Genomic DNA, 72,089 nt, shown 5'->3' with positions numbered 1-72,089 from the left:
CATAATTTAGTAGTCCCTAACAATAGAGATTAGAACCCTCTACCTTATGTGGGTGATATTCAACTCAAGGCATTAATGTCTTGGATCCAAAATGAAACTGGAAAAGAACATTAGGACCATTAGTTTAGAGAAGTAGACTATGAGACTCCACTTCTTCTTAGGCCTAAAGCCAAGGATGCTAGAACTATGTACTATGAATGGATGAAAATTTATTACTCAAAACCTAGAAGCTAGATTATCCCTCCTTTAAGGGATGTAGCCTATCAAGAATATAAAGCCATTGAAGAGATAGATCTCCATGTAGCAAAGTAGGGAAATCAATGGCGATAAATAGGATTGAATGAAGATCTATAGAAGAAAGAACTTCATTCTCCATTGAATTTTATCATGGCCACTTGGTGAGCGCTCTATTTTTCAAGTTGGGAGAAGAAAGGAAAAATGATTGGTTCCATTTAACTTTTTAGCCTCCAGTATTATTATCCCCATTGCTTGCTAATCAACAAGATTTAGAGATAGTTGATATGATAGAAGAGCTACGCAAATGGGAAAGGTACGAGGAGACTAAAGGTTTTTATTGGAACATTACTACAAGAGTTAAAGGGTAGAGTATTGCTTCAGAGTTTAGGATGGCTACAAGGGTGAAAATTTTATGTTTTCTTAAGGAAAAGTCAAAGTTTTAGTTGCGAGGAATGATGAGACTAGAATATGGTCTATTTTGTCATTTCATTTTCAGTTTAATTTGCAAACATTCTAAAGACTTTGATGTTCAAGAACATGATGTTATGATTATTTTAGACAAATGTGTGTGTAATTAACTTTCAAGATCAAAATGAATATGCTATGAAAAGATATGTGATTTAATTACAAAATAGTGTGAGAATGATACTTTCTCTTCCTTGGCTAGGTTGGGTAGTTCTGTTGCAGCAATGTGACATAGGATAAACTAATTTAGATAACATGTTTTGGATGAGTCTTGTTGTATGTTATTGTCTTAGAGGTGCTAATATTTTGCAGATATAAAAGTGGGTTCAACTCGACCGAGCAGGAGTCAAAGCAATTGCTTGTGTTATTAGACTAGCACCAAGCAGAGGAAATTCAGGGATTGTGAGCTCCTCAATTACTATTCTTTTTGGCACCAGAATTAATGGACTAGATGTAATAATCAATACTGTTATTTTCTTTGATAGTTGACGAGTCTAAAATCTAGGAATTCTCTTCCTAGTCCTTATTTTTAAGTAACTAGAAGTTTTGTTCTAGAAGGTTAAGTTTGTTAGTCACTTTTCAATAGAAGAAGTTTGTTGAGTACTAAATATGCTCTCGTTGTTTATCAATATGTACATTTTATCACAGTTATGAATAAAAGAAATGTTTTAAGTTTTCATGTATGAGTTATTCTACTTCAATTCTCTATGGGGTGCCACATAGGAAGTGAACTAATTAGTTAACATAGGATTTACATTCAGTTAATAGAACTAAAGTAGAATCTATTATTCGTGTAGCCAATTAATAACATAATTAGTGGATTGTTCCTGCAACATATGTTGTTGAAGTAATTTCAATTGTATTTTCATGCTTTGTTAAACTAGATTTTATTCTTAGCTTTAGCTTAGATTTTGTGTAGCTTAAGTATTTGAATTTCCTTAGAGTAGTTCTTAAGTTGAGATAAGTTTGAAGCATATATTTTGCAAACACCATATCAAGTTTATGTCCCTAGGTGATAGATTAAATGAGTCCAAATGATTTGGGTAAGAACTACTCGAGATATCCAATCTTGGGTTAAGTAGTCCATTGCTATAGGATTTTAATCCCTTTCTTTTTCCAAGCCACTATGAAGAAAGAGCAACATGTTTTTTGTGTAGTAGTAGTGAAACCGAAGTAGGAGACCAAGGAGAAAGCCAATATTCCAGTAGAGGTACAAGAATTGTTGGAAAGGTACCATGACATAATAGATAATGGTTTTCTAAGTGCATTGCCACCAATAAGAGATTTGTGTCATAAGATTAACCTTATACCTAGATAAAATTTTCCAAACAAAGCAACCTACAAGATGACACCAAGTCAAAATGAAGAGATAGCAAGGAATATTAAAGATCTATTGGATAAAGGCTTGATAAGGAAGAGTTTAAGCCCATGTGATGTACCTACAATACTTGCACCTAAAAAGGAGGGGAAATGGAGGATGTGTATGGACTCTAGGGCCATAAACAAAATCACAATCAGATATAGGTTTCCAATGCCTCCAATAGAAGATTTAATGGATAATTTAGGGGGTTCTTGTTACTTTTCCAAGGTGGATTTGAAGTCAAGATATCAAAAAATAAGAGTAAGGGTTGGTGATGAGTGGAAGACGACATTTAAAACAAATGAAGGACTCTATAACTTTTGTCTTAACAAATGCACCTAGCACATTCATGAGGCTCATGAATGAAGTGCTAACAAAACTCATTGGTAAGTTTGTATTTGTTTACCTTGATGACATTTTGAAATTAAGTAGGTCCAAGGAGTAACACTTGAAGAATTTCAAGATGGTTTTGAGGAGACTGCATCAAGAGAAGTTGATAATCAATCAAGAAAAGTGTAAGTTTATGAAAAATGAACTGGTTTATCTTGGTTTTGTAGTGGGTAATGGATGTATTAAGATGTACCCTAATAAATTTAAGTCAATCTTGGAATGGCCTATAGTAGGTCCATAGGTGATGCTAGGAGTTTCCATGGTTTGGCCTCCTACTATAGGAAATTTATAAGGAACTTTAGTCATGTATGTGCCCCTATCCTCAATACTATAAAAGGTGGAATCAAATGTCAGTTTAAATGGATAGTAGTAGTAGACCAAGGATTTTAAATGTTGAAGAAGAGGATTACAGAGCTACCTCTCCTTAGGTTCCTTAATTTCAACCATTTTTTTGTGGTGGAGTGTGATGCCAACAAGTTGGCCATAGGAGCTATGTTAAGACAAGAATGATACCCTATAGCTTTCTTTTCAGAGAAGTTGAATGAGGCTAAGAAAAAGTACTCCACCTATGAATTGGAGTTATATTCTATGGTGTAAGCTCTCAAAAAATGGGGACACTAAATCTTACCTAGAGAAATTTCAGTTTAGACTGATAATCATGCTTTAATTTTCCTCAATGGGTAGGACAAACTAAATCAAAGGATCTTGGAGTGGGTATAATCTTTGCAAGCCTATACATTTATCATCAAGCATTAGAAAGGTGTTACCAAAAAAGTAGAAGATGCTTTAAGTAGGAGAGTCTTAACCATACAAGAGATCCAACTACAGAGCATAGGGATGAATGATTTGAAGGAACTCTACAAAGAAGACAAGGACTTTAGAGAAGGCTATGAGGAATGTGTAAAATTCCAATAGGAATTCAAGGTGGACTTCAATGAGTTTGTGCTATAGGAAGGTTTATTATTTAAGGGGCACCTTATGTGCATACCCCAAAGCTCAATGAGGGAGAACATTGTGAAGAAGAAACACCAAGGGAGTTTAGGAGGACACTTTGGAGTGGATACAACTCTAGAGCAAGTCAATAGCCATCACTATTAGCCTAAGATGCAATCTAATATTAGAAAGTTTGTGGAACAATGCTAGATCTACCAGAGAGAAAAAGGACAAAGCAAAAATAGTGGATTGTATCAACCACTCACCATACCCCAAAGGCCTTGGGAGTGCCTTAGTATGGATTTTGTGTTGGGGTTTCCAAAGACACCAAGGGGTAGTGATAGTGTTTTTGTGGTAGTGGATTGTTTCAACAAGATGCCACATTTTATTCCATGCAAGAAAACCAATGATGGTTCTCAAATTGCAAGCCTATTTTTCAAGGATATTGTGACAATTCATCACTTGCCTCTAAATATTGTGAGTGATAGAGATAGAAATTTTGTAGATTACTTTTGGGAAAAAAAATTGGCACAAATTTGGCTTTCTCTTAAGCCTGCCTTCCTCATTTAGATGTTTAAACAAAGGTGGTGAATAGGTCACATGGGAATCTTCCAAGATGTTTAACTAAGTAGCATGGTTAGTCATGGGATCACATCATAGGGAAATTTTAATTTACCTATAATGATAGCATCAATAGGAACACTAGGAAATGCCCTTTTGAAATAGTCTATGCGGCTCATCCTAGAGGGATCTTCAAGCTAAGGGATCTCATATTATTAGACAAAAGGATTGCACAAGGGGAGTCTTTTAAAAATTAGATGAATCAGCTTCATGGTCAAGTCACCAAAACTTTGTAAAAATAGAGAGAGAAGTACAAGGCCAAAGCAAATCAAACAAGAAGAGATCTCTAGTTCAAAATAAGGGATCTAGTCTTTGCATACCTCAAGAAGAAGAGGCTACCCAAGGGTTAGCCAACTAAATTACTCATGAAGAGGTAGGCACATTGAAGTATTTGTTGCGCTTTAGTGCCCTACTCTACTCTATATAGTTTTTGTCGCATTGGTGAATCAAAAACTTTGACGACGCCCCACCAACAATAGAATAGAGGGCCACCCACGATTGCCTATCAAATTGTAGGGGGCCCCAACCAAGCATAAATATGGAAAGAATTCCTATGAGGTGGAGTTACTTACTAATTTAGGAATCTCACTGATCTTCAATTTTTGTGATTTGTATCCCTATAAGAGGACACCTTGGATTCAAGTCAGTCCTCTCTTGGAGATTTGGAAGATAATGACCAGGTGAAAGACTTTCCTACTCCAACACCTATGAAATTGGATAGTATTTTGGATTATAAAGCCCTCAAGAATACTAGGAAAGGTAACTACAAAGAGTATCTCATCAAGTTTTAGGGACTATCTAACTCTAAGACTACTTTGATGACTGAGGTAGACATTCTTAAACATAGCCTCACCCTTGAAGATTTCCTAACTCAAGGGACTTGAGTTTTTGTCCCAAGGAAGTATTGTGCAAGGTACCTCCCCTTTTGATTCTTTTAGGTGTTCTTGGGATTGGTTTAGGTGTTTTTGGGTTTTATTAGGGGTGTTGAATAAATTACAATGGGTTTGATGTAAGGTTGGACAACCATATGTTTGTAAGAGCCTATAGTGCTCAATAGGTGGAAAAGCTATTATTTTGGCTTAGGAAGTATAAATGTTTCTATTTTAATTTAGGATGGGTTTGAGGCATGATTTGGGACACTATGTAGCTTTTCTAGTGTCAATATTCTCACATTCAACCATTGAGTTGTCAAACAAGGTCAAATTGCTCATTATGCAAAATGTTGCTAGCAATTTTGAAAAGTTGCTCAAGCAACTTCGATAATTTTGGCAAGAATGGAGAAAATTTTGGTTAGATCAGTTATAACCATCCATGCTTGGGGTATCAGCATTTATTTTATTCTTGGAGAAGGTTAATGGAATTTTGGATAGCATTTATTGTCTTTTGTACTTCTATATGAATATCTATGGTTTTACTATGCTAGAACTATATTGTTTCTTTGTGGCTGTATGACTTGTATGGATTGGTGGAGTAGATTAGGACCCATGGGGATGTAGAGTATTTAAATATCTTTCATTCCTATTAGATAGTTTTTTTTCAAGTTCTTAGAGTGCAGTGTTAAGAATTTTCTAAGGTCAATATTTATACAGGGTAGTCATAGTGCTATTTGAAAAAGAAATGGTTCCAACATAAGAACCTACTGATGGAAATGGTTGAAACCATGGGGGAAGTAGGGATAGATTTTAATTTTAAAATATTTTTTTATGTGTTTTTTCAATCTATTCCTTGGTTCTAATGCAAAGCCCTATGGCCAACTCTTGAACAGAGGTGAGTCAGGACATGGTAAAGATTACTTTGGCACATGCGCCCATAGCCTTGCGGAAAAGAACTATTGGAACCTAAGGAAGACATAAAAAACCCCCTAATAGGTTTAAAAAGTGGAAGGATTTGAAGAAAGGTGTGGAGACCTATTTGGCAATTGTTTGTGCTCACTAGTCTAGAGGCCTAATTAATAGGCTTAAAACTAGGGCCTCACAAAAAGTAGGGTTATGGGTGTAACTAGAAGCTGAGATTTTGGATTTTGGAAGTAATCTCATATATATTGAATATTTTCAAGGAATTTAGTGGGGTAATTTTCATATTTTTGAAGGTGTGGCATAAAACAGATAAACTAGGCCCAATAGGGCTAGGCAACTAGGTGTCCAAGTGGCTTAGAGATCAATTGAATTGGCAAAGAGACCATAATTGTGGGAAAGGGTTAAAAGTTAATCTAGATGAGTAAGTAGACTATTAATTTTCTAAGAAAATGTGTGGAGAAATTTTAGGCAAAAAATTGGGCATTCTAGGAGGAAAGACTAAGGAGAAGACTAGGTTTTTGGGAGCTAGTTGAACTAGTTCACCCTTGTAAACTTGGAATATTGGAAAGATCAACTATACCATAGAGGATAATTTTATCCCAAGGATCTTGGAGATCCTAACTAGAGAAGATCCTAAACCATTTAATGGTTAGGAAAGTAAAGGAACAATTGGAGTGAAGGAAACCTAGGATACCCAAATCCTCTTCATCACAATTGTAGAAAATTCCATGAGAAACATTGTTTCACTTGAAAGAATAAAGAAATATAGAGCTCAAATGATAGTAACTAGGACCTAAGTCCTCTTTGATGATTTTCTTGAAGTCACTTCAAATACAAGTTGACATCTTGAGTAATCAATAATATTAAAGAGGATAAAAATCTCCTATCAATATTCAAATTGACTAACAATACCATCCTCAAATTCAACAAACAATAACCCATAACAACTACTCAATGAACTATTTTGCACACAATACCTAGTGCACCCTTTCAATGAACTATTTGGTACACAATACCTAGTGCACCCTTATATAAAAGTGTGTTCCCAAAATAAGATCTAAATATTCAAAAAAAAAAGACAAGCTATAAAGATTTATAAAGAGATCCACAAGTATTACACACATGTAATGACCCAAATATGCCCTATAAAAATTTAAGTGAGCCCCCAACATAAACACCATATGCAAAAACATACATTTCATCACAATTTTTTTACGTTTAAGATTTATTCCAAATGAACCTAGCGGGATCACATATATAATAATAATAATAACTGCCAAAATTTACACCAATCCCTAAGGCCATCGAAAAATATGAACCAAGAAATAGAAAATCCAATTCATTTTCTTAAACCCAATAGCTAGAAATATTGAGTGAGCCTCAAAAATCACCACCAAGCTCCTAAAAAATAAAACTAAAACTAAATTAAGACCTTCCATACTCTTAAAATGACATTGTGCCTATCATAGAACAACATATTAAAGTGATTTTTTAACATTTTAAATCATTAAGAAATCAATATAGACAAGTGATTTCCCTTAAACCTTTAGAAATACCCAAATATTCAACCTCAATTGAAGAAAGAGTAATGGAATGTTGTTCACCTAAATCTCTAGAAAGATCAAAATCAGCAAAAATTTGCAGCTATACATTATTGCCACCAAAAACATTAAGCATGATTATATGTTTCTTTAAGATATCTTAATATTCATTTAACTATTTCCTAATGATGCTTCTTGGGATTTTTCATGAATCTAATCACAACTCCTACCACATTAGCAATGTCATGACAATTGGAAACCATGACATACATAATGCTACTAGTTGTAGATTAATAATGAATACCTTTCATAAATTTCTTTCCATTTTGTGTTTTTCAACAAGAATTAGAAGATAAAAAAAAATATCTAGAAATAGGAGTAGAAACAACATTGGCATTAGCCATATCCAATTTTTTCAAATACTTTTTTAGCGTAAGCCTTTTATTACAACATGATCTCCCTTTTATGTATCTTTAGTAATCATCATGCCAAGAATCTTCTTAGCTGCCCCCAAGTCCTTCATAGAAAACCTACTTGCTAATTGAGCCTTTCTCTTATGAAAAATCCTTCTACTTATATCGGCTATGTATATGTCATCAACAATAAGTAGAAGAATACAAAATTCACCATTATGAAGTTTCTTGTATTAAATGCATGTGCTTGTTTCACAACTTATGAAGTTTTGTTAGATCGTAAAGTGATCAAATTTTAAATAGTACTTCCCTAGGGCTCCCCACCAAGGAACCCAAAATAAATTAACCTATTATGTCACTAAGTTTTCTAAATATTTACATCAGGAGAAGGGATCTTATCCTGTAGCACAAAGTGGTGGTGGTGGTTCCAATTTTTGGAACTTCTGAAACTCTTAGCACAATCAGCATAATTAGTGCAAGGAAATTTTTGTGGAGAATATTTCTCATGTGGAAAATGTAGTCATGAGTCACCCCATTATCCCTAATGGGAACTGCAATTCTCAAATTAGAGACCTACTATTTTAGAACCCATAATTGGAGATATGGGTGGATCTAAGAGGGTGGTTGTGGTGGAACCTTATCCTCCTATAGGGAAAAATGGTCCAATGGAACCCACAAATTGAGTTCTTAAAATTTATCTTTATTGTAGGCTTCTATTAGTAAGCCTAAGTCAATGGGGGGTTGATGTAGTGCCTACCCTTAGTTTAGTTTTCATGTTATACTATCGAATTTTGTTAGGCCATCTTTTATGGTTGTAGTGCCTACCCTCATTGACATCTTTTCTAGACTCATTGTTGCTATTATTATCAAACTTTGATGGACTAGTATTATGTTGATGGATTAGTGGTATTGTTTTGACACTATCAGACATTATGTTATGGATTCAATTGTTATATGATGAGATCATTTAGACTTTACATTTCATGTATGTATGATGATCATTATATTGTTTTTAGTTATTGTTGATGATTAGTTAGATGGTTATTATTTCATGTGTTTTACTATGGATACTTACCCCATACTTGCATGTGTATGGTGTGCGTGTTTTCTTATTGTATGGCATTTCTGATGTGGTTAAGGAAGGGAGTCGTAGTCACCTGCTTAGTCAGGATCTACACGATGCACCACTTCCTGCCATTGCCTGTTTAGCTTAGCACTATATATATATATATATATATATATATATATATATATATATATAGTATGTACATGCATGGATTTTCTGAAGGTTGCAGGTACCGGGTATCGACTTCCCTAAATTGCCAGGATGAGCGTACCCTATTATACTATCTCAATGATAAGAGAAGGGAGATAAGTTCTCAAGTCCAAATCCCAAACCCTAAAACCATTTGTCCTAGTGAGTTGGGACAAGTATCAGAGTTGAGCACCCACTGAATGTGTCGGATGACATATTTAATGATTTTTAATCCTTTAGACTGGTTTTGTATGAATTGACCTATGATGGGTTTTCATATTTTGTTGTGAAGCTCTATGGTGAATTTTCTGTTAATTAAATCTTAACAAATAGATTTAATTAATAAAATTAATTATTTGAGAAGATTAAATATCATGATTTTGATATTTTGATTATAATTAATTCAAGGAGAATTAATTAGGAGAAAAGAATTAAATAAAAAGAAAATTAGAAAATTAAAATAAATAATAATTATAAAATACTAATAAATTAATAAACAAATAATAATAATAAAAGTTATAAAAATTAAAATAAAAGTTATTAAATTAAAATGGGAGTTATAAATATTTAAATGGAAATTAGTTAAAAATAATTGGAATTATAAACTTTCTTGGAAATTAATGCAGTTCTCCATTTTTCATGTGTCAACAACACGGGGGTTAGTGCATCAATTGAGCACATGGTGTCTACAACCCTAGGGCTTATCAAAAAGGTTGGAAAAAGGCCCATGCTTAGTTGGCAACATCTTCCAACTGGTTTTAGAAGCATTCTAGGCTTTTCCTGAGAGCTCTTTATATTCGGGCATTCCTTAGAAGCTTGGAGATAGCGTGGATAGTGTGGATAGTGTGGAGAACAATTGAAGCATTGGAAGATTCGAGAATTCTGAAGAAGGGGAGCTTGCGCAGTGGAATATCTAAGGAAGAGTGAGTTAGCATCAGAATCTGGGTAGATTCTTGTGTTTTCACTTATGCTACTTCTGCATCTTGTTTTTCCCCTGTCTTCTTTGTGTCTTCCATATGCCTTCATTATGCATTTTGGGCAATTAAAATTTATTTGAGGATACTATATGCTTAGATCTAAAATGGCATGGGCTAGGGTTACAATTCATGGACAAACTCATTAGATTTGGTTATTAGAAAATTTTGAAGAAAACAAGTTTCATAGAGAGTTTCTGAAAATGCAAGCCTGTATTCATAAATTCTCATTTTTGCATATATACTGTGATTCTGTATATTATATATATATATATATACATACATATATATATATATATATATATATATATACATATATCTTTATATATATATATATACATACATATGTATATAATATATATATATATATATTCATGTGTGATGAAAGTCGAATATCATAAACGTTTTGGAAAAAACGTTAAACATTATTTACAAACGAAATCGCATCGCGCACAACGGAAACATTTTTGACAAAATGTTTAAATGATTTCTGGCGGAGCTGTATCACCCCGCGGGTATGCAGAGGGCATGCCATCGCAGGGACTGCGATGATAGGGGTACTCTGTACCCGCTGTCGGGCAGACCTGCGATAGCAGGTACCTTGTACTGCATGGCCCCTTAAGATTTGTTTAAGCATTTCAATTTTTTTTTATAAAAACATTTCATGAAATCGGTTATTAATAATTCAATTTTTATATATATTTTGGTTTTTATTATTATATATGTATATATGTATATATATATATATATATATATATATATATATATATATATATATATATATATATATATATATATATATATATATATATATATATATATATATATATATATATATATATATATATATATATATAAGTATATATGTATATATGTAATTATTTTTTCAATAAAAGATGTGAGTTGGTAGAGGTTTTTAATAATTAATTTAATTAAACATTAGTTTTAATTAAGATTAATTATTAGCATATACATAATTGAAGTTTTGATTATTGGAAATGTTATTTCTCAAACGAAGTTTTTATAAATAAAATATTATTCGATCAATTAGAAAATTGAATCTAATGGAGGAACTTTTATCTATCAAGTAAATACATGGGTTAGGTAAAACGTGAAATTTCTCCACTTGAAATTAAATTTGGGAAAATGTAAACTGAGACATTTGAAATTTGAATTTGAAACTTAGCAAAACCAAAACATGTGTTTACATTGTGTATTCCTTATGCTAATGTTTTGGGTTGACTAGTGTTGACCAGTTATAGGATGTCTACTAGAGGCTTGGGGGTTATGTGATTGTGATGTCATGATGATGTTTTAATTCTCGATCTTTATAAACCCAACCATGATTATGTGATGGAATGTTCTATGTACTGGTTGTGAATACTGATTGTTATAGTTGAGATTCTTATGTTTGAGACCCTTGACTTAACCATTATTTTTGGTCATCGATCAGTTACCCTTGGATATATTCTAGTCACCATGATGGGACTAATATGTGGATTTACTCTTGATGATGTCATGTTGTGACATGTATGACTCAACCATTTTGGAGTCTTCGATCAGTATGTTTGAGATATTCTTGGTTGTTTGTTGAGAACCAATGGATATGATGATCTAATTTGAGATATATTCTAGTTATTAAGAACCAATGGATACTTTGATTATCAGTGATACTTCAATTGCCAATAGAGAGCTGTTGTAGTCATGATTTTCTATGGATATTGCTCATGGAGATTTGATGCTTTTATGCATATTTGATGATTTTATCATGGATATTTGTTGATTCTTATTATGGATATTTGATGATTTTGTGGACTTTCTTTATGATTATGATACCATGAGCATTAGGGTAGGATATCTGCATGTAGTGTCGGGAAGTGGCTTGCAATGGGGGCCGGGGCCCTAAGAGGCTGCCAGGATAACTCATTGTAAGTTGGATTAATAAGTGATAACATTCACACTTAATACTAACTGAATGAACCTAAAAAGATAAGATTTTTGGTTCTTGCCCATGCCTTGAGTGCTTGTATAGGCTAGGATGGGAGTAGAGAGAATGCATGGTTGCGACCTTGCATTCCATAGTATTCCTTGTCAGTATGAAAGGATACTAGTGGCCGCATGAGATCTGTATGGACCCGTGGAGTTTAGCTAACTGCCAGGGTAACTTGTATGAGATAAATGCGATGACACTTTCCTGCTTGCATAGTAGGTTCTTACATGTCATTGTGTGCCTCTGGGAAGTAGATGCTTGTTTTGGTGATTGGAACCTTTGAGTTAGTATACTTTTAGGATTCTTGGACTTGAGAGACTTGTGCTATGTGGTTTTGATAGCCTGTTTGGGACTTGGGATTATCTCCTCAGGACGGTGGGAGTGGACCACTTAGGTACCACGCGATCAGGTGGTAGTGTATTTTCCACTCTTATCATTTGAGTTTCATTGAGACATCATGGCTGATGCGTCCTTCGTGATGGTGGATGTGTATCCTTTCATTGATGATTAACATATGTTAGATGATGTTATCTTATGCTTATATCTGCATGTTAGATTACTTTCTACATATGATGTTGTATTTATTAGGAGTGACATTCCTACTATGTTAATACCGATGATCTCTTTGGTGATTTGGGATGTTACGCACGGAGGGATGGCTAGGGCCCACGATGGTCTAATGATGCTATTAACGGTTGGGAGGAACCGTGCACTTAGTTTATTTATTTGATCTTTATGATAGATGTAAATGACTTTTATGATGATGTATCATGAGTATCATGTGATTATCTTTACTTTGATGTATCATGGATTAGAATAGGATGATGTACCTTATTCTACATATGTATATTCTTTTAAGCCTTCATACCGTGTGACATGTACAGTGGATGAATGAGCAGTTGGATATGTAATAATTGAACATTGGACTTATCATTATTTATTCATGTGGATGTTGTACTAGATGGATTCATGTAAGTACTCATGTTAAGGGATCTTAAAGAATGTAACCTGTTTTGTATATCATGTTTACTCTTTAGATGGTCATTGATATTGCTTCCGTTATTGTGCATAAGTTTTATGTGGTATTTACTTTCATGGAAATTTTTTTTTTACCAAACTTAGTGAAAATTCTAGGTTAATTCTTTGGATCCCTTGGCAGGGCATTACATTTGGTATTAGAGCCCGAGTTTCTACATTGGGAGCTCTGGGTAATTTGGAACAACTAGAACTTGAGACTAGGTGAACTGAAACAGTACTTGAACTGTTACTTGTATGTTTTTCATACTTCAACACTTAGTTGTTAAAACTAAAATTTTACTTAGACCTAAACATAGAACTGAACTTAGTCTATTGTAACATGTGCCTCTTGATTGTAATAGTACTCTGTACTATTGCAGGATGGTATCTGGGACTAGGTCTTCTATTAGAGGCTGAGGTAGGGGCCATTGAAGAGGCCATGGTCGTGGCAGAACCATCAGTGCCCATGAGTCTGCCCATGAGGGATCGGTTCGTATAGAGAGCAAGGAAGAGCACTCTAATAGGCAGCGGGAAGAGAGCCGTAGAGAGGACCAAGCTGAGTCTGAAGAGGTTGGTCTGAGACAATTGATGTAGACTATACTAGAACGTCTACCTCCTGTTCAAGAATAGCCTAAAGTACATCAGACAGAACAAGAGCATAGACCCAGGTCTAGAAGTCCTCGAAAGGATCGTCAGAGGTCCATTGTGTCCACTCAGATGAAGGATCTTTCAAGATCCAAGGTTAAGCCTTTCAATGGGCAAGGTTCTGGTTATGTGGCTGAGCAGTGGCTTATTTCTCTCGATAGGATTTTTGGTATGCAGGACTTTGACAGCAATGTTAAGGCGAGATGTGCGATCACCAATTTAGAGAACTTTGGGGCCAATTGGTGGACAATTGAGGAGAAGAAGCTAGGGATCGATATGAGCAGTGTCACTTGGGAACTATTTTTGGAGAGTTTCCGTGAACGATTCCTACCAGAGGAATGGAAACAGAAAAGGGCAGATGAATTTCATAATCTCAAGAAGTACACTATGTCGGTGACTGAGTATGAGCGTAAGTTTTATGAGCTCATGTCTTTTTCAGGGTTCAGTGAAAATTCAGCTCAGTTGACACAACACTTTATTAGGGGTTTGAACAATCGTATTATTGGGGGTGTCAAAGTATTTGAGCCAAAAACCCTCAAGGATGCGGTGCATCGAGCAATTCTTGTTGAGAAAAGTGTCGACCTTGGTCAAGGTGGTTTTGTAGGGGCACTAGCAGCATCAGGATCTAAAGGCAACTTCAACTCAGGTGGTAACAAGAAACCTTTCTTTTCTAAGGGAAAACAATTTCAGCAACAGTCTCAACAGACACAACAACAAAAGGGATCAAACTCTCAGGCTCAAGGTGGTGGCAAAGGTTCTAACTATAAGAACAACCGCAATATTCAATGCAGTAAACAAAATCAGCCCAATCAGCCAGCTCAGAGTAGTCAGTCATTTGTCAGTAGGAACAGTCGACAGTAATCAAATGTACCACCTATGGGTAGAGGATTTGGCAGGAGTATAGAATGTTTTTCATGTGGATAGATTGGTCATTATGTAGTTCAGTGTCCACAACGAGCACCTCAGTTTTCAAGACCTAGGCCTACAGCTTTAGAGCCTACAGTTGGTGATGCAGGTAGAGCTCACAGAGTATTTGCAGTAGTTGATCACCGTTAGGTGGATCATCAGGGTATAGTGGTTGAGACCACAGGTGCTATTCGAGTTATATCTCTTTCAGTATTATTTGATTCAAGAGCTACAGACTCATTTATTTCACCATCTATAGTTTCCAAGTGTAAGTTGGATGGGTGAAGCAAGATCATGGTTGGCAAGTGGAACTAGCCTCAGGTATCAAAGTCTCCACAAACTCTGTAGTTCATAAGTGTGGGCTTAGCTTAGGAAGCTTTATATTTGTAGTGGATCTTCGAGTCATACCCCTTGGTTCCTATGATGTGGTTTTGGGCATGGATTGGCTTGGAACTCATAAAGCCAGTATAGTTTGCAGGTTACGTTTGAGAATCAGATGGTCTTTTGAGACATTTGGGGAGGATTTATGTGCCATTACTGGATGAGCTTCACACCTTGATTCTAGCAGAAGCCCATCGTACACCATACTCAGCACATCCAGGTGTCAAGAAGATGCATGCTGATTTGAGACGTTTGTTCTTTTGGTCTGGGATGAAGTGAGATATTGCTGATTTTGTGGCTAGGTGTCTTGAGTGTCAGAGAGTCAAGGCAAAACATCAGCACCCGGCTGGACTTTTGCAGCCAAATCTCATTCCTTCTTGGAAGTGGGATATCATTTCCATGGATTTCATTGTAGGATTACCTATGACCGTTCGTCATCATGATGCTATCATGGTCATTGTTGATCGGTTGACTAAGGTGGCGCATTTTTCACCTATCAGGTCTTCCTACATAGCAGCTTCTGTAGCCAATGTCTTCATGCGTGACATTGTGAGATTACATGGTATTCCTAGAAAGATCATTTCTGACAGGGATCCTGTATTCACATCTGCATTCTGGACATCGTTGCAGCTTGAGCTTGGAGCGCAGTTAAACTTCAGTTTGGCATATCATCCAGAGACTGATGGTCAGACTGAGAGGGTGAATCAGGTTTTGGAGGATATGTTACGGATGTATGTGATGGATAGGCAAACATATTGGGAGGACTATCTCTATCTAGTGGAGCTTGCTTACAACAATGGGTATCACAGTTCTATTGGCATGGCACCTTTTCAGGCATTATATGGTCATCCTTGTCGTACACCATTGAGTTGGGACAATCTTGAGGATCTCATTCTGTTGGGTCCTGAGATGCTTCGTGATATGGAGCAACAGGTAGTGTGAATCTGCGAGCATTTGACTACGGCACAGGATAGATAGAAGAAGTATGCTGATGCTCATAGGACTGATAAGCAGTTTGCAGTGGGAGATAAGGTTTTCTTGAGAGTGTGTCCGTGAAAGAGTCCGATCCATTACGAAAAGGGTTCTAAGCTAGCGCCTCATTTTGTGGGACCATTTGAGATTCTAGAGAGGATTGGCCTGGTTGCTTACCGCCTTGCTCTACCGCCCAGCCTAGCTCGCATTCATGATGTTTTCCATGTTTTAGTGCTTAGACAGTATATTCCTGATATTGTGCATGTTCTTGATTGGAATGCGTTGCAGGTAGAGAACAGGCAGCTGGCTTTGGAGCCGGTTCGTATTCTGGAGCAGCGGGAGATGACCCTCAGGGGTCGAACCATTGAGCAGGTAAGGGTCCAATGGGACCTACTGATGATTCTTCAGCTATTTGGGAGGATGCAGCTAGATTACAGGAGTTATATCCCTACTTGTTTGTAGGCTTCCAGGAGTAAGCCTAATCCAAGGGGGGGTGGATGTAGTGCCTACCCTCGTTCACATCTTTTCTAGACTCATTGTTGCTATTATTATCAGACTTTGATGGACTAGTATTATGTTGATGGATTAGTGGTATTGTTTTGACACTATCAGACATTATGTTATGGATTCAGTTGTTATATGATGAGATCATTTAGACTTTACATTTCATGTATGTATGATGATCATTATATTGTTTTTAGTTATTGTTGATGATTAGTTAGATGGTTATTATTTCATGTGTTTTACTATGGATACTTACCCCATACTTGCATGTGTATGGTGTGCGTGTTTTCTTATTGTATGGCATTTCTGATGTGGTTAAGGAAGGGAGTCATAGTCACCTGCTTGGTCGGGATCTACACGATGCACCACTTCCTGCCATTGCCTATTTAGCTTAGCACTATATATATATATTGTATGTACATGCATGGCTTTTTTGCAGGTTGCAGGTACCGGGTATCGACTTCCCTAAATTTCCAGGATGAGCGTACCCTATTATACTATCTCAATGATAAGAGAAAGGAGATAAGTTCTCAAGTCCAAATCCCAAACCCTAAAACCATTTGTCCTAGTGAGTTGGGACAAGTATCAGAGTTGAGCACCCATTGAATGTGTCAGATGACATATTTCATGATTTTTAATCCTTTAGACCGGTTTTGTATGAATTGACCTATGATGGGTTTTCATATTTTGTTGTGAAGGTCTATGGTGAATTTTCTGTTAATTAAATCTTAACAAACAGATTTAATTAATAAAATTAATTATTTGAGAAGATTAAATATCACGATTTTGATATTTTGATTATAATTAATTCAAGGAGAATTAATTGGGAGAAAAGAATTAAATAAAAAGAAAATTAGAAAATTAAAATAAATAATAATTATAAAATACTAATAAATTAATAAACAAATAATAATAATAAAAGTTATAAAAATTAAAATAAAATTTATTAAATTAAAATGGGAGTTATAAATATTTAAATGGAAATTAGTTAAAAATAATTGGAATTATAAACTTGCTTGGAAATTAATGTAGTTCTCCATTTTTCATGTGTCAACAACACGGGGGTTAGTGCATCAATTGAGCACATGGTGTCTACAACATTAGGGCTTATCAAAAAGGTTGGAAAAAGGCCCATGCTTAGTTGGCAACATCTTCCAGCTGGTTCTAGAAGCATTCTAGGCTTTTCCTGAGAGCTCTTTATATTCGGGCATTCCTTAGAAGCTTGGAGATAGCGTGGATAGTGTGGAGAACAATTGAAGCATTGGAGGATTCGAGAATTCTGAAGAAGGGGAGCTTGCTCAACGGGATATCTAAGGAAGAGCGAGTTAGCATCAGAATCTGGGTAGATTCTTGTGTTTTCACTTATGCTACTTCTACATCTTGTTTTTCCCTTTTCTTCTTCATGTCTTCCATATGCCTTCATTATGCATTTTGGGCAATTAAAATTTATTTGAGGATACTATATGCTTAGATCTGAAATGGCACGGGCTAGGGTTACAATTCATGGACAAACTCATTAGATTTGGTTATTAGAAAATTTTGAAGAAAACAAGTTTCATAGAGAGTTTCTGAAAATGCAAGCCTGTATTCATAAATTCTCATTTTTGCATATATACTGTACCCCGCGCAGCGGAAACTTTTTAAAAAAAATATATACTAAAATTGCACCCCGCGCAGCGGAAACATTTTTAAAAAAATGTTTAAATGATTTCTGGCAAAGCCGTATCACCCCGCGGGTACGCAGAGGGCCTGCCATCGCAGGGACTGCGATGACAGGGGTACTCTGTACCCGCTGTCGGGCAAACCTGCGATAGCAGGTACCTTGTACCGCGCGGCCCCTTAAGATTTGTTTAAGCATTTCAAATTTTTTTTATAAAAACATTTCATGAAATCGGTTATTAATAATTTGATTTTTATATATATTTTGGTTTTTATTATTATATATGTGTATATGTATTTATATATATATATATATATATTTTTATATATATAAGTATATATGTATATATGTAATTATTTTTTCAATAAAAGATGTGAGTTAGTAGAGGTTTTTAATAATTAATTTAATTAAACATTAGTTTTAATTAAGATTAATTATTAGCATATACATAATTGAAGTTTTGATTATTGGAAATGTTATTTCTCAAACGAAGTTTTTATAAATAAAATATTATTGGATCAATTAGAAAATTGAATATAATGGAGGAACTTTTATCTATCAAGTAAATACATGGGTTAGGTAAAACATGAAATTTCTCCACTTGAAATTAAATTTGGGAAAATGTAAACTGAGACATTTGAAATTTGAATTTGAAACTTAGCAAAACCAAAACACGTGTTTACATTGTGTATTCCTTATGCTAATGTTTTGGGTTTTGGGTTGACTAGTGTTGACCAGTTATAGGACGTCTAACAGAGGCTTTGGGGTTATGTGATTGTGATGTCATGATGATGTTTTAATTCTCAATCTCTATAAACCCAACCATGATTATGTGATGGAATGCTCTATGTACTGGTTGTGAATACTGATTGTTATAGTTGAGATTCTTATGTTTGAGACCCTTGACTTAACCATTATTTTTGGTCATCGATCAGTTACCCTTGGATATATTCTAGTCACCATGATGGGACTAATATGTGGATTTACTCTTGATGATGTCATGTTGTGACATGTATGACTCAACCATTTTGGAGTCTTCGATCAGTATGTTTGAGATATTCTTTGTTTTTTGTTGAGAACCAATGGATATGATGATCTAATTTGAGATATATTCTGGTTATTAAGAACCAATGGATACTTTGATTATCAGTGATACTTCAGTTGCCAATAGAGAGCTATTGTAGTCATGATTTTCTATGGATATTGCTCATGGAGATTTGATGCTTTTATGCATATTTGATGATTTTATCATGGATATTTGTTGATTCTTATTATGGATATTTGATGATTTTGTGGACTTTCTTTATGATTATGATACCATGAGCATTAGGGTAGGATATCTGCATGTAGTGTTGGGAAGTGGCTTGCAATGGGGCGCGGGGCCCTAAGAGGCTGCCAGGATAACTCATTGTAAGTTGGATTAATAAGTGATAACATTCACACTTAATACTAACTGAATGAACCTAAAAAGATAAGAGTTTTGGTTCTCGCCCATGCCTTGAGTGCTTGTATAGGCTAGGATGGCAGTAGAGAGAACACATTGTTGCGACCTTGCATTCCATAGTATTCCTTGTCAGTATGAAAGGATACTAGTGGCCGCATGAGATTTGTATGGACCCGTGGATTTTAGCTAACTGCCAGGGTAACTTGTACGAGATAAATGTGATGACACTTTCCCGCTTGCATAGTAGGTTCCTACATGTCATTGTGTTCCTCTGGGAAGTAGATGTCTATTTTGGTGATTGGAACCTTTGAGTTAGTATACTTTTAGGATTCCTGGACTTTAGAGACTTGTGCCATGTGGTTTTGATAGCCTGTTTGGGACTTGGGATTATCTCCTCAGCACGGTGGGAGTGGACCACTTAGGTACCACGCGGTCGGGTGGTAGTGTATTTTCCACTCTTATCATTTGAGTTTCATTGAGACATCGTGGCTGATGCGTCCTTCGTGATGGTGGCTATGTATCTTTTCATTGATGATTAGCATATGTTAGATGATGTTATCTTATGCTTATATCTGCATGTTAGATTACTTTCTACATATGATGTTGTATTTATTAGGAGTGACATTCCTACTATGTTAATACCGATGATCTCTTTGGTGATTTGGGATGTTATGCACGGAGGGATGGCTAGGGCCCACGATGGTCTAATGATGCTATTAACGGTTGGGAGGAACCGTGCACTTAGTTTATTTATTTGATCTTTATGATAGATGTAAATGACTTTTATGATGATGTATCATGAGTATCATGTGATTATCTTTACTTTGATGTATCATGGATTAGAATAGGATGATGTACCTTATTCTACATATGTATATTCTTTTAAGCCTTCATACCGTGTGACATGTACAGTGGATGAATGAGCAGTTGGATATGTAATAATTGAACATTGGACTTATCATTATTTATTCATGTGGATGTTGTACTAGATGGATTCATGTAAGTACTCATGTTAAGGGATCTTAAAGAATGTAACTTGTTGTGCATATCATGTTTACTCTTTAGATGGTCATTGCTATTGTTTCCGATATTGTGCATAAGTTTTATGTGGTATTTACTTTCATGGAAAAAAAAAAAAAGTTACCAAACTTAGTGAAAATTCTAGGTTAATTCTTTGGATCCCTTGGTGGGGCATTACAATGGTTATGCGTTATCATTTAGTGGTACTTGGTTACCTTATTTCATTGATGTTATTTCATACTTAGATTGTCTATTTGATGAGCTACTTGATACTTAGTTATTTCATGTGTTCATGGTTATTATTTTGATGATGATGTATTGTATATTTCATATAGTGATTTAAGTTATTTCATTATGATAGTTAAATGGATGAATTATATATATTTTTTACTATTACTTATCCCACACTTGCATGTGTATGGTATACATGTATGTTTTACTTTATGTTTGAGATTTTTGATGTGGTTAAGGGAGGGAGTTGTAGTCACCTACTACTTAGGATCTATACGATGTACCACTCCCTATCATCGCCTGTTTAGTTTAGATATATATGCATATGTACATGTTTGGCTAAAATGTAGATTGCAAGTACTGGGTATTGAGTTCTTTCAATTGCCAGGATGAGCGCACCTTATCATAGTATCTCAATGGTAAAATAGGGGAGATAGTTCTCAAGTCCAAATCCTAAACCTAAGCCAATTGGCCTAAAATATAAGCCAAGTATCAAAGTTAACTAACTTTTCAAATTTGTCAACTAACGTGAATTCAAGATTTTTGACCTTTGAGTTTGAACTCATACTTTGTCTTTTAGACAAGTTTTCCTTTTCCAGTTTGTAAATCTACTATATTTTTGGTAATAATTAAATCAAAAAAAGGCATATTAAATGGTTTAAATAAACAAAAAATTTAGAAAGAAAAATCAAATTTTAATTATATTTAATTAATTGGAAAATTAGTTAAATAGAAGAAATAAATTTAGATTTAGTTAAAAGACCAAAATTGGCATAATTATATTTATTTAATTTAATAATAATAAATATTAGAAGTTTATTATAATAATAAACTTTAAATATTATTATTAGTCAAATTAATAAATATATTTTCTAAATATGTCTCATTATTTAATTAGAAAAGTAGGTATAATTTAAATAAACTTTATTCAATTTATTTTTAAAGTGTGCCAAAAGAATTTTAAAAATATTCAAATAATAAAAGAAAAGGCTTTTGCGTGTTCATAAGACTAAAACCTTAGGTTGAGAGAATTCTTTATTAGGAGTTTAGAGCTCATTTCTCCACACACACATTTGGAGGATGAATTTTTGAAAGGCTTTTGGGAGACAAGATTTTTTGCATTCTTTGAGTGTTTCTTAGATCTTAGCATTAGATCAAGGCAAGAATTTTGTAGAATTTATCATAGCAAATCTCTTGTAATTTATTTTTCTTCGTTGTGCTTGTTATATAGATCTTGCTTATGGAAATAGTATTTTAAAATGAAACCCTTGATTGAAAATTATTATTCATCATTGTTGAATGTCTATGAAAGATATCGATTTAAAACCCTCATTATTGAAATTGGTTTTTGGAAACAAAATAAAGCTAGGGTTTAATTTGAAATTTAATGTGGATTAAATTCATAATTTGATTTGAGAACTAGTTTATCTTTCTTTAAAAAGGGGAGTGCTGAAAAAAATTGTATTTCAAGCCTATATTGGAAATAAATAAACAAGTAAATATATTATCAGTTTCATTTCTATAAAATATAATATTAAAAAATAAAATGGAAATTGGAGGTAGAGGGCATGACCCCCCAACCCCCATTGCCTTGGCAATGCAACTACCAAGAGTAGGTCATTGCTATCAAAGGAAGAACCATACTGCTCAAGGCAATACATGTGTTTCCCATGGAAGAAGCATTTGCCTTGATAGTGGTAGTTGCCACTGTGTACAAACTCTTAAAGCCATTGCAACGGCTTCACTTTTGTGGTTCAAAAAAAATATTTTTAATAAAGTTTTTTAAATAATTTTTTTCTTTTAAAAAATAATAATAAATAAACAAAAAAAGTTAGTTATTAAAATTAATATAATTTCTTAATGAAACTAGTTTAAATTCAATTAAGATTTAGTTATAAAAATTATATTATTTTGTTTTAATATCATTTAATTTAAAGTTTAATTATATTTAGATTTTAATTATTATTTAATGCTAATTGAATTTAATCAATTATAAATAATTTATATTTAATATAATCAATTTTCTTATGAACTAGTATCAAAATAGGTTCTTTGTTATTGATCTATGTTTGAAGGAACGTTTCTATATTGGATATTTGACCACTGAATAGAGAGGGTATTACATAGTTTTTGAGGAAAATATGTACCCTTAAATAATAGAAATGAAACCTAGTTTTGATCCAACTACAATTGGAAACTTTGTCAATAGAGATATCTATGGTAAATGAAAACACTACTTTTTACTCAAATAAGAACTATAGAGAATTTATATAGAAAATTGAAACGACTAAATAACTACACTTGTTTTAATTACAAGATGAGAGGTTATGTTTTATTTCATAAAAGGGTTTGGGATAAACCTAGTATGCTGGTTGTTTCAAGGCTTCTTGTCTTAGTTAGTTCTATTCTTAGGTGTTGATGTATAGTTCTTCTAGGCTTCTCTGCTCATGTTATTATGTTCCTATGAATAAGGTTTTTGGGTCCTTTAAAATCTTTTCTTATTTAATCAAAACCTAGTATTTTGGCCAGTTAGGTATATTTACTAGAGGTTTGAGAGGTGTTTGATTTATAAAATTATTATATAATGTCATGATTTCTATGATCTAACCTTTGAGGAATTTATTAGTATTTATTTTGATTTCCAAATGCTTGTATAGGACTGATGTGGACATTTTGATTTTTATGAGATTCTCTGTTATGAGATTAAGGTAGGTTATCTTTATGTATCATGGGAAGTGGCTTGAAATGGAGGTCTAAGCTCTAAGGAGGTTGCCTGGGTAACCCATTGTAAGTTGGATTGATAAGAGATAACATTTCATAAATGGGGTTAAAATGAATTAACAAGAGTTATTGTATTACCTTGTCTATGCCTTGAGTGCTAGTACAACCTACGATGGGAGTAGAAAGGATTCTCAGTTATGAACTTGCCTTATTAGTAGGCCTTTTCTATAAGAAAGGATATTGATTTTGCCTAGAGTCACTAGAGGGGCAGTGTCCAAAGATGTTGCTAGGGTAAGCTTAGAAGTAGCTGATGTGATGAAACTTTTGCCCATGTATGTTAGGTTTCCTGCTTTTCTTTGTTCCCTTTGAGATTAGATGTTACTTGTGAAATTGGTACCTATGAGATAGATTGCTATCAGGATTTTTTGACCTAGATTCTTGTTATAAATTTGGCTTGTTATCTGTTTGGGACTTAAGATTATCTTCTCAGCATAGTTGGAGTTGGAAATTTAGGTTCAATGAGGTCAGGTGGTAGTATGTCTTATACCATTGAGATTCTAACACCTAGATGCCAATGCTGGATGTATTTTTGTTGTTGTTCTATTCTCTTGATCTTATGATTATGTTTCATGGTCATAGTTAGATTTATTGTACTTTGATTCTTTAACAACCTATGAGGTATTTTACCTTATTTTGATGTATACTCTTTTAGAATTTCATACCCAATGACTTGTATAGAGGATGATTATGCATTTTGGTTATGTTGTGTTGCATCTTATGTACTCATAGTTATTCTATGACAAATACATTTTTTTACTCGTCAGTTTAATCTTAATAAAACTTATGTATGTGATTCATCATCATGGAACCCTTGAGAAATTTAATTGTTATTGTATTCCTTGTGTATGTATGTGAGTCATTTCTTCTGCTATGTTGTCTCATGTTTTTTTTAATGTTTAAAAAAAATGTTTAGAAAACTTAGTGACATAATCGATCAATTTCTTGTGGGTTCCCTAGTATGGCATTACATAAACTTCTCTTCAATCTACAATAAAGATATTCTTGTCCCTTTTTTATAAATCATCAAGGTTTCTCCATATATATCTCCTCATCCAAATCACCATGTAATAATACAATCTTTAAATCAAGTTTATGTAGGTTAAATAAGTCCCTTTTTTTGATTAAAGCCTTTGACAATTACCTTATTCTTGGAGAATTTATAGCCTCCTTCTCCTTCTTTTAGTTACCATACCCTCGCGTTCTTAAGTGGTCTTTAATTTTTTGGAAGAGTTATTGAATGCAAAGTATCATTTATTTGAAGAAATTCTAGTTCATCTTGCATTCCCTCCTTCCATCTTGCATGGTCAACAACCTTGCAAGCATCCTTGATTATAAGTTTGAGATTTTGTATGATTAGAGATTAAAATTTTGGGCTCATCCTCCTCAAAGTATAGTAATTTCTAGTCTAAATTTTTTGTAGGCATTCTTTTCTCTCTAAATGATATCCTTAATTCTCTACAGTTGACAATGATTATCTAGAGATAATTTATTTGGAATTGCTAGCTACAGTGTCTTGGTTAGGAAAACAACTAATAATGGATCCCAAAAGATCTATGACCTCTCAAAATATTGATGTTTCATCTTCCCTTTGATCTAGAGGGAATAGGTTACTATTCAAAGTGTCTATATATGACATGGAGGACCTATGATTATTTTCTGAAGACTCTTCATGTTTAACAAAGGAGCCATCTTATAGAGATGGTAATCGGTGCTTTAGCCTATGAGTGTCTAATTGATTGGTCCCATCATTTTTAAGTTTCCCAACTCTATGGAGCATCCTTGTTGGACATAATATAACCACCCTTAATGGAAATTACATTTAAAAAGCTATAGATGTTTCTTATCATAGGAGATGAGAGTGGTTTTGTGGCAACTAATAATTTTTTTATGAAGTCTAAATTAGTATATGAGATATCTCTATTAGAATCAAGTTCTTTAGTGATGATATTTTTAGAAAGTGAAGTCCACCAATACAATTGAGATAGGGGGTGAGTGGGTGTTGGGGGGGGCAGGGGGGGAGGTGGTTAATTAGTTGTATGCCAAATATAACTTGTATCCAACTTCAATAACCAAAAGAAGGAGAAATTCCAAAAGATGAAACATGCACAGTGACAAAATGATTTGTTAACTAGGGAAACTATTGATCAGAAGAAAACCCCTAGTAGAGATAGAACCCATAATATTATGGACTAATATAAAATTCCTTGTGAAAGGATGAGACCCTATTAGGAGCCAATTATAATACAATCAATACATTAGTCATTATTAGGAGGCTGTAAATCCCTGCCAAAAGATTCTAGCCCTATTAGGAGCATAAGGAATCTAGCTAGACCCACAATTTGAATCACTTCAACAAATATTATACAAATAGATTTTATGGAGAAAAATCCCAAATACCAAATTGACTAATAATACAACTCGATCACCAATACAATTAATTTGAAATTTTCAAACCAAAACCAACATAACCCTCTTCTTTGTTTTGATCAAATTTACATCCTTAGCATGTGAATATATCACAATGTCACACACATGGAATTGCAAACCAAGGAAATAATCTTTCCTTTATACCTAGTCCTATAAAATATTTAGGCCAACCTTTTCAAGTTTTCTAATGTATAATTAATTTCATATAACCAATACAAGACTCATCATGACTAGTAATCTTCACTAAATCAATTGTAACTCATGCAATTCTTCATACAAACATATGCGAACATAAATGTAGTATCTAAACACATACCTAAACATGAGTCCAAGCCCACACAACTTACAATCTCTTTATTTTATATATCCAAACATACATATGTTGATATAAATGGAAATCTAGCCATCAATACAAAACATAAATAATGTATTCAAGTTCCATCCACTAAGTATGTGCAGGTTCATGGTGTGCCAGAAAGTGATGATCTGAAAAGGATGTAGTTTTCAAATGCAATGAAGCATTTCAAAATCTATTCCAATTTTATTACTTCCCACCCTAATACCAAACCGAAAAATTATTTCCTTTATAAGGCGTAATATATCTTTGGATACCAACCCTACATGGTCAACTTAAAAGATGTCCCAAAAACATGTTTTTGGCCTATTCTTGTGTGTTTTCTACTTCAAACATCTACCTAACAAATTTTTTCCACCCAAACTTGATGAAAAAAAAAAGGTTTCTTAATAATTTTATTAGCATTCCATAAATGTAATTTTTGTCAATTTATGAATTTAGTAATTAATTATTACTTATTTTCTAATGAAGTTATGTATAAAGTGTTGATTGACACACCAATTGAAAAATAACTATAACTTTCAAATGATACAACATTTTTGAAATCTAAATGATGCATCACATTCTATGCTTCTTCTACTATAAGGAAAATAATAATAATTTTGTAGATTTTTGAATTAGTTAAGGTGGTCAAACACGAGATATTTTTATTCAAAAAATACTATAAGAAAAATTCATAATTAATTAATTATTTAGAATTAAAATACCCAAAAATATGTATCACAACTAGGTGTGAGTCTAATTCTTATCTCAAGAATATTATTAAAAAATATTATCATTGGATTTTGATTAGGGTGGTCAGACATATGTCTACTTCTTATTTTTCTCCTGAAATATATGTACTATTGCATTAAAATTCATATTTTTGACCAATCAATTTTTATTGTTTTCAAATAAGGCATAGTAATATAGAAACTAAATTCAATTTCCTAGCGATTCTTTTCTCTCAACTTTTTGATAGAAAGTTTAGAACAAGTTGAAAATTGCAAGTCAAGTTGACATAGTCCTGATTTACTAATTTTCATTGCCACTTAAGGGTATAATTTGGTTGACCATGATCCTACACATACACCACTTAATAATATCATTTAATCCTAGTAAAAATATTCCCCTTGGGCATTGATGGCAACATATGATGATAAACAATAAATTTCAACTGCTCAACTACTATGATGACAAACCATCATTCCAACTTCTCAACCATGTTGAATTGATGGTTGAATATAGATTCCATGATAGTCTCCCCAAGAGTCAATCAACAAAATATAATTTTCTAAATACTTCTCCATTGACATTACTTCTTATATGTTCTCTTCTTCCTTTGAATATTATCCCCCATAGACATTACTTTCCTTATATTTTTCATGTGTTACTTGTTGATATCTCTAAGTCTTGTTGTCTATTAGTATCAAACACTTAGTCATATATAAGGTAGAGTTAGATGATCATCACTATGACTAAGCTACTTCATATAGATTGATCCATGTAAAGACTTGTAAATAATCATGTATATGTCAAGCTCTATAAGAGTCAAGAAAGTCTTTAGTCATCGAGTATTTTTACTAAAAGCCAAACCTAAGTGAATGCCAAGTAGATAGAGCACTTAGATGTCAAGTTATACAAAAGGTATCAAGTACAATTAACACTAATAAAGAACAAAAAGAATAGTTATGACTAGGCATCAAAAATAGTATGTGCCAAGTAAAACAGAGAGAATATAAAAGTGTAGAATGATATAAACTTTCAGGTAGACCATTTCAAGCTGACATAGACATGAAATTTAATGATTGTAGAGTTTTTTATAGAGGTTATTATGCATTTTGACATCGATCACCAATCCCTATGAGGAATGAAAAACCAATTAGATGAAAAGACAAAAAGAGAAGCATCTAGAAGACTCCAAATAAGTCTTTAAATTGGAAGATCCAAACCCTATTTTCATATAGAGGAGTGACCCATCACAAAAGAGATTTTGAACTGTGCAAAGGAAGTGAAGAAGATTTTGATTTTGCATGGATGAGAGAGTTGTGAAGAACATAGTATAGAGATCTTATGAAGAAGTGAAGGACTAAGAAAATCTATATTAGATTGGAGATTAGATAAGAGATTAAAAGGAGGAGATCTATAATCAAAAATCAAATTGTAGACCAAAGGATTAGGTATTGATTCAATTTTAATAGATTGAATATGGGAAAATTTCTTAATAGAGTGTTGGAAATAGAGATGGAGTAACTGAGAGGGGAGGGGTGAATCAGTTACCACAAAAATAAATCCACATATCCTTGGATGTCTTAAAATAAAGTTGCTGCTGACACTTGGTAGCCACACAAATAAATGTTGAAACTAGATAGATGTTCTGCTAACTTGTTAAGCATTTAAAATGGTTAACATGCATGCATAAAGAAATAATCATGAACACAAGAGACACCAGATTTAATGCGGAAACCCAATTTGGGAAAAACCACCAAGTAACTAGTTACCAATTTTCACTCTTCTAAAGTGAGCCCTATTAGGAGCCAACCCTGTTAAAGGTTACAAAACACACTCTTAGGTGTGACCCTGTTAGAGGATTTAATCACCCTGTTAGAAGTGGCCTTGTCAGATGTCTTTAAAATAATTCAACTGAATTGTCACCTTGATAGAGGATTTACAAAATGGCTGTCAAACCAACTCTGTTAAGAGGTTTTGAATCATTGTTACAATGATTAGAAATCAACAATGAAGTGATCTAAAATATATGCAACTTATCTTTGTTGAATAGAGATCTCTGTTCTGCTTCACTAGATCCTTACTAATCGAACACAACTTTGTAGCTTCATAAGGATATCTAATCCTTCCTCAACATTCACTCATATATCCGCTCATTCATACATTCACACTCTTATGCATCCACACCCTTACATCTTATGAATTCACAACTTGACCTTTCATATATAATTTTTAGATTATCAAGTTGGCTCAATTACAAGTTACAACAACTGAAAAAAAATATTAAATGAATCGGCTCCACAAGACAATTAAACTTAATTCTTTAGAACAATAAAATTCTTTGCTGCCCGACCCAGCTCGGTGACCATTTCTCTAGAATGGTATCCCCAGTGTTAAGCAAGTGAAGCTCGATAAACATTGCAAACCTTGCAACTTTCTTTGGAGACCGAGTTAACTTGATAAACACTAACCTTCCTTCATTTATCGAGTGAGCTTGGTAAAAGCTAACATTCCTTCACTTACCGAGTGAGCTCGGTAAAAGCTAACTTTCTCTTTGATTACCGAGGGAACTCAGTAGACATTGACTTTCCCTTTGTTAACCATGGGAGCTTGGTTAACATTAACTTTCTACTACAAGATCCTTTGATGCCCGAGTGAGCTTGGTAAGAACTAACTTACTCTGCAATGTACAGGAACGTTCAGTAGACACTGTAAATTGCTTTGCCAACCGTCTGAGCTCGGTAGACTCTGTCTGATGGCTGATATGACATTTGTGTAACATCAAAGACAATAAACAATTAACAATTGTGTCCAACAATCTCCCTCTTTTGCATTGATGGCAACACAACATGTCATAGCAGAAATAAAATTTGAATATATCCTTAGGTAATGCTTTAGTGAATATGTCAGCAATTTGTTCCTTTGTATGAACATATTCCAATCTGATCTCCTTATCTTGCACCAATTCTCTGATGAAATGATATTTTATTGTAATTTGTTTGGTTTTGGAATGCATCACTAGATTCTTAGATATGTTGATTGCACTTTGTATTATCACAGAACATAAAAACTAGTTCTTTGATTTCTATCTTCATGCCTTCCAGCAACTGTTTAAACCAAACAATATTAGAATAGTTTATTGCTGCAGCAACATACTCTACCTCTGCTGTAGATTGAGATGTACAATTTTGCTTTTTGCTTGTCCAAGAAACCAACCTCTTTCCAAGAAAGAATGCACCTTCACTTGTACTGTTTCTATCATCAAGGTTTCCTGCCCAATCAGCATCAGTAAATACTTTCAAATCCAAATTTCCTCCAAACTTATAACATAAACCATACTCTTCAGTTCCTTTCAAATATCTCATTATTCTTTTGATTTCCATCATGTGATTTTCTCTTGGTTTTGCTGAAAATCTTGCTACAATACCAACTGCAAGGGCAATATCTGGCCTAGTATGAACTACATATTGGAACTTTCCAATCATAGATCTATACACTGTTTGATCTACTTCTTTTGATTCATCTTCCTTGGTAAGTTTTAATTCGATACACATAGGAGTCCTAACTAGTTTACAATCTTCCATTCCAAAATTTTTCAATATCTCCTTGATATATTTTGATTGAGTAATGTAGATACCATTTATATTCTATTGAATTTGAGGACCAAAAAAAAATTTGATCTCACCAAACATGGACATTTCAAATTCCTTGTTCATTTGTTCTAAAAATTCTTTGCACAGATCATCATTCCCTTTGAAAATAGTATCATCTACAAATATTTCTGCCAAAACAATCTTATTATCTAGTCCTTCCTTAATATACAAGCTACTATTATCAGTAGTTCTTTGAAAACCAATCTGAATAAGATAGTTATGCAATCTTTCATACCATGCTCTAGGGGTTTATTTTAGACCATGCAATGCCTTGTGTAATTTGCAGACCATGTTCTTCTTATCTAGATCAACAAAACCTTTAGGTTGTTCAATGTAAACCTCTTCATCTAGTATACCATTGAGGAATGCTAACTTGACATCCATCTAATAAACTTTAAATCCTTTGTGAGCAGGATATGCTAGTAAGGTTCTGACTCCTTCCAGTCTTGCAACAGGAGAAAAAGTTTCTCCATAGTCTATTCCTTCTTCTTGAGCATATCCTTTGCATACTAGTCTAGCTTTGTTTCTTGATACCTTACCATCTTCATCCAACTTGTTTTTGAATACCCACTTAGTTCCAATCATATTTTTGTCTTTAGGTCTGGGTACAAGAGTCCATGTCTTATTGTTCTCTATCTGCACTATCTCTTCATTCATAGCCTTAATCCAACTATCATTTTCCAATGTATCTTTGACATTTCTAGGTTCAAACTCAGCAATTAAACAAGTACTTTTCAACTTATTTCTTGTCATGGATTCTTCAAAATTATCTCCAATGGTTTGATCTGCTAAATGATGTCTCTTGACATACTTTGCTAATACAAGTTCCTTTCCTTTTGAATAGATTTCATTATTATCTTCTTGCATTTCAACTTCAGGTTCTGTCTGTTCTGGCTCAGTAGATATTTTCTCAGGTTTTTCAGACTCAATAGACACTTGCTCAATAGACACTTGCCTGGTTTGCTATGGCTCGGTTTGAACTTCCTATAACTTGGTTATAGATGACTTGGGAGTAGAAGATTCCCAATTCTCTGATGTAACTGGTACTGTATCAGGTTCACTGAAGACAAACTTTTTATAATCTTCTGTTTCCCTTTTGCTTTCTTCTTCAATCCTTTCTGTAAACTCATCAACTTTCACATATGCACTTTCTATGACTTTGTGAGTAGATAGGTTCAAACACCTATATGCCTTACTTTTGCATGAGTATCCAAAGAATATACCTTCATCACCTTTCACATCAAATTTGTATTTTCTAGATTCTTTCAAAATTTAACATTTACTTCCAAATACTTTAAGGTAACTTACATTAGGTTTATAGCCATACCATAACTCATTGGGGATTTTGAATGAGTCTTTCTTCAGCTGTACTCAGTTCAAGGTATAAACTACAGTGTTGATAACTTCCTTCCAGTATTTGGTAGCAATGTTCTTTTCAATCATTAAAGTTCTTGCACAATCCATGATGGATCTGTTTCTTCTTTTAGCTATTCCATTTTTCTGGGGTGTTCCAGGGGCTGATACCTATCTTTTGATTCCTCTTTCAATGCAAAAGTTATTAAACTCATGTGAAATGAATTCTCCACCTCTGTCTGACCTCAAGCATTTTAATCTTTTTCCTGTTTCTTTTTCTACTCTGGCCAAATAACATTTGAACTTTTCAAATGCTTTTGATTTATTTCTTAGATACATGACTGTCATCATTCTTGAGTAATCATCAACAAAAAGAATGAAGAACTTTTCTCTAGTATAGCTTTCAATTCCAATGGGTCCACCTAAATTAGTATGCACAATTTCTAATATATCTTCAGATTGATAGGTTTTACTTTTAAAACTAGTCTTTCCCATCTTTCCAATCTAATAGTTTTTGCATAGACCGACCTCAGGTTTCTTTATGTTAGGAATGCCTCTTACTTTCTTTAATTTGCTTATCTTTACCAGATTATCAAAGTTTACATGACACAACCTTTTATGCCATAACCAACTTTCTTCAACTTGAGCAATGAAACATGAATATTCACCTAGTTCAAGATAGAACAAGTTACCTTTAGTTTGAGTACCTGATCCATTCAGCTTTCCTTTTCCATCCAGTAGTCTTGCTTTACCATGCATGAATTCTACATTGAATCCATTATTGAGTAGCCGTGCCACACTTAACAAATTATGCTTTAGTCCTTTTACCCAATAGGCATTATTACATATAAGTTCCTTGGTTAGAGAGACTCTTCCTCTCCCTTTTATACAACAAGGTTCATTGTCACCAAATCTTACACTACCACCATTGTAGTCTTCAAAGTATTCAAACTTAGTTTTTTCACCAGTCATGTGATGAGAACAACCACTATCTATAATCCATGTATCATTTTTTCTCATATGAGAAATGAGTACCATTTCCTCATCATTATTAGATTCATCTTTCATAGCAATGTAGACAATTTCATCTTCTTCTTCATCATTAGAATCAATCTTTAGCCATAAAACATGTTTTCTTACCTTTATCCTTGAATGATTTGAAATCTTTCTTGCCATTCCATTTGTGATCTTTTTCTTCATCTTTATTTTGCTTGTTTGGACACCAAGCAGCAATATGACCAACTTCTCCAAATTAAAAATATATTAGGGGTACTTTACCTTTGTATTTTTCTCTGCCTTTAGAATATTTCCTTGCTAGAAGGGCTTCAATTACTTCAAGATCACTGTCTGAACTTTGGTTTGATTCATCTTCACTTTTTGACTGAGATTTCCTTTTGCCTTTCTCCTTGAGTGAAAGTTTGGCTTCAAATGCTGATTCAATGTTCTTGGAAGCTAGAACATAGTTATCAAAGTTGTCCAGTTCAAATGCAATCAATCTTCCAACTATAGCCTCTAGATTTATCTTGTGATTTGCTTCACATCTTCTTTCTTGAATTGCAAAAACTCTGATTGCATAAATGGGAAGTAGAGTTCTGAGAACTTTACTTATAACTGTCTCTTCACTGATATCTCCTCTAGAAGCTTTGATTGCACTGACACATGCTTTAACTCTTTCAACATATTTTGCAATGTTTTCATCCTCTCTCATCCTCATTTGATCAAATTGTCCTCTCAGACTTTCTGCCTTGGCTCTTCTAACATTATCATCTCCTCCATAGATCTCTTTCAATTTTTTTGACATTTCAAAGGTAGATTTGCAGTCCTTGATATCATTGAATTCTTCATAACTTAGATTAGATGCTATAACTATCATCATAATGTTGTGAGTCTTCTTTTTAGCTATATCATTGATAGATAGTGTACCAGCTGGTTCTGCATATTTTTCATCAAGGTATTTTAGTCCTGTATCTCCAATAGAAGCTAGATGAAGTCTCATCAATCTTTTCCATGCTGAGAAGTTATTCTTGTTAAGCCTTAAAATTTCTCTCTTGTAAGACATCCTGATCTTTGGCTTAGATCCTTGAAATATTTCCTACAAGCACCAAAAGCTCTGATACCAATTGTTGGAAATAGAGATGGAGTAACTGAGAGGGGAGGGGTGAATCAGTTACCACAAAAATAAATCCACATATCCTTGGATGTCTTAAAATAAAGTTGTTGCTGACACTCGGTAACCACACAAATAAATGCTAAAAGTAGATAGATGTTTTGTTAACTTGTTAAGTATTTAAAATGGTTAACATGCATGCATAAAGAAATACTCATGAACACAAGAGACACCAGATTTAATGTGGAAACCCAATTTGGGAAAAACCACCAAGTAACTAGTTACCAATTTTCACTCTTCTGAAGTGAGCCCTGTTAGGAGCCAACCCTATTAAAGGTTACAAAACACACTGTTAGGTGTGACCTTGTTAGAGGATTTAATCACCTTTTTAGAAGTGGCCTTGTTAGAGGTCTTTAAAACAATTCAATTTAATTGTCACCTTGTTAGAGGATTTACAAAATGGCTGTCAAACCAACTCTGTTAAGAGGTTTTGAATCACTATTACAATGATTAGAAAGCAACAATGAAGTGATCTAAAATATATGCAACTTATCTTTGTTGAATACAGATCTCTATTTTGCTTCACTAGATCCTTACTGATCGAACACAACTTTGTAGCTTCATAAGGATATCTAATCCTTACTCAACATTCGCTCATTTATCCGCTCATTCATACATTCACACTCTTATGCATCCACACCCTTACATCTTATGAATTCACAACTTGACCTTTCATATATACCTTTCAAATTATCAAGTCAGCTCAATTGCAAGTTACAACAACTGAAAAAAAACATTAAATCAGTCGGCTCCACAAGACAATTAAACTTAATTCTTTAGAACAATAAAATTCTTTGCTGCCCAACCTAGCTTGGTGACCATTGCTCTAGAATGGTATCCCCAGTGTTAACCAAGTGAAGCTTGGTAAACATTGCAAACCTTGCAACTTTCTTCAGAGGCAAAGTTAACTAGGTAAACACTGACCTTCCTTCATTTACCAAGTGAGCTCGGTAAAAGCTAACCTTCCTTCGCTTACCGAGTGAGCTCGGTAAAAGCTAACTTTCTCTTTGATGACCAAGTAAACTCAGTAGACATTGACTTTCCCTTTTTTAACCTTGGGAGCTTAGTTAACATTAAATTTCTGCTACAAGATCCTTTGATGTTCGAGTGAGCTCGGTAAGAGCTAACTTACTGTGTAATGTACAGGAACGTCTGGTAAACACTATAAATTTCTTTGCTGACCATCTAAGCTCAGTACACTCTGTCTGATGGCTGACATGACATTTGCGTAACATCAAAGACAATACACAATTAACAATTGTATCCAACATAGAGTAGTTTTCACAAACCTTTGTGAATACCCTAATAGAGTCCTTACATCATTGCAAGCATAAAATTGATAAACAAGTTAAGACCTAATAGTCTTAACCACCTTGAGTAGCACAAATCCATTATAGGGTAGATCATCAGAAGTGATCAAATTTTAACCCTAACAAGTTAACTTTTTATTCTAGTAGTGAAGATTTGTGGGTGTTATTCCCAACCCATTTTTACCTTCAGCTTGGACGGTTTATGGATAACAAAATATTTTTTATTATGTGTTTACATTTCATGGATGTGATTGGTAGTTAGATATATTTATTAAAATATTTCATTTTACAAGCTATTTTATGCATAAATGGTTGGTTGCACTTAGTTAATTGTGTGTTGTCTTTGATGTTACACAAATTTCATATCATTATCAGTTAGTATATGTGGAGCTCACTCAGGTAGTGAGGATAATTCTTAATGTCTACTAAGTGATCCTATGTTTGCCTAGTTAAAAAGGTAATATCTACCAAGTTCACTCAGGCATCAAAGGAAAAGTTGCAAAAAATGGGTGTTAACCAAGCTCACTCAGTTAATAAAGGAAAGATGGATGGAACTAGTGCTAACCAAGCTCATTTAGTTGCCAAAGGATTTTTGCGAGTTTGTAGTGTTAACCAAGATTATGTTGGTTAACAAAGGAAATTATTTCTGAGTTATTTTTTACCAGGCTGGGTCGACTAATGAAGGATTTTCTATTTTTTCATATTAAGCTTAAATGATTTATCTATTAATTCCAACCGACTGAGGTGATGAATATTGATTATTTTAAGTTTTGTTTGAGCTTACTTAACAAAGTGAAATATATAAGTATAAGGTCAAGTTGTGATTTCAAAGTGTGGAAGTGGTGATGACGTGATTGAAGATTTAATGATGAGAAGAGGAAGTGAATTTGAAGGATAAGCAGAATATCTTTGTGTAGAGGCAAATATATATTCAGTCAGGAAGGATCAACTACAATCCAAAATAGAGATCTATAATTAGAAAATATATTGCATTCAAATCAAGTCATCTCATTTTTACTCTCTAACCATTGTAGTGGTGATCTAGATCTCCAACAGAGTTCGCTTAACAACTATTTGCAAATCCTCTAACAAGGTGGAAATTCTATTGAATTGTTCTCAAGACCTCTAACAAAAATAATCCTAATAGGGTGATTAAATCCTCTAATAGGGTCACACCTAATAGTGTGTTTTATAACCTTTAACATGGTTGGCTCCTAATAGGGCTTAGTTCAGAAGAGTGAAAAATAGTAACTAGTTGCAATTAGTGGTTTTTCCCAAATTGGGTTTCTATGTTAAATCCTAGTGTCAAATGTGTTTATGCTATTTTCTTTTATGTATTTGCAACTAATTGAAAGTAGTGTTAATCACAGATAACATCTAAAGGTTTATTTTTTAATCATTTATTGAGCTAATCCAATTATTATCGAGTTACAACATTTTGTGCGTTTACTAAGCTTCAGTAGTATTCAGTTTTTTTTTTCATTTTTTACTAACATCTAAGGCATTTGGGATTTATTTTTGTAGTAAGTAATTCACCCCTCCACTCTTAATTACTCATCTTATATTTCCAAAAATTGGTATCAAAGCTTTTGGTGCTTGCAGAGAAGGTTTCAAGGACCTAAGTTAAAGATTAGGATGTCTTACAAAAGAGAGATTCCCAAGCTGAATAGAGACAATTTTGTAGCATGGAAAGGTCTTATAAGATTACATTTCACTACCATCAATGATTTAGGTTGCAAATATCTTGATGTTGAATACAAAACTCCCACTAGAACATTATCAGTTGGAGATATTGTTGAGAAGAAGAATCATAATATCATGATGATTGACATTGCATTTGCTCTCAATTATGTGGAATTTGATGAGGTAAAGGATTGCAAAACTTCTTTTGAAATGTGGAACAAACTAAAAGATATCTATGGAGGATATGATAATGTAAGAAGAGTCAAAGTAGAAAGTCTTAGAGGAAAATTTGATCAAATGAGAATGAGAGAAGATAAAAATGTTGCAAAATATGTGGAAAGAATCAGGGCCATTGTAAGTGAAATTGAAGCATCCAAAGGAGACATTGAGGAGGAAACTGTTGTAAGTAAAGTGCTAAGAAATATTCTTCCGATTTATTAAATTAGAATGTCAACTATTCAAGAAAAGAGATGTGATCCAAATAAAATAATAGGCTTGGATGCTCTAGTTGTAAGATTTATAGCTTTTGAATTAGATAACTATGATGACCATGTTCTTGCTTCAAAGGATATTGAATCTACATTTAAAACCAACTCAAAGAAAAGGGTAAAAAGTAAAAATCTAGTCAGTTAGAAAGTGAAGAAGATGGAACATCAGAAGAAAGTTTAGATAATGATCTTGATGTTGTTGAAGCCCTACTTGCAAGGAAGTATTCTAAAGATAGATGAAAGTACAAAGGTAAAGTTCCTCTGATCTTCTTCTCTTGTGAAGAAGTTGGTCACATTCTTGCTAGGTATCCAAACAAAGAAATCAAGAATGATAAGAAAAGTAACAAGCATAAAGGCAAGAAGGACTCCAAGAACTACAATAACTCCAAAGACAAAGGCAAGAAATCTTGTTTTACAGCTAAAGATTTTGATAATAGTGAAGATGAAATGGTATATATTGTTGTGAAAGATGAATTTGATGATGAAGGAGATAAGATGGCACTTATCTCTCATATTAGCAAAAATGATATATGGATTATTGATAGTGGTTGCTCACATCATATGACTAGTGACAAAACAAAATTTGAGCATATGGAATATTATGATGGAGGTAGTGTAATATTTGAAAACAATGAACCTTGTAACATAAAAGGAAAAAGATGTATCTTGTTGACTAAATAACTTGTATGTGACAATGCTTATTAGGTTGAAGAACTAAAGCATAATCTATTGAGTGTGGCACAATTGAATAACATTGGATTCATGGTAGAATTAATGAATGGCTAGGCCAAAGTACACGATGGAAAAGAAAATTTGATTGGATTTGGCAAGCAAACAAAAGGTAATCTATTTGTTCTTGATCTTAGTGATTGTTCATTTTTATTGCTCAATTAGAGGAAAGTTGGTTATGGAAAAAAATGATATGTCATGAAAACTTTGATAATATGGTCAAAATAAGAAAATAGAGAAGAGTAAGAGGTGTTCCCAGTTTGAAGAAACCTAACATGGGTCTATGCAAGAATTGCCAAATTGGTAAGATGGGAAAGATAAGCTTCAAGAGAAAAGACTATTAGCCAGAAGAAGTCTTGAAAATTATTCATATAGACTTATGTGGACCTAATGGAATAGACATTTATAGTGAAGAAAAGTTCTTCATTCTTTTTGTTGATGACTACTATAGAATGATGACAATAATGTACCTAAAAGAAAATCAAAAGCCTTTCAAAAATTCAAGTGGTATCTGGCAAGAGTACAAAAATAAACTAGAAAGAAGTTGAAATGCTTAAGATTAGATAGAGGTGGTGAATTTATCTCACATGAATTCAATAATTTTTGCATAAAAAGGGAATCAAAAGACAAGTATCAACCCTTGGCACATCACAACAAAATGGGATAACTGAAAGAAGAAACAAATCTATCATGGATTGTGCAAGAACCCTAATGATTGAAAAAAAAATTATTCTCAAATACTGGAAGGAAGCTATCAGCATTGTAGTTCATACCTTGAACAAAGTTCAATTGAAGAAAGATTCAAACAAAACACCTTATCAACTATGGTATGGCTACAAACCTAATGTAAGTTACTTGAAAGTATTTGGTAACAAATGTTATATATTGAAAGTGTATAGAAAAGAAAAATTTGATGTAAAAGGTGATGAAGGCATATTTCTAGGATAATACTACAAAAGTAAAGCATATAGATGTTTGAATTTGTCTACTCACAAAATTATATAAAATGCACATGTCAAAATTGTCAAATTTATAGAAAAGAGTGAAGAAGAGAGCAACATGGAACCTAAAGATTATAGAAGATTATTTTACTATGAACCTGATATTCTACCAAATCTATCTGATAGAAAAGAAGCTGCATCTCTCGAGTCCCTAGAAACTTCAATAGTTACTGAGTTGCAAATAGTGCAACCCAAGCTACAAGGACTCGAGTCACAATTAGAGGCTACCGAGCTAGTTCAAATTGAGGCTGATGGACCCAAGTCACAAATAGATTGACTCAAGCTTGAAACTAAAATTCAAGAAGATGGTGGAACTTAGTTAAAGATCAAGGAGCATGTGTTAGCAAGATATGTCAAAAGGCATCATGCATCTAATCAGATCATTGGAGATAGATCATATGGAACAATGACAAGAAGAAAATTAAAAGGTACATGTTTACTTGCTAAATTTGAACCTAGAATTGTTAAGGATGCTCTGGAAAATGAAATTTGGATTGACTCTTGTTCCAAGACCCAAGGATAAAAATGTAATTGGTACAAGTGGGTATTTAGAAATAAGCTGAATGAAGATGGAAAAGTATCAAGATATAAATAAAGATTAGTGTGCAAAGGTTATTCTCAAGCAGCAAGTATTGATTATGGTGAGACTTTTGCTCCTGTAGCAAGACTAGAAGGTGTTAGAACTTTACTATCATATGTAACACATAGAGGATTTAAAGTATATCAAATGGATGTCAAATTTGCATTCTTGAATGGAATTCTTGATGAGGAAGTCTACATTCAGCAACCAGAAGGTTTTGTAGATCCTAGCAAAAGAGACATGGTTTGCAAAATACACAAAGCATTATATGGCCTCAAATAAGCCCTGAGAGCTTGGTTTGAAAGACTACATAATTACTTGGTACAAATTAGTTTTCAAAGGATAAATGACAATAATAGTTTGTATATCACAGAAGGACCAAATAAGAAGATTTTGTTGGCAGAAATATTTATTGATGATACTCTATTTATAAGAAATGATGACTTATCCAAAACATTCTCAGAAGAAATGAGTAAAGTATTTGAGATGTCCATGTTTGGTGAAATAAAACTCTTTGTTGGGTTGTAGATATAGTAGAAAAAAGATCGTATCTACATCACTCAATCCAAGTATATCAAGGAGGTACTAAAGAAATTTGGAATGGAAGATTCAAAACCTATTGGAACCCCTATGTCGAATAGAGATAAGCTTTTCAAAAATGATGATTACAAGGTAGTAGATCAAACCACATACAGATCAATGATTGGAAAGTTGTAGTGTGTAATGCATACAAGGCCTGATATTACATTAGCAGTTGGTATGGTGGCAAGATTCTCAACAAATCCTAGAGAAAATCACATGAAGGAAATCAAAAGAATCATGAGATATCTAAAAGGTATTGGAGAATATGGCTTATGGTACAAACTTGGAGGAAATTTGGACTTGAAGGTTTTTACTGATGTTGATTAGGAATGAAGTATTGATGACAGAAAAAGCATTAGTGGTGGATCATTCCTTCTTGGAAAGAAACTAGTATCTTGGACAAGAAAGAAGCAAAATTGTACATCTCAATCCATAGCAGAGGTAGAATATGTAGTAGCAATAGTCAAGTGTTCCAAAATTATTTGGTTCAAACAAATATTGGAAGGAATGAAGGTAGAGATCAAACATCTAGTAGTCATATATTGTGATAACACTAGTGCAATCAACATATCAAAGAATCCAATAATGCATTACAAAACAAAGCATATTGCTATAAAATATCATTTCTTAAGAGAATTAGTGTAGAATAAAGAAGTCAAATTGGATTATGTGAATAAAAAAGAATAGATTGTAGACATATTCACCAAGCGATTACCTAAGGATGCATTTCTACATCTAAGAGATAAGCTAGGCATCATTCCCCTATCTAAAATTCACTAAATGAAGTTTAGTGAATGCATCAACCAAAACCTGTTGAAGATCAATAAGTTGGTGTAGAATTAGCAAGGGCATATTGAAGATGAATAAATACTTAAGGTACATTCATATTTACAGACTTATTTTCTTTGGCATGTGTTGTCAAAGAGGCAAAAGTTTACTATCATATCTCTACAAAATTTTTGACCTAGAATAAAGTAAGGAACCAGAGGGAGAAGTTTTCCGAAAAAAAAGTTTTCTAAAAGAGGGAGAAAATTCATACAAATCCAGTGAAATGAAGAGTTCATACTGAAAAATAGATTTCTCAAGGCCAAATCCAAAATTTCATTCTGCTATAACATGTGTTTCCCTGAATGCCAAAGAGGGAGATTTTTGGATACAATTGGTTAATTGTATGCTATCTTTGATGTTACATAAATTTCATATCATTATCAGTTAGTATATGTTGAACTCAATCATGTAGTAAAGACATTTATCAGTGTCTACCAAGTTTTCCTATGTTTGCCTAGTTTAGAAAGCAGTGTCTAATGAGTTTGCTCAGGCATCAAAGGAAAAGTTGCAGAAAGTGAGTGTTAATTGAGCTCACTCGGTTAATAAAGGAAAGTTAGCTAGAACCAGTGCTTACCAAGCTCAATTAGTTGCCAAAGGATTTTTGTGAGTTTTTAGTGTTAACCAAGCTTTTTTTGGTTAACAAAGGAAATCATTTTTGAGTTAGTTTCTATCGAGTTGGGTTAGTTAACTAAGGATTTTCTTATTTTCACATATTAAGCTTAATTGATCTATCTATTGACTCCAGCCAATTTCTATTTAAGCCAACTTGACAATGTGAAAGATATAAGTATAAGGCTAAGTTGTAATTTCAAAGTGTGGAAGTGGTGATGATGTGATTGAAGATTTAATGATGAGAAGAGGAAGCAAATTTGAAGGATAAGTAGAATATCCTTGTGGAACAGAAAAGATATTTTTGATCAGGAAGGATCAAGTACAAGCCAAAACAAAGATCTATAATCAAAAAATTAGTTGCATTCAAGTTAGGTCATCTCATTGTTACTCTCTAACCATTGTAGCAATGATCTAAATCTCCTAACAGAGTTGGCTTAACAACTATTTGAAAATCCTCTAACAAGGTGGCAATTTCATTGAATTGTTCTCAAGACCTCTAACAAGGTCACTCCTAATAGGGTGATTAATTCCTCTAATAGGGTCACACCTAACAATGTGTTTTGTAACCTTTAACAAGGTTGGCTACTAATAGGGCTCACTTCTAAAGAGTGAAAAATAGTAACTAGTTGCAATTGGTGTTTTTTTCCAAATTGGGTTTCCACATTAAATCCTAGTGTCAAATGTGTTCATGTTATTTCCTTTTATGTGTTTCCAATTCAGTTAAAGTAATGGTAATCATAGATAACATCTACAGGTTTATTTGTTAATCATTTACTGAGCTAATCTAGTTATTACCAAGTTACAACATTTTGTGTGTTTACCAAGCTTTAGCAATATTCAGTTATCTATTCGCATTTTGTACTGACATCTAAGGGATCTATGATTTATTTTTGTAGTAACTGATGCACCCTCCCCTCTTAGTTACTCCTCTTATATTTCCAACATAAACTACATATGAGAAGGTCAATATAGTGAATGCAATAAAGTTATTTTGAAGGATAAAAGTTTTAAGATTATGATTCACCCTCCTCTCAGTATCTTAGTCTCCCAGTTAAACTTCCAAAAAATGGTATCAATTTTTTTTTCTTGAAGGAAGTCTAACAACTTGTGAGTTCAAATCTTAGAGATGGAGGCTTACAAATTGGGAAAGGTTAATGAAAATGAATTGATTGACATCCAAATCATGATGTAACAACTTGAAGTAGCAAGAGTGAAACTGATTAGATCCCTTAGAAAGAGAAGGACATGGCTATTCAATAGAGTGATACAATGTATGAAGAAGTTGATACTCAATGAATGTTTAACATTGGGAATTCTAATGAAAGTGATGTAACCATTGCAAATCTACTAGAGAAGAACACTATCCTAAATGAAGAAGTCAAAGGATTGAAGAGAGAACATGAAATCCAGTCAGTGAGGATATGTGAAGTGATTGAAAAGAAGAAAAAAAGGTGAAGAAGACAAAATTTTAGTGGTGGATGACAAAGGACAACGGGCTATCAACCTTCGAGAAAGGTCATCTAATGTGCAAAAGCTTAGAAACACTCAGCTAGACATGATGAATCAATTGATGCTTTCAAATTAGGAATTGAATAGGAAAGATATGGAGATAGAAAATATCGGATGATAGAATGACCTACTAAGGAATGCATAAAATCTAAGAAATAACTTGTGGAAAGGATGAATAAGCCTAGCAAATCATTAAGATACTTTGAAGAACTGATGAAATCACATAGGTCATCTCGCAACACTTCTAGACTAGGACATACAAGGAAGTATTCATCTACTGATGAAGGAGAATGATTTAAGAGTGGAGAGATAAGTAATGCAAAGTCAAAAGGAAAACCTACATCCTATCATTGTGGTAAACTTGGACATATTGCAAAAATTTGCAAAAGAAAGAATGGTATGAAAAACCATAAACTTAAGTTTACTAGTTATTATTTTTTTTGTGAGAAGCAAGGACATCAAATACATGAGTGTAGAAAAGAATGAAAAATACACTTACTACACCTAGATTTGAGGGATATTGTTACAATTTTAAAAATTTATGACATAGATCATATGAATACAAATTATAGGCAAAACCCTACTAGACAAATAGAAAGCAGAGCAATGCACCTAGGAAAATTTGTTCCAATTGTCACGAGATTGGACATGTGAGCAAGAGCTTCATGACTCAAGCATGAATACCTAATAATTAAAACAAAAAGGGTAAAGGGAAAGTGGATGTTGAATAAAAAAAGAAGGAGATGAAACAAATTTGGAAGAAAAAGGTAGAAATTCTAACTAGAAGAACAAATGAAGTCAAGATCACCCAATCCATTGGAAAAAGTGATCATGTCATCCAAAATTGATCAGGAAAGGTATGTAAGGAACTATGTACTTAATTATTTATCTTACATCAGTTCTTAACATAAAATATGAAAAAATTCATATTAGAATGAGAAAAGATGCATTAGAACAGATCTATGAAAATAATAGTGTAAAAGAATCATTTTCACAATTGGTATTGAACATCAATAAATTTTTCTATATTAACCAAGAATTTTAATATAGACTGAATACCATAATGTTAGATTGATGTATAGGTTGAGTTAGATGGAATTGACTGAGCTACATAATGGAGACTAAGTTTAAAAGTGACTATATTGATCAAGATAGCTAGATTCTACCTAAAAATGCATACAACATTAATGGAGACCCTAACTTGAATGAATGAAGGTACATATGAAAAAATTAAAGGTATTTTACACACCTTGCATTCAAATTTTGAGATTATAGAGTGATTTTAGCAATTAGTGAGATGATTTCAAAGCTGATTGGACATAAACTAGCAATGAAAAGGCAATTGAGTACTCATATTTAGTTGGGCCGAATAGTTCAAAAAGAAGAGTTTCAGAACCATAACATGAGAATCATAGGCATCTTCATCATGTGTAGCAAAGAATCAAAGAGTAAAGGTAAGCAATGTTCAATTGGAGATGAGTAATGCTTTTCATCCACTGAAGTTTTGTGCTATTCCTGATATTTCTATGAAAGGAGATTCAATGGGTCTGTTATCATCAATACCACCTAAGGTTGTTATGATAAATGATCTATGAAGCTACTCTATGTGTAAAATTGGCAAAGCTGGTGATTATAAAATTTGTGTGTCATATATGAGAAATTATGTGATTAAGGTATACTAAAGGATTAATTTAAAATGGGTGAAAGAAAAGGGTTAACTCATGCCCTATATTTTCCAAGGAACTTTTAGATTGAATGGATTAAAGTGGTTCTAAGAATAATTCATGACATTAAGTTGTCATTAAAAAATAGACATATCAAGATTTTGAAGAAAGTGATTAATAATGTTATTGAGTATCAAGTCATAAATAGGAAGAAGACAATGTGTTTCCTAAGCAAAGAAGAAATTGAGGCTAATACTAAAGCTGAGAGGAATGGACAAGGATTGTCTATTTAAACAATTATAGATCCAATATTGAGGTTTCACTAAGTGTCATCTCTCACAAATCTTTGAGTAGACTGAATAATATTCCATTTATGGCACTTGATCAAATGTGGAAGATTGTGATGAAGGATCATAAATATGATCTTGCCAAGTTGTAGATGTCACAATTGGCAGACAACCTGACATCAATCTAGAAGGCAAAGAACCCATAGTGTATGTTTGGATAATTAATTATGTTTATTTGCTTCTATGTTTATAATTATTTTTCTACTATTGGAAATATTATTTGGGAGCAAGGAAAACATACAGAGGATTCAGGCTAACATGAAGCAATAAGGAGGATCTATCTCCCAGTCAAATGAATCAAGATCAATGCACTATAAAAAAATATATTTTTTGCACAAGGGAGGTTTATCAAGCTACAAACAATGAATAGAATAATGAGGTCCAAATTGATCTCTATATAGTCATTGTTGATGTGATATTTGGAGGTTATGCAACAAAGGCTGATTTCAACAAATGGTCTAGAGAAAAGAGATCATAATATTTCCATTGTTGACAACTTAATTAACCTAGCAACGAATTCATAATTGAAGATTCATGTTTTGGAATTTGTAAGAACCACATGGGATCATACACTTTTCACGAACTATAAAATTCACAAACCCTTCATTGATAAATATGGTTCAATTCCACCCTCACAACCCCAACTTCCAAAGCAATAGAGATAAGTGTCAAAAAAAAGGATGATAGATGATCATGAGGGAATGATAAGTGTAGAGGATATAAAGAAGAGAAGGTATGAAAAATTTATAATCAAACTATTTTGAGTCATGTAGAGTATTGTTATTATATATTGTATTGTAAAGAAAAAGTTTTGAAGTTCTATAAGAACCAAGTCATAGGCTTAGGGGGGTACTCTTATTATTTGTATTGTAAAGATGCAACCATGACAAACTATTTTTTCCACTAATGTCAAAGGTGGAGATTGTTGATATCTCTAAGTCTTGTTGTCTATTAGTGTCAAACACTTAGTCATATATAAGTAAGAGTTAGATGGTCATCCCTATCATTGAGCTACTCTATATCAATCCAATCATGTAAAGACTTGTAAATAATCATGTACATGTCAAGCTCTATAAGAGTCAAGAAAGTATTTGGTTACCAAGTATTTTCAGTACAAGATGAGCCTAAGTGAATTTTGAACAAATAGAGTACATAGATGTCAAGTTATACAGAATGTGGTGAGTACAGTTAAGGCTAAGCAATAGCGAAAAGAACATTTATTCAGTAGGCATCAAAAATAGTATGTGTTGAGTAACATAGAGAGAAAATATTAGTTTAAAATGACACAAACTTTGAGTTAAACCATTTCAAGCAAACATAGACATAGCAGTTAATGATCACAGGGTTTGTTACATGGTTTTTTACATTCTTTTACATAGATCACCAATCCCTATGTGGAATGAACAACCAATGAAATGAATAGGAAAAAAGGGAAACATCTAGAACACTGTATAGAAAGTCTTTATAAAGGCAAATCCAAATCCTATTTTCATATAGAGGAGTGATTTATTGTAAAAGATATTACAAAGTGTGTGAGGGAAGAAAAGAGGTTAAGTTTTGGATGATGGATGCATGAGAGAATCTTGAAGAATAGAGCATAACAACCTTATGAAGTAGTAAAGGACTGAGAAAAGTTATATCATATTGAAGATTAGATATGAGATTAAAAGGAGGAGATCTTTAATTAGAAATTAAAGTGCAGACCAAAGGACCAAGTATTGAGTCAATTTTAATAGATTGAATAACAAAAAATATCTTAATAGAGTAGTTTTAATAGACCTTTGTAAATCTCCTAATAAAATCCTTACTTCATTTTAAGTATAAAATCATTTAATAAGGTAAGACCTAACAGTCTTAAATGTTTTCAATAGGGAAGACCCCTCACACGGTACATCATCAAAAGTTATCAAAATTGTAACCCTAACAAGTTAATTTCGTTACTATAGTAGTGAAGATTTATGTGTGTCATCCCCACTTTAGTTTTACCTTCACCTTAGAGGCTTTCTAGGTAACCAAATCTTTTGTGCTATGTTTAAATTTCATGGATATGATTTCTAGTTAGATCTATTTATTACAAAATTTTATTTTACAAGTTATTTTATGCATAAACTAGATATGAGAATGTAAATAGAGTGAATGTAGTAAAGTTGTTTGGAAGGATAATAGTTTTAAGATTATGATTCACCACTCCCTATCACTGTCTTAGTTTTCTAATTAAACTTTTAACATTACTTGTCCCCATTCATATCAATGAGAAAAGATGCCAATTTGTCAATTTAAGAATTTTTAGTTTTCTCACTTTTGGATATAGCCAATCTAAAAATGATACCAAGTACCAAAAACATATATTATAGTAAAACATTACTTTAGAACTCTTTTTAGTTCTAATCATTACAACCATCCTCTCATAGGAGTAGTATCAACCATCTTATCCTAATATATTAATAATCCTCTTATTATACCCAACTAATGCAATCTTGCATCAATTACTCAGAATGAGGTAGGCGCATTATCCTAAGTATACCTCTACGGTAATGAAAAGTATCATTAGATAATTTTTTAGTAAATATATCAAAGCTCTATCTTATCTTTTGTACTAACATACTCAAATCTTATTTCTGTTTCTAGTACCTTCTCTCTAAAAAAATGATACTTAATAGAAATATGTTTTTTCTTTGCATATAAAAATAGATTATTTTAAATTCATACTATACTTGTCCTATCACAATGAATAATAATAGGTTTTTTCAATTCAATACCTATATCCTTCAGGGTTTTCTTCATCCATATAGTCTAATTACATTTTTTTTCTATTGCAATATATTTCTCTTCTATTGCAGATTGTGAAATATAATCTTGTTTTTTTCTTAGCTAGCAAACTAATTTTTCTCTTAATAAGAATGCCCCATCTCTTTCTTTTTCCTATCATCAACATTACCTACCTAATCTACATCAATGTATGTATATAAAGTAACTCATACCTACTAAGCATGCTTTCTACATAGTTAACCATCTCCCACATGCTAGATTTTGAATGCACTTTCTACCTCTATGATATTTTTTTATGATCTTCTTCTTGGACCTTGTTTAGCTGACCCTACATTCACTTAATTTTTCCTTGTCATCACACCTCTTTGAAAATAGGGACCAAACAATTATGATTTCCCACTTTACATCTTATTTGCTTCACCGATTTTTATTGACTCCAATCTATTATTTTTTCTTTTAGATATTTCAAGATCTTCTCTTAATCTCCCAATTACTTGTTAACTTCTTAAGATTCCATGTTCTCATTGAATCAATTTTTCTTATGATTGATGTCCTTAGAAAATATCAGGGTCATTTTCATTATGAGAGGATTAACCTAATTTTTTATACTGGTGGCTCCAACATAACTATAATCTTGGTTTAGAATATTTACATAAGAAGTTTCTATTACAATGTTGTTTAAGGGATAATAATTTCATCCTCTTCTAGATAGGACTCTTTAAAACAATGTACATCATCAATTTCTATGTCTACTAGTTTACTCTATTCAACATCCTTTTCTAGTTTAGAGAAATAGTTACAATAAAATATTTTCCTTTTGAGGAACTAGTGAAGTAACCTTTTTAATGGTAGAAGGATACTCTACTGCAATGTTTTGATTTTGAGATTTGGAAGTCACTACATCAAAACTTTGAGCTTCTTCCTATTTCTGACTATTAAGTGATTCACCACTTTGAACTTTTTCCTTCCATACTTTCTTTTTCTCTTTAGTTGGACTTTGAGAGTGTTTATAACTTAGAGCATTTTCCAAGGGACATTTCTTTGCCTAATGGCCTAATTGTTTACATGCAAAGCTAAAGAAAAAAAAAGATTCAAATTCTAGGGGTTCAAGTCACCTTCCAAATTTAGATTGAATTAAAATATCCAAAGGGAGGTCAATGCTCTAGTTGGCATTATTGTATATTATTGCATAAAATAATCTAGTTTTAGCAACCATCATAGGGTTGATTTAAAGAAGTTCACCAAAAGATTCAACTAACCTTTTAAACATAGCTTCATTCCAATAGTCTAGAGGAAGGCCAAATTTTCTGCCCAAATAGGACATGATTGAAAGAAAGATTCATTTAGATCTAAGTTTAGTGACTAGTTTTGAATTGCCCAAAATAAAGTACCCATCATCCATAGGCCACCACAGAAAATATTGAGTAAATCCTCATAATTTAGGAAGTTGAATGAGAAAATTCCTTTAGACAGTTTTAATTTCTACTTTCCCTTTCAAAGACCATCTCACTTTAATAAAATATTCAAGATTTCTGATCCAAAAATCTTAGCCACCAAAGTTAGGGCCAAGCATAAAATTGAATGGTCTATTAGAGGATCTGGGATAAATATTTTGGACATTTCTTTTTGAATATTAAAAATATTATTAATTGATGGGAAAGCAATTTACCAATGGTTTCCACTCCAAAAAGTGAGAACCATTTTTAAACTTATAAAACCTATTTGATGCTATCACAACTTTCTTTTTGAATATTGCAAATATTCTTAACTGATGGGAAAGCAATTTACCAAAGGTTTCCACTCCAAAAAGTAAGAACCATTTTTAAACTTCTAGAACTTTTTTGATGTTATCGCCACTATTTATTCCTTTGGTTCTCCCTAGAATAGAGCTAACCCTAATTTTGACCCTTTCTAGCATCTCAATTCTAACTTTATCAACCTTGGTATTAACTAATTTGTGGCTGAATATACTATTCTTTTCTAGAAATACCCCAACATTTCCACTAATGATGGCATGAAAGATGTTGAATTCTGAAAAACTTTGGAGAGTTTAGGACCATTGTATGATTTCCTATCCCTCTTAGGTGAAAAACCTTTGGTTCTAGCATCAAAACTATATGAGACAATTGATGAATAGAGACAATTGAGGAGGAAGAGGAATTTATTTTTATAGAATTACAAAAAAATGATGAAAAAAAATGTGGAAAAAATATATATTTATAATAAATGTTCATATTAACAAAAAAAAAAGTGCAAAAAAATTCCTACAGTAAGAATGTCTATTGGTTGCAAGTGTTACAAAAATGAATTTAAATGAAAACCCCTAGTATGGAAATGAAATGATCAAAGGAAATAATAGAATACTAAATAGAAAAATAAATGAGAAGGCAAGATCAGAATATAAAGCATCATCTTGCCTCTAAGAAATTGACATTATATCCTCATACATTTTTTTTACTTTTTAAACTAAAAGTTGAATCAATTATTAAAAGGGTAAGTTCACTTCAAATTATAAAGATAAGTATGTTACAAGTAGAGAAATATTATTATTCATTAAGCTTTATGAGGAAAAATTTCAAAATAACAAATTGCTATTGGAAACAAAACATAAATTTATATTATTGATGAAAAATAGTTATGTAAGATATTAGCCTTCAAATTGTGTTATATGATGAAAGCTTATGATTAATTTTCATTTCAACATTAGAAATTGTTTAAAGTAGTTATGATTGTGGTGTTTGTTTAGATAATTTATTATTATAAATAAGAGACTTAAATTACATAATAGTTATTGGTAGACTCGATTGTAATGAATATTTTTATTCTTTTCAGATTTGTTGATAATAAGACTCATTTTATCATTCTTTTGTTGATTTAAGATTTCAAACATGATGCCTAATTCATGTAGGACTAATTTTCCATAGAAGTGTACCATGTGCATTCATATCTATTTTATCTCATTTTTTATGTCATAATTGATCTATAAATTTTTCAATGATTGATACTTCTTATAAACTTAAAAATAATTAAATAACTTTATCAAACTTCTCCCTTTAACAAAAAGTCACCACTTTCCATTTTTTCAACCACTAAACACTATGAGAACACAAATATTTAAAAATTCATTCATAGAAATCACGACTTTTCAATACGTTTAATTTTTGGATAGCTTAAAAATCACATACTGAGGCTTGATTCGTAGACTAAAAGTACTAAGTAATCAAGATTGACTTACTTTTTCTAAATTTCAAATATGTCCCTTAATTTGCATTAGTTAAAAAAAAAATCATCAACAACTTCAATGGGAACATTTTCATGATGTTTAAAAGAAAAAACTAATTTTGAAGATAAAAACGAAATAGTAAATAACAAGAGATGTGTCACAACTTGAGTCCCACCTCCTTAGAAGATAATAAAATTAGAAAAAAATATTAAATTAATTGTATTTTTAAATTTTGAAAAGTCTTATCACTTTAGATACATTTTATGAAAAAAGAGTAAGATATTTATGAATTATAATACTAGAGAAAATGTGTATAAAAAATGGTGATAAATTAGTCCTTCTAGAATTTTAATTTTTGAATAGCCCCTTTCTATTAATAAAATAATATACTTGTTACATATTCACAAAAGACCCATATACTTGTGGAAGAAATTATTTAACTTATTTTTATAAATAATTTCTAATTTTACATTCATATCATATAAAAATTATAAAATCAAGAGTAATTTATGTGAAGATATATTCAAAAAGTGATAGACCCTATTTTAAAAACCTAGAATAACTACGTATAATAGTTCTACCATTCAAATAGTAGTGTTCTCCAAAGAAAATAGAGTAGCCTTCTATATTTAATTTAGAACTAAAAGTTTTGGCATTTAGTCAAAAGTGCATGTGTCTAGTACATTCTTACACATATTGCAATCTCTTCTAAATGTGGAAGAATATACACCAAAGATGGTATTTTCAATGGTTTGATTGTGTGGTGTAATTCAATAATCATCATTGAATTTGAAATTTTTTGATCAATAATATGTAGATTGTAATGTGAACGCATAGTCAACTGTACTTGTGAATTGTGGGCCTCTGAACCTCATAGACACTTCAACGTGGTCATTACCTACGAAGTCATCCTGGGATAAACATTGAACTGCTCATCCAAAATGCCTAAAAAAGAAACCCATTGCCTCCTATCTAAAGGGATTTTGCCTAATTAATTTCCTCAAATTTGAGGGGTAGGCAACCAGACCCTCTAAGAATGAAGGATTTGAGAATGAGATGCAACTATTCTATGTGAATATGCAAATTAATCTAAAATGAGATATGTAAACTAGTCTAAGAACATATAAAAGAAACTTATGCTAAAGATGTATGCATATTAGATCTAGATGAGAATTAAGCTAACAATAAAAATCCATGGGAATGTAATAAGCTTAAACGAGTATGCAATTTGGCAGCAATTCAATGCAAATTCTAATTCATCCTCTGTAATGAGGAAATGAGAGTCTCTTGAATAGACTTTCCTAGAATCCATCAACGATTGAGATTGATTTCAATCAATGGTCAGGATTGAAGATGACGTTCAGTCATAAAGGAAGATTCCCAAATCAAAGGGAGTTAATTGGCTTAGATCTGAGTGTAAGAGTCAGTCAACTCAGATAGACTTTAGTGTCATAGTAAGTGATCTGAGTCATTTCCAATTTGATCAGTAGTGAACTAGGAATTTCCATTTTATGAATTGAAGAGATATTTTACAGAGATATTTAATTTAATAAAATGAGATATGCTCTCATAAATACCTTTTCTATTTAATTAAATAATTCCATTTAATTAATTAGAGATACTTTTCTATTTAATTAAATAACTTCATTTAATTAACTAGGAATGACTTCATATTTAATTAAATAACTTTTCTTGATTAATTAGAAATGGCTTTCCATTTAATTAAATAATTTTGTTTAATTAATTAAAAATAGGAATATTTATTAAATTAATTTAATTTAATTCCTTAGTACATTAGCCTGAGCACATAATTTAATTTAATTAAAGTGTAAATACTTTAAATTAAATTAAATTGTAATCAATAGGTTTGATGTGACTAATATGAATCAGTACCTTAGGAATTAAATAAAGAGTATGTTGAATGAAGATTTAGGTTTTCTGCATTTGACAATTAAGTCAAGTAGTGAGTAACAGAATAAGAATTGCCTAGTAACATAGGACTTTAGATTCGATCAGAAATAGACCAAAAATGGTGATCATGGCAATAAGCCAAATTTGGGGTATTACATTTTACCCCTCTTTGAATGAATGTGGGTGTAGCACGTTCAATTCAAAGAAAATTAGAAAGCATGATGCGAAGATGAGATTGGTTCCAAAGTTGATGATACAAAGACCAATTGATAAGCTTTTAAGGACTATCTCTAGAACAGAGCTTAATCCCAAGGAATCCAAGCAGAATGCCTAGATACCTAAAATTGATGAGCATTTAAAAGGTTTCTTCAAAATGAAGTTTGACCTTTAAGGATCTAGATAGAACACCTAGATACTTGAGATTGATAAGCATTTAAAAGACTATCTCCAAAATGGAGCGTAATCTTTAAGGATCTAGACAGAAAGTCTAGATACCTAAAATTGATAAGCATTTAAAAGGTTTCTTTTAGAATGAAGTTTGGCCTTTAAGGATCCAAATAGAACACCTAGATACTTGAGATTGATAGCATTTAGAAGATTATCTCCATACTGGAGCTTAACCTTCAAGGATCCAAATAGAACACCTACATACCTGAGATTGATAGCATTTAGAAGATTATCTCCAGAACGGAGCTTAACCTTCAAGGATCCAGATAAAACACCTAGATACCTAAAATTGATAAAAGATAACAAGAACCAATCATGAGTCATAGAATCATCCCCAGAACAAGGCTTGCTCCTCAAGAGTTAGGGTTTAGACTATCCCAATACCTATCCATCAAACTCTAAGAAGAGCTATTATAAGCTTGATAAGTTGATGAAAAAATAAGATAGATAGAAAAGATGCTAGATAGGAGGGAGCAAGATGCCCCAAGTGATGAGGACATAAGATAGGAACAAGATGTCCCAAGCAATGAAGATTCAGATTGATTTGAAATGCAAGTTCAATGATGTAATCATCCTGCCCCCTCGAGAGCAAAAGTGAAAGATGACACACCAGAAGTATGATGTAAGGAGAATGATGAAAGATACAGAAGAAATCCAAGGTTTAGCAAAATATAGAAGAGATCAAAATGATCAGGAGAAAATATGAAGAGATCAGAACGATCTTAAGAAAATTGGAAGTCAATCCAAAGTGATTTAAAGGTCCAAAAGACCAAGTTTGACCAAGGAGTTGACCATAATTGAGCATAGTTGAGTTTAGTTGACTATTTCCAAAATGAGTTTTGAAAACATGAAGAATGTAGAGTTGATAGAATTCCAAGAATCGCAAAGTATCAAAAAGATTTGGGCTGCACAAGCGTTCGATCGTGTCAGTCCCCAAAATTTTTAAATGTATTTTTGAGGCACTTAGGTGTGTCAGATTTTGAATTTGATCTCGAAAATAGATTCAAAGTAGCCAAAATAGCCAAGAGGGTGATTGATCAATCATTTGTGTAGTCATTAAGAAACATGATACTTTGAAGAGATCAGCAATCCCTCATCAGAAAAGGTGAAAGTACATTTGCAATTGAATCGCATGCTTATGCAAGTGAAGTATGCAATGCAAGATGCAACCCTAGGTCTAGTTACTGAGCCTCAAACATTTATCATCACTGGACATAGAACAAAGCTCGTATGTTATACAATTCCCACTGACATTGCAATCATGGGAATATGAATAGAACATATGTTATAGGTTTTGTTGGGATTAAATGTAAGCATTCGCGACACAAGTAGCCAGAATGACGAAAACATTTGTCCCTTTTAATAGAGAAAGTTAACATAAGCATCAAATCATAAATGCTAGGATGACCTGAATGTTTCTTGCATGACAGGCACACCAAACACATGGGAGATCCATCTTATGCTTGAGTATTCAATATTTATTCTATCCGCAATGACCCTTGCATTTGTAACCTGACATAGAAGTGTGCTAGAGATACTTGAATTGACCCGTACGTTCACTTAGTAGGACAACTATCAGTATTTATTGTAGAATAAAGATTTCACTCCAACAAACAAGGAGAAGAACCAACATTATTGGCATATTCATATAAAAGGAGTTGAGGTACACATGGCCATCCAATACGAGATGGAGGCTCTTATAGTAGACACCCCTTTTATAGGAATAGATCAACTTATTGGAACTAAACCACAGACAGAAAACAAAGAAAAGATCATGCCCACAGTCATTACTTCTCTAGTTGAAGATGACATCATCAAGTTGCTCAAGGAGATATGATGAAGCAAAACAAAGCAAACAAAGAAAATGCTCAGCATATCGAAACAAGTATGTCATTTTTGAGGTCAATATTTTTGGGATTGATGTCAAGTGTCAGTGTCTACAACATATTTGAAAGAAATCTCTTTAGTAATGTGGCGACAGTAGACAGATGCAGTCAGAACGACTAGTGACTGAGGTCAAAGAGGAAACTTCAAGATGAAGAACCTAAAGGAGACTAAGCAACAGTAGATAGACACAGCCAGGATGGCTGGTGACTAATGCAAGAGAGATCTTCCATAAAGGAATTTGGAGATGTGACTCAAGCAACAATAGGAAGACACAGCTAGAACAACTAGTGACTATTGTGAAAGAGATTCTATGAGGAGAATCTTGAAAAGAGTGACACTAGTGATAGTAGGTAGATGCAATGAGGACCACTACTGACTGTTGTGAAGGAGATTCTATGAGGAGAATCTTAGAAAGAGTCACACTAGTGATAGTAGGTAGACGCAGTGAGGACCACTGGTGACTGTCGCAAAGGAGATTCTATGAGGAGAATCTCAAAAAGAGTGACACTAGCAATAGTAGGCAGACACACTAAGAACCACTGGTGACTATCGTGAAGGAGATTCTATGATGAGAATCTCAAAAAGAGTAACACTAGCAATAGTAGGCAGACACAATGAGAACCACTGGTGACTATTGTGAAGGAGATTCTATGAGGAGAATCTCGAAAGTAGTGACACTGAAGGGGAATGCCCTTGAGCTATAACAAGACTCAGTCCATGGATACATGAGCGAAAAGCAAGAAAAGTAGTGAAGCAATTGTATAGAGAGCCAAAAGATGTACTGCCAGATGGAGCATTAGAAACAAGAGGTGCTTATTTACCAGGTTTTCACCTTCTTGGCAGAAATTTCTCTTTTTTTTCTACCATGATGCATGTTTCAAGGTTTTCACCAATGGCACTTTTCTTGCTTTTCAATTTTTTTTGTGTTACCAAGGTGCCTATTGCTAGGTTTTCACCAGGGTAACAATTTTTTTTAGGACTTTTTGCAAATTTTAGAATTTTTCAGAGATTACTAGCTCTCAAGAAGGATTACCTTGATTTTGTTCGAGTGTCTAGCAAGGTGTAGGACAATATGTAGTAGCAAGCTGGTGGATAAGTGGAGATGGATAGGCAAGGAGTATTAAGCGGTGAATGTTACCCCAAAGGAAAGCCTTCACAAGATTACCCAAGCTAGGGAAAAGGATATAACAATATATGCTCATGGTGTAATGAAGGGTATCATGTAAGTAATCCAAGAAAATGACCATGTCAAGAGATTGCTAAGAATTGAGTCTTCTTCCTTCTTTCATTGATCAAGCCCAAAGGGTTAACTAAATAGGACAGAAAATTTTTGTTATGGAGGTTATCGGTGAATGACTTCAGGAATGGGGACATTTGAAGGATAAGCAAGATCATGATAGGATGTCATGAATGGAAGAATTATGCATGATGCTTGTTTGCCAGGTTTTCATCATGGTACTTGTCCAAGGTGGCACAAGAAGTGGTTTTCACCATAGGACAGATTTATTTTTCTTTACTTTTGCTATCGAGGCACCTATTTCCAGGTTTTCAGCAAGGCACTTTTTCTTTTCCTTTTTTAGGATTTTTAGAGTTTTTGGAAAGAATTCAAGCCTTTTGTCAATTTTAATAGTACTCATATAAGAAGGATAAGTTATGATAAGCCAAGGCCATAGAAAGGTATGCTCAAAGATGCTGATAGGGTAATGGAAGGGAGATAGTAGAAAAGATGTATGGAGGATAAGGTTTTAGGCTATCCATGAGATAAATGGGATGGAAGGATAAAAGGTGGAGAATAGAAGGTGGAGTGGATAGGGTATTGAAAGGGATGTGCAAGGGTAGAAGAAAAAGTGGGCAAGATCAACATTGACACACACCTTGAAGGGTAGTGGAATGATGGAGGAAATATGGATGAAATAGATTGAGGTTTAGATGTATGAGGTGGTAGAATAATTTTGGAGGAAGGTGGAGTATAATGTTTTGAAACCTTTTTAGGAAGATATTGGGAAGAAGATGGAGTGGAAGTCTTTGGAAGCTTAAATGTCAACTTTGATTTATTTTCAATATTCAAGTCCTTCAAAAGAGACTTGGGAATCCATATAGCTTTTGATTTTTCATTAGATGCTTTGGAATGCATTTCTTCTATAATAGATTTAAGAACCCATACTTTCTTTGGTGGAGCTCTTTGAATAGTGGACCTTTGCATCTCTTTTTTGTTTTTTTCTTCTTGACATTCACATGTCGATTAGAGGAGACATAGTGAACTTTCAAGGATGGATTCATGCACTTGTGTTTGAGTTGATCATCCAAATTTCTTCCAAAGGACTTGGGACTTGTGGATGAATGAGGCCAATATGACTGGTCTAGATGGAAAGGTGAATGTGAAGAGTTCAAGTATGTGTATCTTTGTTGATCTTGGGGTAGGGTAGGAGGAATGTATAATGAGCTAAGAGTGGAAGTAGGAGATGGAGGAACATAAGGTCCCAAAATAGACAAAAGGTTTGAAGGCTTTAGCTTAGATGGATAAGGAAAAAGAATAGATTTAGGAGATACAAATGGATAGTGGATAGGGATATCAGCATCCTTAGAGTGAGCAACATAACCTAGGCCATTAATAGACTCATTAATAACTTTAATAGGAGCAACACATTTAATAGCAGAACTTAAAGCTTGAGTATAATTTTGAAGTGGATTTGAAAAAGTAGAATAAGATGGGATACTTTGATCTTGATAAGGATTTTCAAATAGCATAGGAAAAGTATTTTTCTCATGATCTTTAGTAGTATTATTAGGGATGGTGGAAGGAATATCATGATCTTTCTTAGTAGAGGTGCATGACATGGGAGATGGAGGACTATCTGGCTCTTGAGATGGAGGCACGAGATCTTGGAAGACTTGAAAGGGGATGAATGAATCTTGGTCTTGATCAACACTTGTTTCTTCATCATGTAAGTATTCCTCTTGACATGAAACCAATTTTGAGGATGAGGGAGTATCTAAATAAGTATTCGAATAAATTTCTAGAGTCTCCATAATAGGCTCTTGAAGGGGCAATGGAGGAATAGTTGGAGTGGGGATAATAGGAGGGGCAACACATGGAGGTTTTGGATCTTTGGTTTGAGTAGTATGGGAGAGGTTTGTAGCTAAGTCAAGATTAGCTTGAGTTTCCTTCAGAGGCAGCCTTTGAGGGTACACATAGTCAACAAGGGGAGTAGTGAGTTCGTTTGGTGAATATGTATTTGAAAGATTGGACAATTTAGAAGGTGGATGCATGTTGGAAGAAGTAGAAGTTGCATTTGAACCATTACTAGACATGGTTTCATGAGGTTGATCCTTCTTGAGAGTAGAATCTTTAGTAGTGGAGAGCTTAGATTTTTGAATTATGCCCTTGTCAAAGAGATCTTGGATCTTGTTTTCCAGCTCCCTACAATGTGAAGTTTTATGTAAATTATGTCTGTGATAGGCACAATAGTTACTCATAAAGGAAACTCTCGCCAAAGTGACCTTAGGTAAAATAATGAGTTTTTCTTCAAGGAGTTCTTCCAAGGTTAATTCATAAGATTTTTCCAAAGGTGTGAAATCACGCTTTGGTTTAAATTCCCAAGGTTTGTTTTCAAATATATTCCTAGATTTGTTGGGTGTTTGTGAAGTGTTCTCAAATATCTTGGATAGACTCAATTGCAAATATTCTAAAGTACTTAACTACAGGTGAGTGACCAAACCACAGTTCATAATGTGTCAAGATCACAAGAATTTGATTTTTGGTTGTCATATAAGGAAGGGAAATTTTCTCTCAAGGAGAATTTGTTCAATGATGTTTCATCTTCCTCCTTTAGTTTTTGAAGTTGAGCACTCATTTATTGGATTTGTTGCTTCATGTTTGCAATAAGTAGCTTTTCTTCCTCACTAGGAATATTGGATTCAGCGCATTTGTTGTTAGCTATTTTGATGTGCTATGTTTCAAGTAGTGACAACCAAGTTTTAGAACATAAGTCAAGTTGCCACATTCATAGACAATGACATAAAGAAAAATCTTAGACAATGACCACACTAGAATGTAGTCTCAGAAAAGCAAGATAAGAGTGCAGTATACTAATGTACGAATAGTTTGATTTGAAGGCTAGAATAGCCAAAGATTATGACTATCATGACATGGAGTACAACAAGCACTAAAGGACAAGAGCAAGATAACTAAGAGACAAGATTAGTTAATGTATGGATCACAAGTGATTAGCTAAGCGGGATGCCACTATTTGGGACTATTTTCAAACAAAGAAACAGTAAGCTGATGTAGGAAAAAAACTTGGTATAGAGCACAGATAGCTCTAAAAAACTAACTTGATAGTTTAGACTCAAGATCTTACATGAATATTCTCAAAGAGGTGCACGAGAAAGTACACAGGGCCATGTAAAGACTCAAGACAACATAAGAATTTTACACAAGGATGTGCTCCAAGCTACACAAAGAATTGCAAGTTTGACAACGAAATAAGGATACTAAGGCTAGATCCCACATGGAGATGTGCAACTATTCACACGAGAACCTTGGTAGGAAAACAAGTATTTGTGCAAAATTTTGCAAACTATGTTTGAAAATGGAAACCAGATTGACAACTGAAATGGATTTTGAAAAGACTTTGAAGATTTTAGACAATTTTGGATAGATTGTTGATTTGTTTGGTAGATTTCAAATAGATAGCAAGGTTGATTTTCAAGTTTTTAAACAACATTTGGTTTTGAACAAGGCAAGTTTTTTTAACAAGACATGGGAAGTAAGAAGTAGTCGAATACAATCCAACTGAGGGAAAAGTAACTCAGAGGGACAAGGGAGTCTTGAGTTTCAGTTTGTTTGAGAAAGTTTGTACATGTTTAGGACTTGATAACAAACACACTTTATCCCTAGAAATAGAAAATGGTAGAGAAGGATAAACCTTTGTCCCACATCTTATGTGCATGTGTGTACCTCACGCAGTCGTGTCACCCCCTAGAGAGCACCCATGTTTTTGGTATATTCAAAGGACTTAATAGTATACACTAAATGAGCACCCTTGTGGCAAGTGACAAGTGTATATACCATCTTCAAACATCCAGTAGCATGCCTATGGTGAGTTCTATAGGAGAGATTCTTCCCCCTCCTTGAACAAAGATTATGCCTCCTTTTGGAGGTGAACTGGGTAGCTTCTAACTAAGAGGTTTTTACTTGACTTCTGTTCATATTAATTCCCAGTGGCTCCACAAGTGGAGTTGAGAGCGGTAGCCCACACCAGCATCTAAAAGTTCACACTACTTGCTTAACAAGCCAGGCGTCAGCACCGACCAGTGCACAGACAGAGCTTCCCTTGATATGTGATATCAAGAATTGAGGGGAAGAAATTAATCTAGGTTTGGAGTCTTTCACTCTACAAAGCATCTTGATTATAGTGAGTTTGAATCTCTAGTGAAAGGAGTGTGCTCACTTGGGTCATTCTCGAAGGTTGGATCACTCTGGTAGGCCCTCTAAAGGATTGACACGAACTGGTGGTTTGGATTTAAGGGTCAAAGTTTCTGATTTTCCTCAAGGGAAAAGAGCATAATCCTCTACCTTATTTCCTCACCCAAACATGTAAAACAAATTAATTACTGACTTGGCTTAATCAATCCAATCGCATTCTTCCTTAAAGATTTTGATTCCCTTAAAGGAAATCATTGTCTTATCATAGAAGAGAACAAGCTTTGGAGAACCACCAAGCTACTTGCCTTCTTCAGAATGCCATCTTTCGAAAACATCTAGGTTTCTAATTCAATCTTGGTCATGACCTCCAAAAAGTGAAGAGGATAATCCCCTATTCTTCTGTCTTGCACCTTATGAAGTTCACAAGCCCCTAATTAGACTAGTTTTGAAAGCAAGAAAAGAAGACCCACATTGTTTTGTGGGTTTGAAATATGGTCTTTGACATGCATATCTTTGACAAGCGTCCTACAAGCAAATAGTCAGTCCATTTTCAAGTGGGCTTTTAAAAGGAATGTTTGGCAAACATCCTACAAACAATAGTTAAGCTACAAGAAATCAGAGAAATAGATTCAAAATAACACACGTTAGAAAAATTAAATAATTTGTAAACCAAAAAAATTCTTAAAACTAAAGCTGTTGTTACAAGATCTCATGTGAGATCTCTAACAAAGCCGCACGAAATTATTTTAGGCTTCCACAAAATTTCTTTATGGCTCGCACAAAGAAATAGGTGCCGCACAAAGTTTCACATGCTTAGGAACTTTCTTGTGCGACATGCAGAGAATCTTCACACAAAGATTCAAAATCTTCACGCAAAAATGAATAGTCTCACGTGAAGATTCAGAACCTGTATGGAATCATACGGACAGAGAACACAAAAATGATTTAAAAAATACAGAGTAAGGCTATAGAAATTAATTTTCTCAACCCCACAGTGGGTGCCAAAAATGTACCTGTGAATTGTGGGCCTCTAAACCTCACATACACTTCAACGTGGTCATTACCTACGAAGTCATCCTAGGATAAACATTGAATTGTTCATCCTGAATGCCCAATAGAGCGACCCATTGCCTCTTATCTTGAGTGATTTTGCCTAATTAATGTCCTCAGAATCGAGGGGTAGGCAACCAAACCCTCTAAGAATGAAGGATTTGAGAATGAGATGCAACTATTCTATGTGAATATGCAAATTAATCTAAAATGAGATATGCAAACTAGTCTAAGAACATATAAAAGAAACTTATGCTAAAGATGTATGCATATTAGATCTAGATGAGAATTAAGCTAACAATAAAAATCAATGGGAATGTAATAAGCTTAAATGAGTATGCAATTTGGTGCAAATTCTAATTCATCCTCTGTAATGAGGAAATGAGAGTCTCTTAAATAGACTTTCCTGGAATCCATCAATGGTTGAGATCGATTTCAATCAACGGTTAGGATTGAAGATGAAGCTCAGTCATAAAGGAAGATTCCCAAATCAAAGGGAGTTAACTGGCTCAGATCTAAGTGTAAGAGTTAGTCAATTGAGAGAGACTTTAGTGTCAGAGTAAGTGATTTGAGACATTTCCAATTTGATCAGTAGTGAACTAGGAATTTCCCTTTTTTGAACTAAAGAGAGATTTTGGAGGGATATTTAATTTAATAAAATGAGATATGCTCTCATAAATACCTTTTCTATTTAATTAAATAATTCCATTTAATTAATTAGAGATACTTTTCTATTCAATTAAATAACTTCATTTAATTAATTAGGAATGACTTCCTATTTAATTAAATAATTTTGCTTAATTAATTAGAAATAGCTTTCCATTTAATTAAATAATTTTGTTTAATTAATTAAAAATAGGCATATTTATTAAATTAAATTAATTTAATTCCTTAGTAAATTAGCCTTAGGAAATAATTCAATTTAATTAAAGTGTAAATACTTTAAATTAAATTAAATTGTAATCAATAGGTTTAATGTGACTAATATGAATCAGTACTTTAGGAATTAAATAAAGAGTATGATGAATGCAGATATAGGTTTTCTGCATTTGACAATTAAGTCAAGTAGCGAGTAGCTGAATAAGAATTGCCTAGTGACATAGGACTTTAGAATCGATTAGAAATAGACCAGAATTGGTGATCATGGCAATAAGCCAATTTTGGGGTATTACATCAACAAGTATGAGAAATTCAGTTTTAAAAGTTTAAATTTTTCATGCTTCAATGTCTAATGTTATTAATAAAACATTTGATCTAATTCAAGCTAATTAGAAATTTAGAATGTATGTAATAGTCTCTTAGGTTTTTTGCATTTAGAAATTTAGAATGTATGTAATAGTCTCTTATGTCTTTTGCATTAATATGTAGTACTGTAACTCCCTCATGTCAAATAGATTCATGCTTGATACCATTTTTGCTATTAGGGCCATTTTTAAAAAAAAAAATTGAAAATAATAAGAATGACATCTTTTTATTTTAAAAGTTTCTCACATTGATTCAAAATCTTTAAAAATACAACTACCAAAATTCATTATTTTAAATGGCCTAGAGTTCTTTAAGTACAACTACCAACTTTCAATATTTCATTATTTTTAATAGCCAACAATTCCTTAACAATACAACTTCTAACATTCAATATTTCTGTCACTATTTCTTTAGTGGTGTGGGTTGTAGTGTTTGACAATTGTAGAGCAGAGCTCTGCTATTACAAATAGAGCCAAAGATTTTTGTGAACACCATCGGGAGCATAGATAAGGTATTTCTTTGAACATCATGGGGAGCATTTCTATTTTCCATATTAATTTATATATATATTTTTACAAACATTTCTAACTTTATATTTTGTATATGTTCTGTAGAAAAGTTTATGTAATCTTTATATAAAGGATTTAATGTATAAGATAAGTTTGGTTGAGTAAATTATCTATATTAGTGTTTAGTTTTGGTATAGAAATTAATACACATTGATACTAGCTATTCATGTTTATTCCCAATATTATTATCGATGTTTATTCCTATATTTAAAATTTATAAGTACTTTTTAAATATACATTTATATTGGGCAATCTATAAAATTACTTCAATAGTTATACTATATAACTTTATAAGTAAATAAACTAAATTTATAATATTATAAATGGAAATCTAAATTATATTTATTGTAAAGGTAAATTTAATTTTTGTATATAAATTTATCAACTTTACAAAATTATCCAAACAAATAAATTTATATAGTATTATATTATTTATCTAAATTTTTATATTTCAATGTTATATATAATATTTTTGGTTTACTAAAATTACTTAGAATATCCATGCTATGGAAATGGTCTTTTATTTTTCTAAAAAAAAATAAATTGTTGATTGTTTTACATTAACTATTTTCCTTTCTTTCTTACAAAACTAGGGTTTTGGATTATTTTCAAAAAATCCTTCCACTATGGTTTATTGTGGTTTATTGATTTATGAGATTTGGATGTAAGACATAGGTCAATGAAAAATGACACATGCTCAATTTTTTTTATAATTATGATAGAGGTGTGTATGTTGTTTATAATTGAGTTATGGAGTAATGTTAATTATGAAACTATTATAGTTTTGAGCAAAATAGTCTATTTTTCTCAACTTTTCTACATATATACTTATAGAAAAATGACAAGAAGTCTATAACAAAATGGGACATACCTATTTTTGTGGGTAAATATTGTCGAGCAAATGAGGTGACTTTGGTATAGACTTGTAAGCTTTGCGTACACATTGTTGCAAGCAATCCAAAGATATCTTTGTAGGTATATCTAATATAATAATGAGAAAATGTAGAAAAATAGTGTTACACTTTAACTTGTATCTAATGAAGAACATAAACATTGATGAAAGGCTATGATGTATGTATTTTTGAATGATTTTTAACCCAATATTAACTTCTTACTTCTATTTTGTTGCTGAGTGGATTTTAGAGCTAATCAAATAATGATATGAAATTTTCACTGTTATACAACAATTAATGAAGAAAAACTATTATTTCTTTGACAAGGGTGGATGGTAGAGGATGTTCACTATGTAAGTGGATTTTATGAATGGTAGACTTAATATTGGTCTTTTATCAAACCAAATTGATTGACCAACAATTGTACTGGAAAGAGCCTCTTGATAATGTACCTCTGCAATTAAAAATAATAATATATTTGTGCAATTAAAAATAATAAAACCAAATAATTTGTTGAGGAAAACAACATATGGAAAGCAACATAAACACAATCAATTTTTTTTTGTAATAAAATAGTTATTTTATGTATTTCTAAAACAAATACTAGATCAAGAAAACTACAGTTCTCAAGAAGTTCCTTAAAATACAGTTACATATTAAAGTCAAAAGGGACATAGTCATGAATGACATACCCATTAGGTACTGCCAAAACAAATAAATTTCTAAAATGAAGTTACTAAAACTAAATATTTGTTTCTAAAATGACATTACTAAAACAAACTTGTCAAGTTCTTAAAAGGAAACAAAATTGTCATCTTTACACTCCATTTTGACATCTTAGAAGATTGCTCAAAACATCTTTGAAAATAGAAAATAGCTGCCAAAGGAAAAATAAGCTACAAGAAAATGTTTGAATGAAAGAATCCTGATGCATGATGCTCCGAAAAAAAAAAAAAGAGGAAAAAAAAGAACAAAAAGAAAAAAAAAAAAAAAAAAAAAAAAATTGTGGAGGAGAGAGAAAGTGACGAAAATTAGAGGAGAAATAATAAAAAAATAAAAAGGAGAAAAGAAAGGAAAAGGAGATTTCTATTTTCGAGGCGCATAGGTGGCGTAAAAAGAAAAATAGTAAAAATAGTTGTCATCATGTATTTAATATTTGTTGGGTGCTTAGTTGTATTTGGGTGGGAATTTAATATTTATTTAAAGGTAGTTGTATTTACCTTTTATCCCACATTGCTTGTGTTTGTAATGTCTTGGGTTAGAAGTGCCTATTTAAGAAAGGCCTATTATCATTTGTAATCAAGCGGAAGAAATGGAAGCTCTTCTAATGGAAGTTGGAGAAATAGAAGCTCTTCAAGACAAGCTCTTCAAGTAGAAGCTCTTCGGATGTAATTTCTTGTAGAAGCTCTTAGCGAGAAATCTCTCTTATATTGTAAGAATTTGGAGTTTTTTCATTTGAAGAATATTCTAATGAATTTCAAGTATTAATGGAAGTTTTATGAAGCATTTTGGCATCTCTCTTTTCTCCATATTATTGCATTTTTGGTTGTGAGTTTGTACGGGTGGTGTGGCCCGTCATCAAATCCCCACACATTGAGGTGATGGTGAAATAGAACTGCCATACAATAGAGAGTTGCTAAGGAAATAGCAATCGCCACTAACCAACACATAATCAAAATTTTGCCAACTTAAGTTAATAGAATTACAAAAAAGTGCGGAAGAAAATGAAAGATAAGGACAAATTTCTTTTGTTACTTGATTAGTGAAGGGAAGATAAAAAATTCATGTTAAATCCTTTGTACTCTGCTGATAGATTTTTCAAATTTAGTATCCAAATTGATAATGCAAAAGAGCATTAAAAGAGACGTGATTATGCCTTTCTAATATTGTTTCTCCATTTCCATGTGTCTCTAACATGTCCTTTCTACATATTTGTAGTGATGCCTGTCTTGCATGTAGACATACCTAAAGCTTAAAATACATCTGCAAAGATCAACATATTTTGAATGGTAATAAAAATTCAATTTTTGATGCAAAGCATTCATATAATTATTATTATAATCTTTCAATTTTCCCAAGCTAGCATTATAAAATATTTTCCTCCACACATGATTCTTATAATTTGTCCTAGTCCTTTTCTCTTTGAAAATCGCAATCTTGACTATAGGAAAATATAATACAAACAAAACTTAAAGTTATCATCTCCATGAACGTGTTCAAATCCATTATAAGATTACAAATTCTCACAACAAGCAACTATAAACAAGTAAAAGACTATTCACCCTTCATTTCCTGCATTGCCCTATTTTTCTTCTACATGTGGGATTCATAGTAGAGACAATTATTACTAAATGGTTTCTTAAATGGTATTAAAACACTAGAGAATCTTCCAAATTAATAAAGTTTTCAACAAGGCTTTAAAACCTGCATCGTGTCTCATCATCGATGCTCCTTCCATTTGAAAAATACCAACCAAGCATTGAACTTTGTAGGAGCTATATTAAAATTATTTCTTTGAACTTGAAATTTTGATGCTCACAGCAAAAAGGGAAGTGACCATTTTAGTTGTTTGTGCTTAAACTAGCCCTTGCACCAAACAGTGCCAGATTCTAGCCAATATTCATTATAAATGCATATAAGAATAAATTATATCACTCAATAGAGAATACTTGGTTAGATCTAAATAGTGACCATGGATGGAGTTTCCATTAGTGTAGATAACCCATTTCTAACTTAGATTTGTACCAATATTTCCATGAAATCCAAACTCTTAGTCACATTTTTAATGCACCATTTAATATTCTTATCATCTACCTTATACACACATCGTATCAATTTAACCTCACATAATTTTTTATATAGTATGATATGCTTTGACTATATGTTTTTCAACAAAAAAAAAAAAGTATCTAAGATATTCATGATACATGAATGGATGTGATCCCAAATGTTAAGAAAGCATATCTAGAAGATTAATGGTACTTAGCTTTCCAAATTCAAAATAGATAACAGAAAGAGAAAGACATGTCTAATTAGTTAATTACATATGAAATAGGAAAATTGGAATAGGAAATGTATTCTTTGTTTGGTACCCCAAATCAGAATAGGGAATAGACATACATATTCCAATTTTTCCCCTAAGATGAGCATATGTACATTCCAAAAAATAGTTGTTATTGGAATAGGGTATTTCTACTTTTGTTTTTTTTTAATTTAATTTAAATTTTTTTAAACATTTTATTTTTTAACATTTTTTTATTATATCTATTTGTTTAAAATATGAAATAACTTATATTTCTCATTAACTTCAATTTATAAAATAAAAATACAAATAAATTAACCCTTTTTACCATTATTCAAAAAATTAATAAAAAAAAAAAATATTTAAGGGAAATATTTTTAAAAATACAAAATTGAACCTTATTCCTATTCAATTTTGTTACAACCAAACAACGGATTAAATATTCCCAATCAAATTCCAAGTGAACCAAACAAGATTTGAATTGCCCTTTTCTATTCCCATTTCCCATTTTTATTTTCATTTTATTTTACTATTCTAACATCCAATTCTTCTTCCAGCAACCAAATAGGCCCTTACTGATTTTTGACTTGGTCTTTCTGATGCTCAGCTTGGTCTTGGTTCCTATTGCTGTTGACTTATCTATGAGTTAACTTTGGGTATTTAATTTGTGTTGTAGCCAACTTGTGACTCAACATATATTTAATGTAAGGGATTTAATTTAATTTGTAATGAATTGGGCTGACTTGTGGCTTAGTTGGGTGTAAGTACAAGGTTTTGTGGAGTCTTTAGGCATGATGATGATCATCTAGCTTTGAGAAGAGGATGAAAGGTAGATGAAAACTTTGAAGGCCTAGTAATTGGGGCCTGAGAATCAAAGGATTGATTAGTGGTCTTTAGGGTACAAGTGCGGATTCTTCTTGGTATTCTTATCCAGTTTTGGCTCTGGACTAGCTGGGATTGGGATTGTAAGTTGGATGTTGTAAAACTAATATTGTAATTATTGTTTGCATTTGGCTCTAACTTGGAAAGCCTTATAGCTGGGCATATTGTATGTAATCAGTTATTTTATAAATAGAGAGTTGTGATTTGGTATTAGATCTTGCATTATTATTGCTTGTTGTTGTGTTTCTACTCTATGGTTATTTTTTGGGGGTTGAGACATCTCCTTTAGGGATGGTGGTAGTACCGATAACCTTGTTGTTGAAGAGATGGTTCAAAAACTTTGTTTGAAGAGAGTGAGACATCCTTATCTTTATAGGATTGGCTAGTTTCAAAGTGGGCATGATGTGGAAGTGAGGGAGCAATGCCTTGTTGCTTTCTAGGTACAGTGTAAGGATCAAATGTTGTGATATTGTGGACATGAGCAATTATCATGTGTTTCTTGATAGATCTTGGTAGTATGATTGCAGGGTTGTGCATGATTGTGTCAAGAATGTGTTTACAATTGTGAAAGGTGGCATCAAGAATTTCTTGATTCATTTGCAAAATCAAGAGGTTGGTAGAAAGAACTTAAGTATTGGTAGTCAAGTTGAGTTGGTAGATTTTGAAAGGGTTAAAGATCAACATGGAAAAAAGATGTATGGAACACTAAAGATGGTTGTGAAGAAGAGAAGTGGAACAAGGGAAAGAGTGTACAAGTTGAGGACTTGGAGGAATTGTATGTGAAGAACTAGCTTGGAATTTATTGTGTTGAATCCCAAAAGATGTTCTTCTAGCTACTGAAAACATCTTTTGAACCTAGGGTTTCTAATGTAGGAGCATCCTAGGCTTGCTTGCAATCCTACAAAATTGGAGGGATCTTGGCTTAGAGTTGTGGAATCAATCATTGAATGGAGCTTAACATACACTGGGAGCTTGACATTCACTAGGAGCTCAATGTACATTCTGGTGTTTGACATGCTCTAGGAGCTCAACAATGCTTGGGAGTTTATTGATGCTCAGCTTGGTCTTAGTTATTGTTGGTGTCAAGTTATCTATGATCTTTTTTTGGGTATTTAATTTTTTTTGTAGCTAACGTGTGGCTTAGTTGGGTATAAGTAGGTCATTTTGTGGAGTCTTTAGGTAGGATTATGGTCATCCAACTTAGATAAGAGGATGAAGGGTAGATGCAAATTTTGATGAGCTAGTAGTTGTGGTTTGAGAACCAAAGTATTGCTTAGTGGACCTAAGGGTACACATGTGGACTCTTCTTGGTGTTCTTATCTAGTTGTGGATCTAGACTATATAGGATTGGGATTGTAAGTTGGATCTTGTGGGATCTTGCAGAATCGATATTGTAATTGTTGTTTGTATTTGGCCCTAACCCAGAAGGCCTTATAGTTGGGCATATCAGATCTTCTATTATTGTTGCTTGATGTTGTGTTTCCATTGTGTGGTTACTTTCTCAGACTTTAGACATCTCCTTTTTAGATTCTCCTACCTTGCTCTGCATCAGTTAAACCCTAACATTTGTGTATGGTGATTGCCCAAGCCATTATAATTAGTATTTGTCTTCTACTACCTAAACATAATGAGATTATTGGTACCAATTTAGGGTCTTCTTTATTACATGGCAGCCCTATGTAGTTGTCTACTTGTGTTACTATATATAGATAGATGTGCACATCATTAGTAGCTCCCTATTTGACTATGTTGGCTCACTATTGCATATGTTGTGTAGAGCTTGGCAGAATAACCATTGTAGTGTTGAGTATCCTTGTTGTCGAAATAATGTGTCCAAACTAATTATTGTTCTAAACCTTTCCCATTGTAAGCTTGTTGTGGTATTCATTGTGTAAATAAGTTTATCAATTATAGATAGCAACTATGTGAGGTTGCTAACCAAGATTATAGAGATTCCTCGAAAACATAGGTGTTGATTGTATGGGAATTCTTGGTGAAGCTTGCTATCTATTTTAAGTAGTAGCTTGGATCCAATGAAACTCATTTCATCAATGAGGATATATATGGTGTACTTTAATTCTTTCTAAAATATTGTTAACACCTAAGTTTGTAATGATTTTAGTTCTATGATTGGTATTTTTAATGCCGAGTGTATTGTTGTAGCATGTATGTTAAATGCAGCTACTCCTATTAGGGCTAGTGTAAATAGTTTTGATGTATGTTTTGCATCTTTTTTTTTTAGAGCATCTCAGATGAAATTGCTCAAGTATGATTTCCCAATGCTTATTGTTCCTTGGATAATCATGTATAATGGTGAGTAGTTGGTGCTTTTGCTATGATAGATAATTGTATGTCATGCCAATTATGTTGTTTTTCAGATAATGCATATTTAGGGTTGTTAATATGGTGGTGTGTGCTCAACCCATGGAGCTCTTTTTTTTATACCCACAACCCTAATCGTTGTCTCATGGATGTGTTTGGGAATAACATTTTTGTCTCACATTATGTTGTTGTCAAAATCACAATTTATAAGCATGTACAGTTTGTTTCTAGTGGCACTATTTTTTGGTCCCATCTATGACAAGAGTTGCCATTCACTATTTTCTTATGTGATTTCATTGTTGGAAATGTTGTCTTCTTCATCACTTTTTGGTGTTGAAATTATTGGTGTGAGGAATTCAATGTCCCACACATTGTAATTTGCATCATTCATTTATTTCCAATTTTTTTCAATTGTATCCTTTGTCAAGCATATATCTTGTTCAATGCTTTTGAAGTGCTTATATCAGAGAAGTTCGGTCCAGCAAAATAATTCAAATTCTTTAGAGGCTTCCTTTGGTATACTAGTGAAACAAGGATATACATTGACTATAGCATCCATTGGTTAGTGCTTCCACTTGCTTTGCTTACATTTTGTAGAGTAGGAATATGACCTAGCCAATTCCAATAAATGTAATGATATAAAGTTGACGTAGTCATTTTGTGTATTTATGAATGTAGATGTCTTGTATGGTGCTCCGAAATTTTTTCCTTCTAATTCTTTGATGTACCTTGTGACCTACATTTAGCGATGTGAAAGGGAAACTATAATCTACAAGTGACAAGTTTAGTAGTAGGTTGCATGTTTCTCATGCCCCTATGTCATGCTTAGAAATCATCTCTATCATGAATTTTCTATATTCTACAATTGCTATCCATTACTTGCTTCTTGACTTGAGAATATTCTTTTTA

Source organism: Cupressus sempervirens, chromosome 1, assembly GCF_028749045.1.
Source record: "Cupressus sempervirens isolate cs-2001-9-10 chromosome 1, ASM2874904v1, whole genome shotgun sequence".
NCBI classification, from domain to species: Eukaryota; Viridiplantae; Streptophyta; class Pinopsida; order Cupressales; family Cupressaceae; genus Cupressus; species Cupressus sempervirens.
This window is presented reverse-complemented; position numbering follows the sequence as displayed.